Source organism: Microcaecilia unicolor, chromosome 13 (assembly GCF_901765095.1).
Source record: "Microcaecilia unicolor chromosome 13, aMicUni1.1, whole genome shotgun sequence".
NCBI lineage: Eukaryota > Metazoa > Chordata > Amphibia > Gymnophiona > Siphonopidae > Microcaecilia > Microcaecilia unicolor.
Window position 1 is genome coordinate 3,594,081 of NC_044043.1, and position 72,089 is coordinate 3,666,169.

Below are 72,089 nucleotides of genomic sequence, written 5' to 3' on the forward strand. Positions count from 1 at the left end.
CTCTCCCCTGCATCCATCCATGTGCAGCATCTCTCCCCTGCCCCCTTCATCCATCCATGTGCAGCATCTCTCCCCTGCCCCCTCCACCTGAGTTTCAGGCCCCCCTCCCGCCCTCCCTCCCCCTCCGAGTTCCAGTGTCCCCCTCCCTCCCGCCCGTTTCCAGAGTCCCCCTCCCTCTGTCCCTCCGTCCCTCCCTCCAAGTTCCAGGGTCCCATGGAACTGGGAGGGAGGGAGGACGGAGAACGTTGTAAGAGTGACATCAGCAGGTGGTTACGATCCCAGTGAGACACATTGGAATGTTGGAGGAGCAAATTATTATATTAGATATATCTGAGGAGGAAGGAAAAGCCTCAAAGACCTCCAGGTCCAAAAACCTCTAGAGCTATTTCAATCAAACAAGATTTACTTGTCATCATCGGCTTAATCATAGCAAATATTTCAAGTATCCAAAATAACAAAACCCATATAGAACCCAATTCTGTATATGGCACCTAAACAATCGGCACGGAAAGCAGTGCAGACTAATCGTATTCTATAGTCGGCGCCTAGATTTAAGCACCGATTATAGAATGTGCTTAGTTGATATTTCAGCGCCTAAATCTATGCACTTCCATTTCCACCAACAAAAATGTGGCGTAAATCCCCACACTAGATTTAGTTGCAATGGGCCATTTTCTATAATTAGGTGTGCAAATTTCAGAATGCCCATGAAATGCCCATTTCTTCGCCCATAACCACTCCCCTTTTTGCCTGCGTATGTTAGAAGTTCAGCGCACATCAGTACAGAATATGCTTAGCAAGCTGTATACCTAAATTCTAATCAGTGCCAATTAGTGCTCTTTATTGCTTGTTAAGTGCTGTTACCAGCGCTCATGACCTTGTTTAGGGCCCTCTTTACTGAGCAGCATTATAGGCGCGTTAACGTTTTTAAACACACGTTAACCATGTATGCGCGTTAATCATGTATGTGCCTACAATATCCCTATAGGCGCCTACATGGTTAGCGCGTGCGCTAAGTGTAGGCGAGCTAAAAACACTAACGCACCTTAGTAAACAGGGCCTTAAGCTTGTTAAGTTACGGGCACTGTTATAGAATCCATGCCGATTTTGGCACAGATCTGTAGACACGCTATATAGAATCAGGGGGATAGTTGTCCAAAACAAATAGTGCAAGAATTCGAAACTTTCGCTCAAGGCTGCAAAAAAAAACAAAAAAACACTTATCTTAGAGGAACTCTTCGAGCCAGTTTCTTATTCACAGATGAGATCCCCGGACCAACGATGGCCAGCGTTTTGTACTGCTGCTTCAGGGTCCGCAACACTGGGACTGTCGAAAGAAATCATAGAAAATCAGGCTCCGTAGCGCACAAAGAATATAACAGTTTCGCTTCATCTTACCTCTCTTCACAGCGCCTACATATTCGGCTGCTATCGAATGGCTCTCACAGACTTACAAAATGGCTGCCCTTTTAATGAATGACATCAGAAGCCTTCTCTTGCCATTTTATTTAATTACTCTGTTTTTTGATATGTTCTTATCATCTAAGGGCCCTGTTTACTAAGGTGCGTTAGTGTTTTTAGCGCGCCTACACTTAGCATGCTTGCTAACCATGTAGGCGCTTATAGAGATATTGTAGGCATATACTTAGTTAATGCGCGTACATGGTCAATGTGCATTAAAAACTTTAACGCGCCTTAATGCTGCTTAGTAAACAGGGCCATAATGTCTAGTTGCTGATTGGATGAAGTAAGTGAAATTTGATGTCATTCACTAAATAGCAACGGAGCGTGTTGGGGCGTGTTTTGGGTGGGACTAGAGAGGGCTCAAACTTAGGATGTCCAACAACAACAATAATTGAATGGGAAGAAACGTCCAAGTCTAAAATGAAGGACGTTTTCAGTCACTGCCAGGGTGCTCTAATTGAGAAGCTGACCACTACAGGGATTAAGGCATGACCCTTCATGAATCCCCCAGTGGTTGCTGTCCCCCTCCCTGTCCCCTGAAAGTGAAATCAGAAAGGAATGCCAGGCTGTATGGGAGCATCAGTTATTTTAGGCATTCTGAACAAAGTGGATGGTAGGTTTGAGGAATACCTAGTGGTCAGTGCAGGTTCAATTCCCTCTTCAGCGCTCTCTTTTTTTCCCCTTTAAATTGTGAGCCCTCCAGAAACAGACATATACCTACTGTACCCAAATATTTATGACACCTGCAAGCCTGAAGGCTATTGATGTGATGTACAGTAGGTATTTCCTTGTTCCTAGGGGGCTCAAAATTTTTCAAAAGAGTTGTAGGAAGTTATGAACCTAGTTCACCGTCCACTGCACTGACCACTAGGCTGCCCCTCTGCTCTGCAAGGATGTTTGTGTGGCCACACTGCCAGACAGATGTCCTTGTCCCTGGATTTTGGGCATTCATAATTTGGGTGTTTCAGGTTTGTAAAATAGCTGTTCATTTTGGATGTTCTCATGTATTTTTGGATAGGAAACCCTAATATATTTCCTGTTCAAAAATGGCTGCGAAACGGATGAGGTTTTTTGATGTTATGAGCAGGACGTCCCAATTCTGAAAATGACTCTCCGTATCACCTCATATTTTTCTGCTGGTTGTGCCTCTCTCTATGCAGCCTAACATACTTCTGGCTTTCATCTTGCCATCACAAAAAAAGAAGAATAGATTTTTACAATTTTATTATAAATATGTGCAATCATCTAATATAATAATTCGCACCTCAAACGTTCTGAAGCTGACTCCGTGGCAGTGTAGCCGTGTAGTATTCGTAGGGTTCGTAATCGCACTCCCGATCACTGCCCCGCCCTCGAGGGAACTCTGTATAGCGTGACACGTCTCAAGCACGAGGCGCCAACGGACTCAACCCGCACCTGTTAACAAAGGTACAGCAGGATTCAGCGCTTCTTCCGCACTCCGACTGAAGTCACACGCAAGGGGCAGCCAGACTTAACACTGCCTGTACCGCCGCTGTCACCCCCCTCTGAGCCACACACCACGCTGCCCCTCCCCCCCGGGACCACAGTCAACGCCACTACAACACCCCTCCTACCTCGCCTGCACCCCCCCTCGAGGTACACGCCCCTGCAACCCCCCTCCCCATCCCCGATTGTCTCACACACATCTTCAACAGTATTGGGACCTCTGCTGCATTTTGGGAGCCATTAGGCACAGGAGAGTCATACACACACTGATGCAGGAACCCAGATCACACCCCGTCAATCTCACACACAAACACACACTGATGCAGAACATGGATGCAGAGACACTCACTCTCTCTCTGTGTATCACACACTTGATCACTGACACCCCCCCCCCCCCCACTCACTCTCTCTCTGTGTATCACACACTCCATCACTGACACCCCACACCACCAGCAACGCTGACCCGCCTCCAAGCCCCCCGCTACCCCCTCCCAGTAAAGAAGTATCAACCCTGTCACACTCTCTGTGTCACACACACACACTGATGCAGGATCCCAGAGCCACCCCCGTCCCCTGTCAATCTCACACACACACACTGATGCAGGACATGGATGCAGAGACACTCACTCTCTCTCTGTGTATCACACACTTGATCACTGACACCCCCCCCCCCCACTCACTCTCTCTCTGTGTATCACACACTTGATCACTGACACCCCCCCCCCACTCACTCTCTCTCTGTGTATCACACACTCCATCACTGACACCCCACACCACCAGCAACGCTGACCCGCCTCCAAGCCCCCCGCTACCCCCTCCCAGTAAAGAAGTATCAACCCTGTCACACTCTCTGTGTCACACACACACACTGATGCAGGATCCCAGAGCCACCCCGTCCCCTGTCAATCTCACACACACACACTGATGCAGGACATGGATGCAGAGACACTCACTCTCTCTCTGTGTATCACACACTTGATCACTGACACCCCCCCCCCCCACTCACTCTCTCTCTGTGTATCACACACCCCATCACTGACACCCCACACCCCCAGCAACGCTGACCCCCCTCCAAGCCCCCCGCTACTCCCTTCCAGTAAAGAAGCATCAACCATGTCACACTCTCTGTGTCACACACACACACTGATGCAGGATCCCAGAGCCACCCCGTCCCCTGTCAATCTCACACACACACACTGATGCAGGACATGGATGCAGAGACACTCACTCTCTCTCTGTGTATCACACACTTGATCACTGACACCCCCCCCCCCCACTCACTCTCTCTCTGTGTATCACACACTTGATCACTGACACCCCCCCCCCCCACTCACTCTCTCTCTGTGTATCACACACTCCATCACTGACACCCCACACCACCAGCAACGCTGACCCGCCTCCAAGCCCCCCGCTACCCCCTCCCAATAAAGAAGTATCAACCCTGTCACACTCTCTGTGTCACACACACACACTGATGCAGGATCCCAGAGCCACCCCGTCCCCTGTCAATCTCACACACACACACTGATGCAGGACATGGATGCAGAGACACTCACTCTCTCCCCCCAATGAGGTAGATGCCCCTGCACAACCCCACCCCCGACTGACTCTCTCACACACACCTTCCACAATATTGGGACCTCTGCTGCATTTTGGGAGCCATACTCACTCTCTCCCCCCAACGAGGTAGATGCCTCCGCAACCCCCACCCCCCCCAACTGACTCTCTCACACACACCTTCCATAGTATTGAGACCTCTGCTGCATTTTGGGAGCCGTTAAGCACTGCCGCACCCCCCCCCCCACAAAGTTGACACCTCCGCACCCCCCCACCCCCGACTGACTCTCTCACACACACCTTCCACAATATTGGGACCTCTGCTGCATTTTGGGAGCCATACTCACTCTCTCCCCCCAACGAGGTAGATGCCTCCGCACACCCCCACCCCCCCAACTGACTCTCTCACACACACCTTCCATAGTATTGAGACCTCTGCTGCATTTTGGGAGCCGTTAAGCACTGCCGCACCCCCCCCCCCCCACAAAGTTGACGCCTCCGCACCCCCCCCCCCCAACCCCGACTGTCTCTCTCACACACATCTTAAGTATTGGGACCTCTGCTGCATTTTGGGAGCCATTAAGCATAGAAGAGTCATACACACACTGATGCAGGAACCCACATGCCCCCTTCCCCTGATAGTACTCATAACACACCACTGAAAATTATTGATTACCATCAGAGCACATTTCTCCTAACACTTCCCTTAAAACCATTAATGGCAGAAGGTCATTACCTTGCTAGCACCCATTTCATTTCAATGAGAAACAGGCTTTTTTTTTTACTAGTAATCTATAAAACATTCCATTTTCAACGTGAATCCCTCCAGTATTATCAAAACTCTCTGGAACAATTAGCTATCCATTTATCCTATACTGGCTCTTTAAAATATTATCTCCACTTTATAGAAACTGTTATATAAATTCTATACATCTCTGTCAATAGAACCCCTAACACTGAGGTTTCTTTTGGAGAAAAATGCCGATCCTCCCCCCCCCCCCCCCCCCGCCGCCACCACCACCAACTTTGACCTCCAACCCCCCTTCACTTTCCCCCCAGACTCTGGCTGAGTTCTTTCATGATAAGGTTCACAAGATTAAACTTGAATTTTCAACCAGGTCACCTCCACCTCTCCTTCCCTTAGCCCGTTCTCTCAACCCTCCAACCCCTGCCTCCTTTTCTTCCGCGTTAGGAGTTACGGATCAAGAAAGGGATCTGGGTGTCGTCGTCGATGATACGCTGAAACCTTCTGCTCAGTGTGCTGCTGCGGCTAGGAAAGCGAATAGAATGTTGGGTGTTATTAGGAAGGGTATGGAGTCCAGGTGTGCGGATGTTATAATGCCGTTGTATCGCTCCATGGTGCGACCGCACCTGGAGTATTGTGTTCAGTACTGGTCTCCGTATCTCAAAAAAGATATAGTAGAATTGGAAAAGGTACAGCGAAGGGCGACGAAAATGATAGTGGGGATGGGACGACTTTCCTATGAAGAGAGGCTGAGAAGGCTAGGGCTTTTTAGCTTGGAGAAGAGACGGCTGAAGGGAGATATGATAGAAGTGTATAAAATAATGAGTGGAATGGATCGGGTGGATGTGAAGCGACTGTTCACGCTATCCAAAAATACTAGGACTAGAGGGCATGAGTTGAAGCTACAGTGTGGTAAATTTAAAACGAATCGGAGAAAATGTTTCTTCACCCAACGTGTAATTAGACTCTGGAATTCGTTGCCGGAGAACGTGGTACGGGCGGTTAGCTTGACGGAGTTTAAAAAGGGGTTAGATAGATTCCTAAAGGACAAGTCCATAGACCGCTATTAAATGGACTTGGAAAAATTCCGCATTTTTAGGTATAACTTGTCTGGAATGTTTTTACGTTTGGGGAGCGTGCCAGGTGCCCTTGACCTGGATTGGCCACTGTCGGTGACAGGATGCTGGGCTAGATGGACCTTTGGTCTTTCCCAGCATGGCACTACTTATGTATTTATGTACTTAAGAGGAAACTACACATCTTCTTTCCTCCTCGAAACTAACTACCTGTTCCTCTGATCCTATTCCCACCCATCTACTTAACACTATCTCTCCTACTGTCATCCCGTTTATCTGTCATATCCTCAATCTTTCACTGTCCACTGCGACTGTTCCTGATGCCTTCAAACATGTCGTAGTCACATCACTCCTTAAAAAACTTTCATTGGACCCTACCTGTCCTTCCAACTATCACCCCATCTCCCTCCTCCCTTTCCTATCCAAGATACTTGAACGTGCTGTTCACCGCCGTTGCCTTGACTTTCTTTCATCTCAAGCTATTCTTGAGCCACTTCAATCTGGCTTTCACCCCCTTCATTCAACTGAAACAGCGCTTGCTAAAGTCTCCAATGATCTGTTCCTGGCCAGATCCAAAGGTCTCTATTCTATACTCATCCTTCTCGATCTATCTGCTGCTTTTGATACTATTGATCACAGCCTACTCCTTGATACGCTGTCCTCACTTGGATTTCAGGGCTCTGTTCTTTCCTGGTTTTCTTCTTATCTCTCCCAGCATACCTTTAGTGCATACCAGTGGCGTAGCTACATGGGGCCTGAGGGGGCCTGGGCCCCCGTAGATTTCATCCTGGACCCCCCCTCACGACGACCCTCTCAACCCCCTCCCCTCCTCTACTTCTATCCCACTGTCAGTTGGTGTACCTCAGGGATCTGTCCTGGGACCTCTTCTTTTCTCCATCTATACTTCTTCCCTTGGTACTCTAATCTCATCCCATGGTTTTCAGTATCATCTTTACGCTGATGACTCCCAGATCTACCTCTCCACACCAGAAATCTCAGCAGGAATCCAGGTCAAAGTATCAGCCTGCCTGTCTGGCGTTGCTGCCTGGATGTCTCAGCGCCATCTGAAACTAAACATGACCAAGACTGAACTTCTCATCTTTCCCCCTAAACCAACCTCTCCTCCTCCCCCATTCTCTATTTCTGTGGATAACACTCTCATCCTTCCTGTGTCATCAGCTCCTAACCTTGGGGTCATCTTCAACTCCTCCCTCTCCTTCTCTGCACATATTCAGCAGACTGCTAAAACTTGTAGTTTCTTTCTCTATAATATCAGCAAAATTCGCCCTTTCCTTTCTGAGCACACTACCAGAACCCTCATCCACACTCTTATCACCTCTCGCTTAGACTATTGCAATTTGCTTCTCACAGGTCTCCCACTTAGCCATCTCTCTCCTCTTCAATCTGTTCAAAATTCTGCTGCACGACTAATATTCCGCCAGTGTTGTTATGCTCATATTAGCCCTCTCCTCAAATCACTTCACTGGCTTCCTATCCATTTCCACATGCAGTTCAAACTCCTCTTATTGACCTATAAGTGCATTCACTCTGCAGCTCCTCAGTACCTCTCCACTCTCATCTCTCCCTACATTCCTCCCCGGGAACTCCGTTCACTGGGTAAATCTCCCTTATCTGCACCCTTCTCCTCCACCGCTAACTCCAGACTCCGTTCCTTTTATCTTGCTGCACCATATGCCTGGAATAGACTTCCTGAGCCGGTACGTAAAGCTCCATCTCTGGCCGTCTTCAAATTTAAGCTAAAAGCCCACCTTTTTGATGCTGCTTTTAACTCCTAACCCTTATTCAATTGTTCAGAACCCTTATTTTATCATCCTCACTTTAATATTCCCTTATATCTTGTTTGTTCTGTCTGTCTGTCCTAATTAGATTGTAAGCTCTGTCTCTTCATGTTCAAGTGTACAGCGCTGCATATGTCTAGTAGCGCTTTAGAAATGATAAGTAGTAGTAGTAGTGGACCCCCCTCCCACCACCAAATCTTCCCTGCCGCCACCATAACCTACCTTTGTTGGCGGGGGACCCCAACCCCCGCCCGCCGAGGTCCTCTTCTTCTGGTGCAAGGCTTCGTTCTGTTTCTGAGTCTGACGTCCTGCACGTAGGCCACTCCTCCTACCGCAAGCCATTTTTCAGCATGCCTTTGTAAAAGTACCCCTTACTCAACAATAATACAGAAAAAAAACGTCTTGCTCCACAAGATGGATTAATCATGCGAACTTATCATGGCTTCAATTCGAATATGCTCTGATACCAAACGGGTTTTGCCTTCCTGGGCTTTCTTAAGAATATGTAATTAAACACAGTCGTCAGAAAAGAAAAATATATATTGAACAAGCACTCCAATCATAAATATTCTAAAAACTTTTCTGAGTAAACATATACAAAAGATGACATGAGATAACCTTACCTTAGCTTGCCATTATGAATACTCAGATACATGTATAAAGCAGACATTGAGCTACAGCCACCCACAGAAGATGGTGTTAATTCATACAATCAGAAGTTTGTATACCAATCACTTCACAAAAATCTAGCTTTAATTTAGGCATAAGTAGTGCTGCTCCGCTCAACTGAATTTAGATGTGGTCAATTACACCAACTAAAACCCAGTGTAAATCCCAACGTGAAAATTAGGCATGGAGCGGGTGTATTCGATAACAAATGTCCAAGACCAACCCATTCCATTCCTATAACCACACCCACTTTGCAACTATGCGACTTAGAATTTACACGCATCACGTTACAGAATACGCTTAGCAAGTAGTGCACATAAATTCTAATTAATGACAATTAGTGCTGATAATTGCTTGTTAACATCCAATTATCAGCACTGATTAGCTTGTTAACTAATTAAAGCTATGCGCATTGTTATGGAAAACATTTCGATTTCTGAGTGGAAATCGAGGTGCGATATATAGAATCCCGGGGTTAGTGGACTGTGTTCCTGCTCTTCCCTAACTCCTTAACTCCGCCAAAGGTCCGCAAACAAAGTAGCCAATTATGGCGTAGGTAGTTAGAGGGGATAAGCAGTAACACTATTCAGTTAAATGCCACCGAATATCTCTGCTTAAACGGCCAGGGGTCTCTCCTGGCTCTTTAAGGGGTCCTTTTACTAAGGTGCACTGAAAAATGGCCTGCAGTAGTGTGGCCGCAGGTTTTGGGTGTGTGCAGATCCATTTTATCAGCGCACCTGTAAAAAAAAAAAAAAAAAAGCCTTTTTTAATTTTTTTGCTGAAAATGGATGTGCGGCAAAATAAATATTTGTGCGTCCATTTTGGGTCCGAGACCTTACCGCCAGCCATTGACTTAGGGGTAAGGTCTCACGTATTAACTGGGCGGTAATGACCTATGCGCGTAGAATGCCACTTGACACGCGTCCGCTACGCGTGTCAGAAAATAAAAATGAAATTACCACAAGGGACACGGCGTAGCTGGGTGGTAACTCCAATTTTGCGCACAATGGGCAGGCGTGGCCACCTACGTGGCTTAGGTATAGGGTCCCTAAATTGCTTTGAATATCGGGTCCCAAGTTTGACATTTTTAAACATTGGCCACAGTGTTTAACGATAGCCTGAATGTTCAGTTCCACCATCCGAATTGCAAGCAGGACTGAATATCTGGATAAAGCAGTGAGTGCCAGTATTTAAGGCGGAAGTTATCAAGGTGGGGTAAAAGATGGACTCAACCAGTGATAGTTCAGTACCACAGTTTACTAATTCCCATGCTATTTTAAGAAAGCTGCTTATGAGCCACCTTGTAAACAGATTTATTCTATCATCCCAAGAGCATCAGGTTGCTCCCAGGCATTGCCTATAAAACATGGGCACCAAATCAGATACACCACATTTGAAAAGTTACAATCATGATGAGACTGAAACTGATAAATTCATAAAGTGTGGGAAATCTGAAGGTGAAGATTTCTCCAAAACTAAATCTCAAGCTGTGTTTCAAATATTCCAACACAGGTGCCTCTCTTAAAAGCAAACAGAGGTTACTGGTGAAAATGATGATGTTTGTGTGTAAATGAAGGCACTGTGGAAGAGTCTGGCATCTGCCTGAACATGAAACTACCTGAGTACTCAGCTCACAAGGTTTATGGATTCTTAAAAAGTGTGTCCAGTGAGATATCTTGAGGGGTTTTTTTTTTTTTAACTAGGAGATTCTTTATTAGCCTGTTCCAAATAATGAACAATGACTATTTTGTTTTTCAATGATGTGGGCAACGGAAATTGTCTGTTAGTATTTCCTTGCTAAACACAAGTACTTTTTCTGTATTTTTTGGATACAGTTTCTGGGCAGGGAACTTCTGTACCTGGCAAAAGTGATGGAGAACATCCTTCTTTGAATGACGATGTGCTGGCAGCTTGATCTTTGAACAAACTACACCATATCCTGACCTTCCCTCTCCTTTGTCAGCTGCATCTGAAGAAGAGTATAAATTTCAGCTAGGCTTGGTGCTAGATACCTGGACAAGTCTCTGGTAGAGAAGCGCCATGAAGGCTATCGGCATCCTCTTCACTGTCCTCAGCCTTTGGATAGGGTTGTGTCCTGCGACCGACAGCACCAATAGTACTAATTCTACTACCCGTGAGTATGATTGTACTACCTACAATGCAGATGGTTAAAACTCAGCAAAATGTATGACCCCTGGGAAAGTTTTGCATTCTATGAAGCCACTCAGAGAAATTTCTAGAATACTTCTGTGGTGGTGTGGTTGTACATAAAGCAGGGCAGGTTCCATCCAGATTCACATATTCAGATGCTTACATTGAAGTGCTTATCAAATTAGCTCTTTAGTTCTCTAATAGCTGTTCACGGCTGCAAGGCTAATACTGGGAAAATCACGCTTTGATCGTGCTCAACCACTACGTCTTAATCTACACTGGCTCCCTGTAAAAGACCGTATTACATTTAAAATCTGCTCACTAACACACAAGATAATATATGGAGACGCCCCTACATGCTCAATCTAATCGATCTACCGTCTAGAAATGCCCTAATATCTGCAAGGACCTACCTCAATCTACATTATTCCAACTGCAGGAATATTAAATACAAGACCCTTTTTGCTTCGTCCTTCCCCTACATCAGTCCTAAATCCTGGAATGTTCTGCCAAAACAACTAAAAGAGCTAGTCGACCACCAACTGTTCAAGAAGTCCTTGAAAACATTCTTATTCGACAAGGCTTATTCCACCGGCAACTCCAATGTTTAACTTTTCTTTCTTGTTGACTGTACAGGTTATTCGCCGGTTGCTTCGCCCCTGACATTCTCCCCATGTTATCCCATGTTTCTTCTCCTCCTGTCTCATTCCATAACTGTGCCGTTATGTATTGTATTGTATCCTCTTGAAGCCACATTGTGCCTGCTCTTGTGGGAAAATGTGGGGTAAAAATGCACCAAAATAAATAAAAATTACTATTTTCTGCCAGCATAGGCTGGTGTTCTTAAAAAAGTCATCCTAAGGAAGAAATTTTTTATTAACAATTCTCCATATCATGAGCACATCTAATTGTGAAAAAATTCCCAAACTCATTCAAAAAAAAAAAAAAAAAAAGCTCAGATTTTGTATATTTGCATATAGGGGAAAAGACCTTAGAGGAACGGATTCAGTCATCTGGCACACTCCATATAAGTAAGGATGGTAAAATTCATTTATCTATCCTGGAATGGAGAGCTAATCATCAAATCAATTCTAGGTCTTAAAAAAAAAACCCAAAGGAATTTTTCATTAAAAATTAATAGGTCAATAATTAAACAACACAGCTGACATTTTTTTAAATATGCTAGCCATGGTGTTTAAATACATGATGAAGAATTCATTGCCAGAGGGGGTACTTGGGGGTACTGAGTGCCAGCACCTTTTCCATTGTCTGCTAAAATTGGTCCATGGTCCCCAAGTTTTAATGAAAGATCTCAGGCTCTACACACCAACTCTGCCTTGTCATGGATTCTGCGACTGGTTGCAGGGGGCCTGGCTATTGTGGGGTGGAGTACCTCAGTGATCACCCCACCCCTGAAGGGTGGCCTGGCATTTGAGTACCGGCGTCTTTTTCGCTAGAAAAAAACGCACTGCCTAAAATGAATTACATAGCCATCCAGATAGAAGGCTGAACATCACTGTTCTCCACATAATTTGCCCCTCTCTCCTTGCACTATTTGGAAAGTGTCTAGACGGTCTGTAAGGATACTCAGGGGGAAATTTATCATAGTAGCATAGTAGATGACGGCAGAGAAAGACCTGTATGGCCCATCCAGTCTGCCCAAGATAAACTCGCATGTACTACTTTATATATAAACACCGGACCTTGATTTGTCCTTGCCATTTTCAGGGCACAGACCGTAGAAGTCTGCCCAGCACTAGCTTTGCTGTCTAATTACTGGTGTTGCCACCCACCTCCGCTAAGCATCTGTGGATCCATTCCTTCTGAACAGGACTCCTTTGTGTTTATCCCACACATTTATGAATTCTGTTACCATTTTCATGTCCACCACCTCCCACAGGAGGGCATTCCAAGTATCCACTACTCTCTCCATGAAAAAAATACTTCCTGACATTTTTCCTGAGTCTGCCCCCCTTCAACCTCAATTCATGTTCTACCGCCTTTCCGTTTCCGGAAAAGGTTTGTTTGCGGATTAATATCCTTTAAATATTTGAACGTCTGTATCATATCACCCCTGTTTCTTCTTTCCTCCAGGGTATACATGTTCAGGTCAGTAAGTCTCTCCTCGTACGTCTTGTAATGCAAATCCCATACCATTTTTGTAGCTTTTCTTTGCACCGCTTCAAGTGTTTTTACATCCTTAGCAAGATACGGCCTCCAAAACTGAACACAATACTCTAGGTGGGGCCTCATCAACGACTTGTACAAGGGCATCAACATCTCCTTTCTTATGCTGGTTACACCTCTCTCTATAAAGCCTAGTATCCTTCTGGCTACGACCACCGCCTTGTCATGCTGTTTCATCACTTTCAGATCCTCAGATACTATCACCCCAAGATCCCTCTTCTCTGTCTGTGCATATCAGATTCTCACCACCTAATACATACATCTCCTGTGGATTTCTTCTCCCTAAGTGCATCACTTTGCACTTCTTTGCATTGAATTTTAATTGCCGAACATTACACCATTCTTCTAGCTTCTGCAGATCCTTGTTCATGTTTTCCACTCCCTCTAGGGTGTCCAATCTGTTACAAATGTTGGTATCATCCGCAAAAAGGCAAACTTTACCTTCTAACCCTTCGGCAATGTCACTCACAAATATATTGAACAGAATTGGCCCCAGCACCGATCCTTGAGGCACTCCACTACTCACCTTTCTCTCCTCCGAGTGAATTCCATTAACCACCACCCTCTTGTGTCTGTCCGTCAACCAGTTCCTAATCCAGTTCACCATGTCAGGTCCTATCTTCAGCCTGTCAAGTTTATTCAAGAGCCTCCTGTAAGGAACTGTGTCAAAGGCTTTGCTGAAATCTAAGTAGATTATATCTATCACACGTCATTGATTCAATTCTCTGGTCACCCAGTCAAAGAATTCAATGAGATTCGTTTGGCACGATTTACCTTTGGTAAAACCATGTTGTCTCGGATCTTGCAACTTATTGGATTCCAGGAAATTCACTATCCTTTCCTTCAGCATCACTTCCATTACTTTTCCAATAACCGAAGTGAGGCTTACCGGCCTGTAGTTCCCAGCTTCTTCCCTATCACCACTTTTGTGAAGAGGGACTACATCCGCTCTTCTCCAATCCCATGGAAGCTCTCCCGTCTCCAAGGATTTATTGAACAAATCTTTAAGAGAACCTGCCAGAACCTCTCTGAGCTCCCTCAATATCCTGGGATGGATCCTGTCCGGTCCCATGGCTTTGTCCACCTTAGATTTTCAAGTTGTTCATAAACACTCTTCCGTGAACGGTGCTATATCCGCTCCATTCTCAAATGAACTTTTGCCAGTCAATCATGGCCCTTCTCCAGGATTTTCTTCCATGAAAACAGAACACTAGTATTTGTTTAGCACATTTGCTTTATCTTCATCATTTTCCACATAGTGGTTCGTAGCATCTTTCAGTCTCACAATTCCATTTTTAGTCTTCCTCCTTTCACTAATATACCTTATCATTGTGGACTACCTTTAAGACCTGTTGTTTTTACCATTAACTCTTGCTATTTTAGCACAGGTCCTATTTTATGCAATGAGTCCTAATTACTGATAACTCAGGTTAGCTGTAAAATAGCCCGTTTTAAAGGTAGGCCACGTTGATAACTTCCCCCCTCAGTGGCATGAGAAAGTTGGATACTAGTCCCGAGTTTAGGGAGCATTAACACCACGGATATGTTTTTAACTACACCATGGATGGGGATCCCTACAGGACGTTGACACATCTAAACACAGCCATCATCCAGAAATGTGTTAAGCAGCAATCAAGCTAAGTAGCAACATCTGCTCAATAGTTTTGTTGGAAATAATAAGCATAACGGGCAGAATTTATATGCCATATAGCACATAATACGATAGGAAGGTGGTGTGCGATGGTGTTTGTGCCGTATATACTGCGAATGAGTCCTGTGGACGTAACCCCCCTCCGCTGAGCACTATTAGCATATTTAAAATAAAAAAATATATATAGTATGTCACACAGTGCACTGTTATATTTTTAGTTTATTGTGTAAATGTAAATTACTTATTAAATTTTAACTGCCAGACCCTCGACCATTCTTCTAAGGTTCGGAGATCCCTTCTCATCGTTTCTACTCCATCCAGGGTATCCATTCCATTGGCTATTTTTGTGTCATCCGCAAAAAGGCACACCTTTCCTTCCAACCCTTTAGCAATATCTCCCACAAATATATTAAACAGAATAGGCCCCAGCACCGACCCCTGAGGAACTCCAGTGCTCACCTTCCTTTGCTCCTTCCTGTCTCACTAGTGTAACAAGTGAGACAACACATGTACTTAGGTGCAGCACTTATGCCCAGTGGCGTTCCGACCCTAGCTGACACCCGGGGCGGATCGCCGATGCGCCTCCCCCCCCGGGTGCAGCGTGCCCCCCCCGGCAAAATGACACCTCTCCCCCCCCCCGGGTGCACGCCGCTGGGGGGGGGGTGCCGCGGCACGCGCCTGTTGCCCTGTCTCCGAGTTCGCAATTCGCATGTGTTCACTGCTCCCTCTGAGGGAGCAGTGAACACATGCGAATTGCGAACTCGGACTGAGATAGGGGAACAGGCGCCCGCCGCGGCACCCCCCCAGCGGCGTGCACCCGGGGCGGACCGCCCCCACCTTGGTACGCCACTGCTTATGCCAGCCGTGAAGCTGCCATTAACGTGTATGCCTAGTGTTGGAAAGTATATATATAGAGAGGTCAATTCTATAACTAGGCATCTCCATTTAATCAGGCCAAGGTCATATGGTAAGAATCTACTCTATAACAGAACCTAGCGGAGGTTTAGCAAGGACTGAATGGGACCTGGGCAGAAAAATTGAAATGGGCCCCCTTTAACACCATCATTTCCAGGGTAGTGGGGACCGGGGGGGGGGGCACATTTCCCAAAGTTGACATATTACAATTAGAAAAATATACTCTTTTTCCTATCTTTGTTATCTAAACGTTGCTTTGGTCCTAATGTCTCTCTTCTACTTTTCTCAGTTATCTCCAGGGTCTCATCCTTTTGACATTTCTTCTCTGTTTCCGCCAACCATATTTCCTGTGTGTCCCTATCTGTCCTGTCCAGTGTATTTCCCTTTTGCCCCTGTCTACCTCCACGTTCGGCATCTCTCCTTTGTGCCCCTATCCCTCCCCTTGTGTCTAGTATTGCCCCTCTGCTTCATCCTCTGCCAGCATTTCTATGTCCACGTCCCTCCACATGTCCAGATTCTCTCCTCTCTCTTCCTTTCCTCCTGTACCCCCACCCCTGACCCCCCTACCTTCTCTGGTCTAGTATCTCTCACTCCCTCCCTCTGTTGGTCCAGAATCTCACTCTCTCTGCCCCCCAGTCCAGCATTGGCCCCCACTCTCCCCCTCCCCTTTGGTCTAGGTCTCTCTCTCTCGCTTCCCTTTGCTTCCCTGTCCCCCAAGGTCCAGTATCTCTCCCCCTCTCTTCCTCTTCCACTTTGCTCCAGTTCTGCACCTGGGTCTATAGCCCCCACTCCTGACCCCATCGGTCTTCCAAATGCTGCAGCATGTTACAGTCAGCAGAGGATTGTCACTGGTAGAAACACTCTGTCTAGCTGGCGGAGCCTTTCCTCTGCACGTCCTACCTGAATAATGCAACTTCCTGTGGGCAGGACAAGCAAAGGAAAGTCTCTGCCAGACAGGGAGAGGCCACTTTCACTGTGGCTTCTGCCTGCAACACACTGCACTGTTTGGCGGATTGGTGGGGGGTGGAAAGAGGGCTAAACAGATGCAGGACCCGGGCGCGTGGAGGCTGGAGAGGGAGGGAGATCACTTCAGGCAGCCCCTACCATTGTGCGGCCCTGGGAATTTTCCCAGGCTCGCTCAATGGTAGCTACTCCCCTGAAACCTAGGTACCTAGATTGTACTATAGAATACTAGGATAACCCAATACTGCTGCACCTACGGGTCGAAATTCAAAGCGATTTAACCAGCTAGAAATGGTTCCTGGCCAGTTGAATCACCGGTTTGGGGCTAACCAGCACGTAACTGGTTAGTGCCACTGAAAATAACTGGTTAGCGCAGAATTAGAAACTATTTGGGGAGCTTTCTAGGGGCAGAGTTGGCATTGGCCACTTAAGTGCCAGTTGTGAGAACTTAACCAGCTAGATTAACCGCATAAATAGGACCAGGGGCGTAGCTACGTGGGGCCACGGGGGCCTGGGCCCCCGTAGATCTGGCCCTGGACCCCCCTGATGACGACCCTCTCAACCCCCCCTCCCGCCACCAATCCGCCGTCAACCCGCCGTCACCTACCTTTGCTGGCGGGGGACCCCAACCCCTGCCAGCCAAGGTCCTCTTCTTCCTTTGTGCAAGACGTACGTGCAGGACGTCAGACTCAGAAACAGAACGAAGGAAGAAGAGGACCTCGGCTGGTGGGGGTTGGGGTCCCCGCCAGCAAAGGTAGGTGACGGCGGGGGAGGGTTGGGTCAAAGTTGGCAGCGGCACCGGGGGGGGGGGCTAAAATGTGCCCCCTCACCTCAGGCTCTGGACCCCCCTCCCACCGAAGTCTGGCTACGCCCCTGAATAGGACTGTGTAAAAGTCAGTACCATCTTTATGTGGCTGCCAGCTGAATATTATTTCCAGTGTTTGTAATCACAGAGAATTATTTGTGCTGAGTTTTGATAGTTCTAGCTGTAATTTTCAGAGCTCAAATAAAACAAGAATAAAACAGGTGTCTTCTGTTATTTTGACCTAGACACCCCATTATAAGACTGCCCTCCTCATAACACCCAATTACAGATAACTATTATATAAGATGCAAGCAATGATCCCCCTTTATGCAAACATTGAACAAAACAGTTACAAAATAAATGGAAAAGACACACAAATTAGCTATTAACACAAAGAAGTGTTCCCTAAGGTTACCAGCTAGCTTCAGTTTTTCAGGGCAGGATAATGCAGTTCTGACTTTGCTCCAGTGCTTGCTTGACCTTGTAGACTTGTTTTCCTTGGGAAAATCAAGAGGACTCAAGAACTATGAGTCCATGCATATAGTACGGTAAAAATAGGACTTCATTGACCTATCTGGAGCTTGCAACCTTGCTGTTTACTAAGCTGTGCTAGCAACTGGTGATGCGTTAATGCCGACACAGCCTGTTCACTATGAACGGGCTGTGTCAGTCAGTGTTGCCGTGCGGCAGCTGCTAACGCAACTTAGTAAACAGGAGGATTAGGGGTCCTTTTACAAAGGTGCGCTGAAAAATGGCTTGCAGTAGCATAGACGCAGGTTTTGGGCATGCGCAGAATCATTTTTCAGCGCACCTACAAAAATGCCTTTTTAAAATTTTGCTGAAAATGGATGTGCGTCAAAATGAAAATTGCCGCGCATCCATTTTGGATCTGAGATCTTACTGCCAACCAATGAAATTACTGCAAGAGCCATGCAGTAGCCAGGCAGGAATTCCATTTTGGTGCGCCTAGACGCTTATGTGGCTTAGTAAAAGGGCCCCTTAGCGTCTTCTAGAAAATAATGAAAGATGGAGGGTAAGGAGGCAACCCAGACAGAATTCTGGAGAAACCTTGCCAGACAGTGGTTCATAATGAATATAGTGAGAGATCTGGAATTACAAGAGAATCATAGTGGAAACTCTTTGAATCTGTTGTCAGTAAACAGCGCCTCACTGGGTAATTTATTTAGGGCTCCTTTTACCAAGCGGAAGTAATAGGGGCACTGCGGTGGCATCAGCACGTGGATTTACCGAATGCTGAGGCCCCCCTTTTACTGCAACGAGTGAAAGGTTTTTTTTGTCCAAGAAAAAAAAATGTCTATGCGCTACACCAAGGCATTGGTGTGTGGCCATTTCCTAGGGGAGCCTGGTGGTAACCAGGCAATGCGCGGTGCTATCTGATTCCCCGCCGCTGGGAAAAAAATAACTTCTGTGCAGTGGAAATGGCACACGGTGGGGGCTGTAAGTACTGCTGGGCTCCTGCAGGATTGCCATGCAGAAAGCCCACAGTAGGCTTTTGTGAAAGGGCCCCGTGTAGTGATTTTAACAGAACTTACTGACCTTTAAATGCATCCATTCTGCAGCCCCCCTCCCCATTACCTCTCCACTCTCATCTCTCCCTACATTCCTCCCCATGACCTCCGCTCGCTGGACAAATCTCTCTTGTCGTCCCCCTTCTGCTCCACTGTTACCCCCCGGCTTCGTTCCTTTTCTCTCGCGGCACCTTATGCCTGGAATAAACTTCCTGAGCCTGTACGTCTAGCTCCATCGCTACCTGTTTTCAAATCTATGCTGAAAACCCACCTTTTCACTGCTGCTTTTGGCTCCTAGCCACTACTCATTTGCCTCCCCCTTAATTGTCTTGTCTGTCTGTATTATTTTAAATTGTAAGCTCTATTGAGCAGGGACTGTCCCTCTGTGTCAAGTGTTCAGCGCTGCGTGCGTCTGGTAGTGCTATACAAATGCTAATAATAACTGGTCGTGGGCATTTGTAGGACAGTCTGGTGCTTCCAACGTGTTGGTACCATAAGTCATGAAGAGAAGGAGCAGTGATTGTCAGGATTAAGGGCCCCGTTTACTAAGCCGTGCTAGAGGCGCGTTGGTGCTTTTATCGCGTGCTAACTGTGTAGGCGCCCGCAATATTCCTATGGGCGTCTACACAGCGCGCGCTAATTTTGTGCACGTGCTAAAAACGCTGACTCACCTTAGTAAACAGAGCCCTAAGTGTGATGTGAAATGTGAAGGTTCTGTAGAAGGGTTAAGATGTGATCATTTTTAGCATGAGTGCAAGAACATCAGGGGTGTTTTTGTGTCGTTTCTGGGAATGTTTTTTTTTTCCTTATGTTTTCATGGGAACTCTCTCATTACAATTACGCACGCTGTTTTGGAAAGTGTGCGCACTATACACAGGGAGACAGAAACAAAAAAAAGGCAAAGATCTGCCACAGAAATAGCAAACCAAAAGAAAAAAAGCAGATCAAAAAAGACAAAAAAAATGGACCAGGAGGGTAACAGAAGAAGTGGTTTATTACAAGTTACTCCTGTTTCATTTTGTCGTCTTTTTTGATCAGTCTTTTTTCTTTTGGTTTGCTATACACAGGGAGTTCATACTCATTCAGAAGAGTGTTTACTCTTTTCTGCGATGCTTTGCTCTTGTATACACTATCGGAAAAGACTGCACAGAACAAAACACAAAACTGTTTGTGGACGACATAGGAAATATCGTTGTCATATCCTTTTGTGGTTTCAAATGAATGCACCAGGGGCGTAGCCAGACTTCGGCGGGAGGGGCGTCCAGAGCCTGAGGTGAGGGGGCACATTTTAGCCCCCCCCCCCCGGTGCCGACGACCCCCTCCTACTACTACTACTACTATTTAGCATTTCTATAGCGCTACAAGGCATACGCAGCGCTGCACAAACATAGAAGAAAGACAGTCCCTGCCCTCCCCGCCATTGCCGACCCCCCCTGCTGACGACCCTCTCAACCCCCCTCCCACCACCACCCTTTGTTGGCGGGGGACCCCAACCCCCATCAGCCGAGGTCCTCTTCATCTGTTGCAAGGCTTTGTTCAGTTTCTGAGCCTGACATCCTTGCAACGGAAGAAGAGGGCCTCGGCTGGCGGAGGTTGGGGTCCCCCGCCAGCAAAGATAGGCGACGGCGGGTTGGCAGCGGGAGGGGGGGTCAAAAGGGTCATCCGCAGGGGGGTCCAGGGCCAAATCTACGGGGGCCCAGGCCCCCATGGCCCCACATAGCTACGCCACTGGAATGCATATCCCTATGCGACGGAGATCAAGGGGCTCTTTCACTAAGCCGCGTAAGCATCTACCTGAGCCCAACACCTGCCAAAATGGAGTTACCGCATGGCTACCACGTGCCTCTTGGGGTAATTTCATTTTTGACGTGCATCCGAGACACGTGTCCAAAAAATGTTTTCCGACCCGCGCGCCAAGTGGTACTTGACGCGCGTAGCTCATTACCGCCCAGTTACCGCATGAGTCTTTACCGCTAAGTCAATGGCTGGCGGTAAGGTCTCAGACCCGAAGGGACACGCGGCAATTTTGATTTTGCCACATGTCCATTTTTGGCAAAAATTCAAAAAAGGCCTTTTTTTTACAGGCACGCTGAAAAATGGATCGGCGCACACCCAAAGCCCGCGCCTACACTACCACAAGCCATTTTTCAGTGCCCCTTTGTAAAAGGGCCCTAAGGGACTAAAGAGAGTAGGAATGAGCATATCATCGCTGAGTAGCATTGGAATTAGAAGCCAAAGCAGCACAGGACCCTTCAAGGATGGGGGCAACACAGCTATACTTTATTAATCAGACCTGACATGGTCCATGTTTCGCCGCCTACATTAGGGATCTAGGCAAATAGAGAGAATAAGCACAGACTTACAGGAAAATTATAGATTTTTACCATAAAATAATTTAAAACAAAACATAAATTAATGATATTAAAAAGATATATATATAAATAAAGGTTAAATGAGTGTACAAACCAATAAATAAAAATAAAATGATTTACATAAAATAAACTGCGGGTAATATAGATGAATTAAAAAGTAAGTGGAAGCTTCATATAGCTGAAAACTAGGTGTAGTGTCTGAATCCAAATATGTCAATCATTCAATGGAAAGATGCATCGTCTTGAGAAACCAAAGTGACAAATGATCTTAAGAAATGTGATGCTGATATGAAAGTGACGTATGAAAAATACTAATGTGAGAAGCTAGGATGAAGAATGGTGGTAAAAGTGTGCAAACTCCTCACTGAACATTACGTTTCTGTTTCTGCTGCATTTACCCCTGGATTCTCTATATCACGGCAAGATTTCCGCACGGAAATCTAAGCGGATTCCATAACAATTTGCATAACCTAATTGGTTTACAAGCCAATCAGCGTTAATTGGATAACAAGCACTTATCAGCACTAATTGGCTTTACTTAGAATTTGCATGCACTACCTGCTAAGCGTATTCTGTAAGGTGGTGCGCACAAATTCTTATGTGCATGGTGAAAAGGGGGTGTGGTCATGGGCAATCCAAAACTCTACGCACAGGGTTCTAGAATACACCTGCTCTGCTCTGTCAGTTTTCAAGGGCCATATTTGTCCTACTTCCAATCTCTCCCATCAGGCACAAACCCCTTTAGGGCCGTCCTCCTTCCATGAGGGCATCTTGCTGGGTCACACCCTGGCCTTAAGCAGATACTTTTCTGCTCTGTCCTGCTCCTGGATAGGGCTCCCCAATCCTTCCAGAGCTCTTATTCCTTCTCCAGTTATCGTGAGAACGACAATAACTGCTCCTTAATTTCTGCCTACTCGAAGGTGGTGTTCAAAGATCCTGGCCACTTGGCAGGGGCTTGCAGGCAACCAGAGATTACTCAGTGTCCTTCTTTAGAGACAAAACCAAGGAAATCTCCACTTTTATTATCCCTTGACTCCATCTCCCCTGTCACTCTTCTCTTCAGGGACACTTTTCCTCTGCATTTTGTTTCATAAACACTCCCATGGGCCGGGTTTCCTTCAACCCAGGGACCTCCCAGTTACTCCCCTCAGTGACTCTCTACAGGGATTCCATCTTTTAGTAATCCCAATTCACCAGGGGATTACATTAAGACATCAAGACCCAAACAACACTTAGGCCAGATTAAGGAGACCCAGTCTGCTTGCTCAGTTGTGAAACAATGTACCTTGTGCCCATGACGTCCAAAAAAAAAGTCATGTCACAATTCTTCCCTGAATTGGATAAAAATTCTACCAGCACTTTTTTGCACACAATTTTGCAGTCACAGTATTTTTCTGTATGAACATTTATATTGCACAAGTCTCCAGATATTAATTACTAGCTGTTAAGCCCGTTAAAACGGGCGAGATTTCCAGCTACCCTCCTCGTCGCCGCTCCCTCCCCCCCCCTCCTTGCCGGGCCCCCTGCACTGACCTGACAGCGCCTCTCACCTCCGTATGAAAGCGCTGCAGGCAGCAGCAGATCGCTCTGCTGCTGCCTACAGCGCTTCCACACGGAGGTGAGAGGCGCTGGCAGGTCAGTGAAGGGGGCCCGATACGGAGGGGGGCGGGAGCGGCGGCGGGGATGGGGGGGAGGGTGGAGGTTGGTGCTCACGATGTTCGTTTCCAGGCTCCAGGTGGCAGCGAGGGCGGGACAGAGGGAAGTTTCTACTGCGCATTTGCAGGTGAGTCGGTCACTTGCCATTGATATGTTTGATTAGGCAAATGAAGCTCAGTTTCTAGACTGTGCAAACAAATAAACTTTCACTTTTCTTTGCCTCAGTTTTCTTTGATCCTCCAAATTGATATCTGAGTAACTATATGTATTCAAGGGCCACAAATAAATCAGGCTTTCAGGATACCCATTAAGAATATATATGAGAAAATCTGCATGCATACTGCCTTCATTGTATGCACACCTATCCCATACATATTCATTAGGAATTTCATGAAAATCCAACCAATGCACAGCTCTCAAGGACTGGAAGCGAATACTGGGTGACAACAGGGCCGCCGAGAGACTGAGCCAAGCCGCCCCCCTCCCCCCCAGGATCACCGCTGCCAACCTTGGGGCTGGCGGGGATTCTGATGCCCCGCCAGCAGAAGACTCTAGCGCTGCTCTTCACTCTATGCCTGCTCTGCCCCTGCAGCTGCTTTTTTCTCTTGTCGCGCAGGCTTGGTTTCAACCGAGTATGCACCTGAGGGGGAAAGCAGCCGGTCGGCACGGCGGTAGAGGCGAGCGAAGAGCAGCACTGGAGCGGGGCCCGAACACTGGGGCCCGTCAGGAGCAGGAGAGAAAGAGAGAGAGACACCGGCGCCGGGCCTCACCTTGGAGGCCGGGCCTGGGGAATTTTTTCCCCCCTGCCTCCCCCAACTCGGTGGTCCTGTGTGACAACATTGCGATCACTGAGACAGATCATGCAGTCCTGGCATATTGTCTGCAACTGAAGAACCAAACGAGATTAGAGTTGTTAACCTCTCCAAGGTTGACCCAAAGAGGTTGATCCAGCCTTGGCTTTGCTTCAGTCATGCACAGAGATGTAGGGGTCCTTTAACTAAGCTGCGGTAAAAAGTGGTCTGCGGCAGTGTGGGTGCGTGTTTCTGGCGCACGCTTGGCCATTTTTTTACCTCATCTGTGAAAAAGGGCCTTTCTTAAAATGGGCCAGGAAATGGCCGTGTGCTGAAATTAAAATTAGTGTGTGCCTATTTATAGCCTGAGCCCTTACTGCCACCCGTTGATCTAGCGGTAAGGGCTCACGCACTACATGTGTAGTAACCGTTTAGCACACGCCAACTGCCAACGGAATTGCCGCGCGCAGAAGAAAATATACAATTTGTTTTCTGCAGCCAGAATGAGCGCACACCAAACCCAAAATTACCACCAGGGGGTCGTTTTGGCACATGCTGCACGCGCTTAGGCCTTACCACAGCTTAGTAAAAGGGCCCATAGTGGGTTAATGCCCATCTCTTCAATGTCGCCTTCAGCACCTAACCACCATACCTCTATTCAGGAAATCTAGACTGCCCCAACTTGACATTTCGTCCTTTAGATTGTAAGCTCCTTCGAGCAGGGACTGTCCTTCTTTGTTAAACTGTACAGCGCTGCGTAACCCTAGTAGCACTCTAGAAATGTTAAGATAGTAACATAGTAAATGACAGCAGAAAAAGACCTGCATGGTCCAACCAGTCTGCCCAACAAGACAAACTCATATGTGCTACTTTTTCTGTATACCCTACTTTGATTTGTACCTGTCCTCTTCAGGGCACAGACCGTATAAGTCTGCCCAGCACTATCCCCGCCTCCCACCATCGGCTCTGGCATAGACCGTATACGTCTGCCCAGCACTATCCCCACCTCCCGCCACCGGCTCTGCCACCCAATCTTGGCTAAGCTCCTTAGGATCCATTCCTTCTCAACAGGATTCCTTTATGTTTATCCCCCGCGTGTTTGAATTCTGTTACCGTTTTCATTGTACAGCGCTGCGTAACCCTAGTAGCGCTTTAGAAATGTCAAGTAGTAGTAGTAGTAGTCATTTCCACCACTTCCCGCGGGAGGGCATTCCAAGCATCCACTACTCTCTCCGTGAAAAAATACTTCCTGACATTTTTCTTGAGTCTGCCTCCCTTCAATCTCATTTCATGTCCTCTCGTTCTACCGCCTTCGCACCTCCGGAAAAGGTTCATTTGCGGATTAATACTTTTCAAATATTTGAACGTCTGTATCATATCACCCCTGTTTCTCCTTTCTTCCAGAGTATACATGTTCAGGTCATCAAGTCTCTCCTCATACGTCTTGTAACGCAAATCCCTTACCATTCTCGTAGCTTTTCTTTGCACCGCTTCAATTCTTTTTAACATCCTTCGCAAGGTACGGCCTCCAAAACTGAACACAATACTCCAGGTGGGGCCTGACCAACGACTTGTACGGGGGCATCAACACTTCCTTTCTTCTGCTGATCACACCTCTCTCTATACAGCCTAGCAACCTTCTCGCTACGGCCACCGCCTTGTCACACTGTTTCATCGCCTTCAGATCCTCGGATACTATCACCCCAAGATCCCTCTCCCCGTCAGTACCTATCAGACTCTCCCCGCCTAACACATACGTCTCCCGTGGGTTTCTACTCCCTAAATGCATCACTTTGCATTTCTTTGCATTGAATTTTAATTGCCAAACGTTAGACCATTCTTCTAGCTTCCTCAGATCCCTTTTCATGCTTTCCACTCCCTCCCGGGTGTCCACTCTGTTGCAGGTCTTAGTATCATCCGCAAATAGGCAAACTTTACCTTCTAACCCTTCGGCAATGTCACTCACAAATATATTGAACAGAATCGGTCCCAGCACCGATCCCTGAGGCACACCACTACTCACCTTTCCCTCCTCCGAGCGAATTCCATTCACCACCACCCTCTGGCTTCCGTCCGTCAACCAGTTCCTAATCCAGTTCACCACTTCAGGTCCTATCTTCAGCCCATCCAGTTTATTTAAGAGCCTCCTGTGGGGAACTGTGTCAAAAGCTTTGCTGAAATCTAAGTAGATTACGTCCATAGCTCGTCCCTGATTCAATTCTCCTGTCACCCAATCAAAGAACTCAATGAGATTCGTTTGGCACGATTTCCCTTTGGTAAAACCATGTTGTCTCGGATCTCGCAACTTATTGGCTTCCAGGAAATTCACTATCCTTTCCTTCAGCATCACTTCCATTACTTTTCCAATAATCGAAGTGAGGCTTACCGGCCTGTAGTTTCCAGCTTCTTCCCTATCACCACTCTTGTGAAGAGGGACCACATCCGCTCTTCTTCAATCCCACGGAACCTCTCCCGTCTCCAAGGATTTATTAAACAAATCTTTAAGAGGACCTGCCAGAACCTCTCTGAGCTCCCTCAATATCCTCGGGTGGATCCCATCCTGTCCCATGGCTTTATCTACCTTTAGCTTTTCAAGCTGTTCATACACACTCTCTTCCGTGAACGGTGCTCTAGCCACTTCAATCTCATTTGTACTTTTTGCAGTCCATCGCGGTCCTTCTCCAGGATTTTCTTCTGTGAAAACAGAACAAAAGTATCTATTTAGCAAATTTGCTTTTTCTTCATCATTATCCACATAGCGGTTCGCAGTATCTTTTAGTCTCACAATTCCCTTTTTAGTCATTCTCCTTTCACTTATATACCTGAAGAAATTTTTGTCACCCCTCCTTACATTTCTAGCCATTTGTTCTTCCGCTTGCGCTTTCGCCAGACGTATCTCTCTCTTGGCTTCTTTCAGTTTCATCCTGTATTCCTCCTTGTGTTCCTTTTCTTTAGTTTTTGTGTATTTCTGGAACGCCAACTCTTTAGCCTTTATTTTCTCAGCCACTTGCTTGGAGAACCATATCGGTTTCCTTTTTCTCTTGCTTTTATTTACTTTCCTTACATAAAGGTTCGTGGCTCTATTTATAGCTTCTTTCAGCCTGGACCACTGTCCTTCCACTTCTCGTATTTCCTCCCAGCCCATCATCTCCTTCCTCAGGTATTCCCCCATTTTAGTAAAGTCAGCACGCTTGAAATCCAGAACTTTGAGTTTTGAGTGGCCGCTCTCCCCTTTAGCTGTAATATCAAACCAAACCGTTTGATGGTCACTGCTGCCCAGGTGGGCACCCACTCAGATATTTGACACGCTATCCCCATTTGTGAGCACCAGATCCAGTGTCGCTCCCTCCCTCGTGGGTTCCGTCACCATTTGTCTGAGCAAACCGCTTTGTAAAGCATCCACGATCTCTCTACTTCTTTTCGATTCCGCAGACGGAACCTTCCAATCTACATCCGGCAGATTGAAATCTCCCAGCAACAGCACCTCTTTCTTGTTTCCCAACTTTTGAATATCTGCGATCAGGTCTTTATCTAGTTCCTCCAATTGTTTCGGAGGTCCGTAGACAACACCCACGTGTATAGAGGTTCTATCCTCTATTTTTAAGGTGATCCATATCGCCTCTTCCTTTCCCCAGGTCCCTGTCATTTCGGTCGCCGTGATATCATTTCTCACATATAGAGCTACTCCTCCACCTTTACGACTCTCTCTATCCTTCCTAAACAGATTATAGCCTGGTATGTTTGCATCCCATTCATGGGAACCATTTAGCCACGTCTCATATATATATATATATATATATATATATACTGTATATATATATACTAGTAGTAGTAGTAGTATGGGAGGGATATATTTGGAGGATGGAATGTGGGTGGGGACAGGGGAGTGCCAAGTGTGGGGGGGAAAGCTGAGGGGTGAGAGTGGGTGGGCAGGCATTGAAAGTATGTACGGCAGGGGTTTTTAAACCTGTCCTGGGGAAACCCCAACCAATCAGGTTTTCAGGGTATTCACACTGAATAGTCACTTGTTCAGAACCCTTATTTTATCATCCTCACCTTAATATTCCCTTATCTCTTGTTTGTCCTAATTAGATTGTAAGCTCTGTCGAGCAGGGACTGTCTCTTCATGTTCAACTGTATAGCGCTGCGTACGTCTAGTAGCGCTATAAAAATGATAAGTAGTAGTAGTAGTTAATGGGTGGGGGTGTTATATGCGTTTCCTGTGCTGCTCCAACTGTTTCTCCTGCAAGAAATTGGTTATCCTCCCTTCATCTACCTTTCAGAGCACTAGCCCATTCCCAGCATCACAAATTCAGAACAGAAGAGGTTGGCACAGCACCATATATACACCAGAGAGGGAGCCAGGCTCAGTATTTTGGATGGGTCCTTCTATGCACGTGCTGTCGTCCCCTCCCCACCACACCACACCCATCTTCCCAGAGGTATTTTTTAATATCACAGATTTTTTTTCACCTACCCACATCTTCTCCCGCTCCTCCATGGCGTCCATGCATCTGGACTCCTTTCTCTGAACCCCGTCCCTCCCCAGTGTCGGAACAAGTGTCCCTCGGCGCCTGCAGCTATCATTCTCAGGCTTCCATCTGCCGGTGTCCCGCCCTCGCTGACATAATTTCCTGTTTCCTGTGTGGCAGAACGTGGCAGATGGAGGTGCGTGGCACTGCCCAATTACCACCGGGTATACTCTAGAGCTACAAAAATGAATACATTTTTGTAGCGCAGGAAATGACATGCTAGGGGTGGGAAGTACCACAGGGCTGCTGCGGTAGCCCGACGGTACCTCCCGTATAGCGAGTGGTAAGCACGCGTTGTGCTTATCGCCGCTTGGTAAAAGGAGCCCTATGTAAATTTTGGTATGTACGTCTTGTGAATGTGTGCTGTCCTATCTCCAAATGGTGTTCTTTTCTAATCCTGTTTTTACCAATTGTAAACCGCCTTGACCCAGTCTTTGAATTTGGTGGGATATCAAGAACTAAATAAACATAAATACAGTTTGGGTTTGTGCTCGCATTTTGCTGTGCGCTATGTTATATCGCTGGACGCCCAACCCAAAAGGGGGCATGGCCACAGGACAGGCATGAGTAGGTCACGGGGTAGATGTGCCCAACTGGTGCACCGGGATTTACACCTGGTTTAGGTTGGCGTATGTCCTAGTATTCAAACTCAGGCATGAGAATCCAAGATGCGTGCTATTTCATAAAGGGTTCTCAGCTCAGAGCATTCTGTATCGAACAGTGGCGTAGCTACGTGAGACCATGGGGGCCTGGGCCCCCGTAGATTTGGCCCTGGAACCTCCTGCCGATGACCCTCTCGACCCCCCCCTTCCTGCCGCCAACCCTCCCCCGCCGGCAAAGGTAAGCGACGGCGGGGGACCCCAACGTGCAGGACGTCAGACTCACAGAAACAGAACGAAGCCTTGTGCCGGAAGAAGAGGACTTTGGCTGGTGGGTGTTGGGGTCCCCCGCCAGCAAAGGTAGGCGACAGTGGTGGCAGGGGAGGGTTGGAGGCGGGAGGGGGGGGGTCGAGAGGGTCATCGGCAGGGGGGTCAAAGTTGTTATTGGTGGTGGTGGTGGCGGTGGTGGGGATCGGCAATAGTGGGGGGGGGGCAGCGGCGCCGGGGGGGGCTAAAATGTGCCCCCTCACCTCAGGCTCTGGACCCCCCCTCCCGCCGAAGTCTGGCTACGCCCCTGGTATCGAATAGCACCGAGTGCCGATTTTTTTTCCAGCGCTGATTTTTGAGCACCATTTACTGAATCCAGCCTTCTAGGCATACAAGAAAGTTTCCAAGGAAGGGAAAGCCTGCCTCCTGAGGTAGGGAAGCACCTAAGAATAGAATTGTGCAGGGGAAGTATTTTTGTTTGATTTTGGTTAAACCTTTCATTGCTTTGTTCAGTTTTGTTTTGTTTTTTTCTATTTTAGTGGCCACTATTTCAATTTAGCACATGCTAACACAAAATAGTGTGCCACAGTTTGTCTTGGACATGTGATATTTCATGTCACTGCAGGCTTAATCAGTATATGTTCAATGAAATAGCTTAAGCTAAAATGGAGTGAAACTGCAGAAAATGAAAATGTTCATCCCTAAGTGAAAATAAGGAACTTAGAAGCCTGGTGGGAGGGAGTGAACTAGAAGGGGTGGAAATATAAACTAATTTAAACTGAAAGCAGCATAAAATCAAAAAGCTAAAGCAGGGCAGATTCTAACAGAAGATTAACAAATCAAAACACATTGAAACAACTAGACTTTTTGAAAATCTTTCCAGTGTTTATGGAACCTGGAAAGCTCAATACATCTGCGGTCAAAGTACAACAGACTTAAGCCACTCATTATGGGCCCCTTTTACTAAGCTGTGTAAGCATCTATGCGCGCCCAACGCACGCCAAAATGAACTTACCCTGCCTGACTACCGCATGCCTCTTGTGGTAATTTAATTTTTGGCGGGCGTCCACTACGCGCGTCTGGCAAATATTTTCGGACGAGTGCAATGGACGCGCGCCAAGTGGCATCTGACGTGCATAGGTCGTTGCCATGCAGATTCTTTACCGCTAGGTCTACGGCGGGCGGTAAGGTAAGACTCCCAAAATGGGCGCGCGGCAATTTTGATTTTGCCGCACATCCATTTTCGGCAAAAATTTTTAAAAAGGCATTTTTGGTACGTGCGCTGAAAAATATTTCTGCGTACAGCCAAAACCCGCGCCTACGCTACCGTAAGCCACTATATTTTTGTATTATTACTGTATTGGACACATTTTACAAGCGTTGCTCATTACAAAATAGATGGTCTACTTTGCACGTCTGACTTCTGATGCACAAATGTGGGGTTCCTTTTACTAAGCTATGCTGAAAAATGCTTACTGTGGTGTAGGTGGGATTTGGGGCGCATGCAGATCCATTTTTCAGCCTGCCTGTAAAAAAAGCCCTTTTTAGTATTTTTGCCGAAAATGGATGTACGGCAAAATTAAAATTGCCGCGCATCCATTTTGGATCTGTGACCTTACCACCAGCCATTGACCTAGCGGTAAAGTCTCGCATGGTAACCGGGTGGTAATGACCTACACATGCCAAATGCCACTTGGTGCACGGCTGAAATTTTTCGGCCGCGTGTATCGAACACATGCCAAAAATGAAATTACCATAAGAGCCACGTGGTAGCCAGGTGCTAATTCCATTTTGGCCAGCGTTGGGTGCACGTAGAGCCTTACGAAGCTTAGTAAAAGGGCCCCACAGTAATTATAATATTACAACAAAAGGAACTGCCATCAAAATTTCATCTCTGCTTTTCTTTCTGCCCCCCCCCCCCCCAAAAAAAAAAAAATTCTATGCCCTCAGGCTGATGCTAGGGCTGGCAGAAAGAGGAGCTGGGGAAGGGGCAAATGGCTGATTCTGATAAACGGTTTTTGGTCACTAAATGGAACCCACATAAAATGCCACAAATGTTTCTGTGTGCATGTCACATATACACCGATAAAGCCATATGCTTCTGACCCTGGGACAGCACCTAATTACTTGAAAGGTAAACCTCTAATAAATGCAAATGACAATCCCTAGATTCAGAAATGCTAATTATAATATTCATCTTCTGTTTACATATAGAATGTACAACAAAGCAAGAAGCTATTCTCGTATTCTTGCAGGATGGCTCTGGAAGCATCTGGCCGCAAGATTTCAATAAATCGAAAGCCTTCGCTGTCAATATAACACAACATTTTCAGATCGGACGAAATAACGTGCAAGTTGGATGTGTACAGTTCTCAGATGTTGTAGAAGTTGAATTTACCCCTGTCACATATGATGATGCTAATTCCATCACCTCTGCCATTATGAATATGGTTCAGCTGAAACAAGGAACCAAGACAGGTAAAGCACTAAATGCCACGATTCCGATCTTGCAGCAGGCAGCTGCTTCCCGGCCAGGCGTCCCCATCTTCCTTCTTGTGACAACAGATGGAGCATCCCAAGACGATGTGAGGGAACCTGCTGAGAATTTGAGGAATACGACGAATGCCATAGTTTACTGCATTGGAGTGGGCACTGAGGCTAACCAAACAGAGCTGAATCTGATTGCTGGGAATAAGTCGCGGGTCTTTACCGTAGGCAGCTTTGATGGCCTGAAAGATATACAAAATACTGTTATGAAGCAAATGTGTTCTGAGGTGCCCGTACAAAATAATTCACCTCCAGCAGTTTCAAAAGATTCAACTCCAGCAGTTTCAAAAGATTCAACTCCAGCAGTTTCAAATAAAGGTAAGAGGCTTGTGTTTTATCTAAACCCAGTAACGGCGTTTTGTCTTTTTTGTTGTTGTTACATTTGTACCCCGCACTATCCCACTCATGGCAGGCTCAGTGCGGCTTACATGGGGCAATGGAGGGTTAAGTGACTTGCCCAGAGTCACAAGGAGCTGCCTGTGCCTGAAGTGGGAATCAAACTCAGTTCCTCAGTTCCCCAGGACCAAAGTCCACCACCCTAACCACTAGGCCACTCCTCCACTGTTGCTACTATTTGAGATTCTACATGGAATGTTACAACATTCCATGTAGAAGTCGGCCCTTGCGGATCACCAATGTGGCCGCGCAGGCTTCTGCTTCTGTGAGTCTGACGTCCTGCACGTACGTCAGACTCACAGAAACAGAAGCCTGCGCAGCCTTCTACTACATGGAATGTTGCTAGTGGAATAGCAACATTCCATGTAGAATCTCCAATATTCCATGTAGAATCTCCAATAGTATCTATTTTATTTTTGTTATATTTGTACCCCGCGCTTTCCCACTCATGGCAGGCTCAATGTGGCTTACATGGGGCAATGGAGGGTTAAGTGACTTGCCCAGAGTCACAAGGAGCTGCCTGTGCCGGGAATCGAACTCAGTTCCTCAGGACCAAAGTCCATCACCCTAACCACTAGGCCACTCCTCTTGATAAACCATATAAGTAGTACCACAAGAAACCTGTATGTGGAAAGGATCATAAGTACCCAAAATAAGAACGCGTGAGATAAATGATCAGTAAGTCTATCAAGCACCTAATGAAAGTGGTCAAATACATCATCACAAAGAGGAGCAGGTCCAGAAACCCAAGAAAAGAAGAAGGTAGTCACGTTTTCAACATACTCGTTACAAAAGGCAATATAGCAAAGACTGAACAAACAATATTCACAACGAATATGCAGGCGATATATTTGCATACAGACCTGGCATATGTTGGCATCTCTAGGCCAGATGCACAAAGCTTACCTTGCTATTAACGTTTGCTTTAGACAGCACAAAGGGGTTTTCCACGGCTCTAACGTGTGCTGTTTACAGTCACCGAGAACCCCATGCAAATGTATTACAATGAGCTTGTTTACCCCTGCTCAGTGCATCCCACAATGCACTGGGCAGGGCCTGGGCGCTGCCATTTTGTTCCAGGAGGGCCCGAGGCAGGAGGGAGGAGCCATTGCTCTTGCCCTCCTCCTTGTTCTAAAGGTACAGGGAGGGGAGGGAGTGTGGGTTGGGTGCGGGAGGGAGGGGTGTGTGTTCCTGCGCAGGGGAAGGGGTTTGGTCCACCAGGGAAATTTTTTTTAAAAGGTTGCAGGGTCACGGGGGAGGGGGGGTCGTGGTCCTCTGGACCACCAGGGTAAATTTTAAAAAACAGTGTGGGTTAACAGGTCCAGTGCATCAGAGCTATCAAATCCATCTGACAGCTCGAACTCACAAATAGCGAGGATGCACAAAGGGGGATCCGTGCAGTTCATTTGCATGCGATCCCTTTCGTGCATCACTGGCTGTTAGCGATTCACTAAATTTCACGGTTGCCTTTGTGCATCGGGGCCTCAGTTTCTCATGGATATTCATTGTGAATGTAGCTGAAAACATACCCTAAACTTCTCAGTTTCTCACGGATATTCATTGTGAATGTAGCTGAAAACATACCCTAAACTTGTCCTCCGTGCAAGTTTAGGAAACTTGGGGATAAATACGATGGAAGAGTGAATGGAGTGAGAAGGGGTTGATTGTTGCTCCACATCACCCTCCTTACAGTCAGCCATGCAGTCTGAACTAAGAGGATGCTGCAACTGTGACCCTCAGGCAGAAGAACGATGAGGTCAATAGTCAGCCACAAGTTTCAAGTTATGCAGATTTTTGTTTTTGATTTAGTGAGATGCTGGATGAACGTATTGATTCATTTCTTGTGCTGTCTTCTTTGCTTGGGTGCATAGTTTCCATACACATTTCTTGTCGTCCATAAATCATGTCCTTAATGTTTTTAGTCTCATGCATTATTCCAATGGTCTCTAATGTTTCTCAAACCTCACAGTAACACTATCTGCTTTTGTCTCACCTAGAATGTAAACCACACTGAACCCTGGAAAGGGGATATTACCGATATTCAAGAATTGATTTGAATTTGAATTGAAATTGCAAACAGAAAATACATGAGACCAATTATAGGGTCATAAGGATAGATGTAGGAAGATTTTCCCCATTTCCTTCAGCATTTGGTTCTTCCCCATGTAAGCCTGTCCCCTACTCACAAAAGCATTCATAACCTTTCTACTCACTAGCTGATTTCTCCTTTCTAATCTCCTCTACCATCTGAAATATTTGCAGCCTTTCCACTTGGCTGTCCAATGACTGCCTGGCTCACTCTGCTTCTTCCATTTTAGGAATGCAAACTTATTAGCATGCTTTAAAAATGTTTTTGTTTTGTTACATTTGTACCCCGCGCTTTCCCGCTCATGGCAGGCTCAATGCGGCTTACATGGGGCAACGGAGGGTTAAGTGACTTGCCCAGAGTCACAAGGAGCTGCCTGTGCCTGAAGTGGGAATCGAACTCAGTTCCTCAGTTCCCCAGGACCAAAGTCCACCACCCTAACCACTAGGCCACTCCTGATTTGTTCCTTGTAACCTATGAACTAAAATGTGTGCAACCAGTTTGCGCACAGAAAACATTTCTAATGCATGCTTCAAACGTTTTGTGAGTGTGTGAAACAAACAAAAAAAAATCGAGAAAAAATTGGAAAAAAAGGCCAAATTTTCCAAAAATGAATCGTCTTTTGCCTCTGCTCATCACTCCCCTCTTCCTCCTCCTTCTCCTCCTTTCTGCTGGTAGAGAGCAGGCCAGGGTATGCTGCAAAGTCTCCCCTTCCTGTTCCCATGGCAACAGGCCACACCTCCCAAAATGAGGAAGAGGAGCAAAGTTCTTCATCAAGAAGCCTCAGGAGTTAGAACTGACAGAACAGGAATTTTCTGGAAGATCTGGGAGACTTGAGTTGTTAAAAATAGTACACACAAGTCCATTCAGTGACAAATGACTTTTGATCACACTGGGGGTGATATGTGCATTTATTATTTATAGTAACATAGTAGATGACGGCAGATAAAGACCTGTACGGTCCATCCAGTCTGCCCAACAAGATAAACTCATATGTGCTACTTTATATGTATACCTGACCTTGATTTATCCTTCAAATTTTTCAGTCCCAGATCTACCTGTCAATACTTTTCTCCCACCGCATTGTATAACTTATATAAGTTGTCAAAATCTAATTATTTCCTTATTCAGTTTTCAGAACTCTTCTGATTTTGCCTCAGTGGTGCTTCATTGTCCAATAATTATTTTTTTGGCAATTCATACGGCACCAACTTCCTCATTGGCTTCTAAACAATCATTTTAGTATATTTAAAGCACTTATCTTAAATATATTCGGATTGGGGGCTCAAAGCTGTCCAACATGCATGTTTCGCCTGCTAGGCTGTGTCAAGGGCTTCCCCTGGAAAAAATCTATAAATAACATCTCAAAACATTAAGTATGAGTTGAGCTTTCACTTCTCACACAAAATGACAATTTCCACATATAATCCCTAGCTCATAATTACCCTTATGCCGTTCTAGCGCCAGCTCAACTAGATTATTTTCGGGATTACCCCTGTCAAGATGGCGACGACGTCTAAATTAAACCCTTTAAATGATTCCTCACATGACGTATCAAAACCCTCGGTTCCCATTGGGCAGGACTGAAAAACCTTTATATTAAGGAGGCCCATTCTAATTCGGCATTTAAGCCAGTCGGACTAACCGTATTTAAATAATAAATGTACCACAGCTACAAAAATAAATATTCAGCCAAGCGGCCAAATTGGGCCACTGAAATAGCAGTCCTATCTTTGGCTGCAATAAACTTAACCAGCTAGCACCGAATATTACCTCTGAATTTCAGATTCATGTTCACTCCAGGTTAGAAATGAAAATGCATTTTTTTTAAACACCCCAGGGACCTTAAGGCATTACTACTACTACTACTATTTAGCATTTCTATAGCGCTACAAGGCATACGCAGCGCTGCACAAACATAGGAGAAAGACAGTCCCTGCTCAAAGAGCTTACAATCTAATAGACAAAAAATAAATAAAGTAAGCAAATCAAATCAATTAATGTGAACGGGAAGGAAGAGAGGAGGGTAGGTGGAGGCAAGTGGTTACGAGTCAAAAGCAATGTTAAAGAGGTGGGTTTTCAGTCTAGATTTAAAGGTGGTCAAGGATGGGGCAAGACGTAGGGTCTCAGGAAGTTTATTCCAGGCGTAGGGTGCAGCGAGAGAGAAGGCGCGAAGTCTGGAGTTGGCAGTAGTGGAGAAGGGAACAGATAAGAAGGATTTATCCATGGAGCAGAGTGCACGGGAAGGGGTGTAGGGAAGGACGAGTGTGGAGAGATACTGGGGAGCAGCAGAGTGAGTGCATTTATAGGTTAGTAGAAGAAGTTTGAACAGGATGCGAAAACGGATAGGGAGCCAGTGAAGGCTCTTGAGGAGAGGGGTAGTATGAGTAAAGCGACCCTGGCGGAAGATGAGACGGGCAGCAGAGTTTTGAACCAACTGGAGAGGGGAGAGGTGACTAAGTGGGAGGCCAGCAAGAAGCAGATTGCAGTAGTCTAAACGAGAGGTGACAAGGGTGTGGATAAGGGTTTTGGTAGAGTGCTCGGAAAGAAAGGGGCGGATTTTACGGATGTTGTAAAGAAAGAAACGACAGGTCTTGGCGGTCTGCTGGATATGAGCAGAGAAGGAGAGAGAAGAGTCAAAGATGACCCCAAGGTTTCGAGCTGAGGAGACAAGGAGAATGAGAGAGCCATCAACAGAAATAGAAAACGGGGGGAGCGGGGAGGTGGGTTTGGGGGGGAAGATGAGAAGCTCGGTTTTGGTCATATTTAATTTCAGGTGGCGTTGAGACATCCAGGCAGCAATGTCAGACAAGCACGCTGAAACTTTGGTTTGGATGCAAGGTGAGATATCAGGGGTAGAAAGGTAGATTTGGGAGTCATCAGCATAGAGATGGTAGGAAAAGCCATGGGATGAGATTAATGAACCAAGGGAAGAAGTGTAGATAGAAAAGAGGAGGGGACCAAGAACAGAACCCTGAGGTACACCGACAGGCAGAGGGATAGAAGTAGAAGAGGATCCACCAGAGTGAACACTAAAGGTGCATAGGGAGAGGTAGGAAGAGAACCAGGAAAGGACAGAGCCCTGGAATCCAAGTGAGGACAGGGTATCGAGAAGTATGCTGTGATCGACAGTGTCAAAAGCAGTGGAAAGATCAAGAAGAATGAGGATGGAATATTGACCTCTGGATTTAGCCAGTAATAGGTCATTGGAGACTTTAGTAAGCGCAGTTTCGGTTGAGTGGAGAGGGCGAAAACCAGATTGTAATGGGTCAAGAATAGCATGTGAGGAGAGAAAATCAAGGCAGCGGCGGTGAACAGCACGCTCAAGTAATTTGGAGAGAAAAGGAAGGAGGGAGATGGGTCGGTAATTAGAGGGACAAGTAGGGTCAAGTGAAGGCTTCTTAAGGAGAGGTGTGACCACAGCATGTTTAAAGGCAGCAGGGACAGTCGCAGTGGAAAGTGAGAGGTTGAGAATGTGACAGATAAAAGGAATAAGAGTAGGAGAGATGGCATTAAGAAGGTGGGTGGGAATGGGATCAGAGGAACAGGTGGTACATTTTGAGGAAGAAAGGAGAAGTGTAGTTTCCTCAATAGTAACTTCAGGAAAGGAGGAAAGGGAATGAGGGGAAGGAGAGAGAGGGGAACGGACTAGTGGAGGGAGAGGTAGAGAAAGCAAGGTTTATCTTTTGAACCTTGTTGTGAAAGAATTCAGCAAGGGTCTGAGGAGATAATGAAGGGGGAGTTGGGGGAGGGGGCACCTTGAGGAGAGAGTTCAATGTGGTGAAGAGAAGTCGAGGATTAGAGCCAAGAGAGTTGGTCAGTTGGATATAATAATCCTGTTTGGCACGTAAAAGAGCAGATTGGAAGGAGGTCAGCATGAACTTAAAGTGTAAGAAATCAGCAAGGGCTCGAGATTTCCGCCAGAGGCGTTCGGCGGAGCGGGTACAGGAACGTAGGTAGCGGATATTAGAAGTCAGCCAAGGTTGGGGTTTTGTACGCCTTACAGGGCGGGTCATCAAAGGTGCAAGAGTGTCTAAGGCAGAGGATAGAGTATTGTTGTAAGAAGAAACAGCCTCGTTGACAGACGTGGATGGTGCCACAGTAGAGAGGAGGTTTGAAACATGGGAGGATAGAGATGAAGGGTCAATATCGTGAAGATTCCTAGATAAATTAGATAGGATAGGACGGGACTGGGAGGAAGGAGATTTAAGTGTGAAAGTTATAAGATGGTGATCAGAGAGGGGAAGATCAGAGGCAAGGAAACTAGAGGGTGAACAGTTGGAGGAGAAGATGAGATCAAGACAGTGACCATTTTGATGAGTGGGGGAGGTGGAGCATAGTTGGAGATTAAAGGAGGACGTTAAAGCGAGTAACTTGGAAATATAAGAGTTGGAAGAATCATTAGCAGGAATATTAAAGTCACCAAGGATGAGAGAGGGGGAGGAAGGATCATGGAAGAAGGCAAGCCAGGCGTCAAAGTCACTGAGAAAGGATGAAAGGGACTTATCAGGGGGACGATAAATGACCGCTATTCGAAGAGGCAGAGGAGAGAAAAGGCGGATAGAGTGGACTTCAAAGGAGGCATTAATAATCAAGGGGGTTGACATTCAGTGGGAATTAATTGGTAGGAGAGGGTCCTACCTGGATAAGTCCCACTGACCAGGCCCTACCCACATTTTCAGTTGACTGTCACAGTACTATCAGGGTAGTACCAGGGATCCTGGGGGTAGACTTGGCATGGATCCTGAAAATTATCTGGGTGCCACCAATATTCTGTGCTGAGCACGGTGGACCACATAAAATACATTCTGAGATTTTCCAGGTATAGCACTAAATATCAACCATATCCAGGTAACTTCCGGGTGCAGTACAGACACCGGAAAAGGGCTGACCTCAATGTTCCCTCTAAGCTGAGCAGGAGTCCTCTAAGGAAGTGATAGGGAGAGTAGATGGCATGGATGGGCCATATGTTCTTTATCTGCCTACATTCTTCTATGTTTCTACATAAACGCATTGCTGCCAGTGGGGTGTGGTGCTTCGATATTGTATTCTCAATCCCTAGAGGCAGGCAGGTTCCCCGGAGTCCTTCACAGCTTGACTGCCCCTCGCAATTGAACGTGCAATACTGAAATGGCACCACCTACTGGCAAGAATGTAAGTGGAGGATTCGTGCTTAGCTTAGAGGGAACATTTGCTGGCACTGAATAATCAGACTAATTCAGCCAGCAGCTTACCGCGCGCTATCCCAGAACTACCACTGGCCCAACGCAGCCGCCAGCAGTAGTTCCAGCTCGAGCGTGTGCCATTTCCGGCACGCCAGAAATTTTTCTTTTTTGTAGCACAGCACTAACCTGGCAGTAATCAGGCATCGCCATGTGCCTCCCGGTTATTGCTGGGTTACCAGGGCTTATCGCCACCTCAGTGGGTGGCGGTAACTGCTCCCTACTGCATGGAAGAGTTATCTTACCACATGGTAATTAATTTAGGGGCTTTTTACCCACTGTAGTAAAAAAAGGGCCCTGATGCACGGGAAAAATGGCAACCGCCATTACCGCAGAGTCCTTTTCCCACAGCTTAGTAAAAGGACCCCTTAGCTAGTTAAAGTCAAGTTTTCACTGGATAAATCAGCTTCAAACTGGTAGATGTATCCGGAAAATCAGCCACATAACTAGCACAGTACCAAGTTATCTTATAAGTACATAAGCACTGCCACGCTGGGAAAAGACCAAAGGTCCATCAAGCCCAGCCCTCTGTCTCCGACAGCGGCCAATCCAGGCCCCAAGAACCTGGCAAAACCCCAAAATGTAATGATCAATCTTATCCACTCAGCAGGCTTCTGAACATCCAGCACTAGGGCTGTATCCAATTTTCATATTCAATTTGATTCAGCCCCAAATATCTTATTTATATTCGGCCAAATTGTGATTTAAATTGACCTACGACTAATCCGGGGCTCTACTGTTAAATCCTACTGAAATAAACTCTCGATCTCTGATTTCATGTTGCTTCTTTTGTTATTTGTTATGATAAAGCTCAATGCCCATTATTCATAATCATACGAATAATATTTTTCATTATTTGTATTTGGCTGAATAGTAAAATATGCTGTACCCAGCTATGATCATAGGTTACACCAGCTATGCACGTACGTTTCCTGTGAAAATTACCCCTGGAATATACATGTTTATACTCACTCTTTTTATAGAATCAACTAAACAAATATATTTGGTGGTGTGGAGATAAGAACAAATTCTAAATACAAAACTTCCACCCAATACAAAATTACAAAATTATAATGGTCTATGGGGAAAAGCCTCAAAGAGCTCCCAGATCCAATATCAATCTGTCGGAGCTAAAATAGACCAACTGGTCTTCTCTTCATCATAGGCAAAAACCCCAGAACAATTTCTTCTGGGACCGCAGTAAATTTTCTAAATTTTTTTGTTATTTGAAGATAAGAATTTTTAAAGATAAAGCGTGTTGTATTGCAATCCACTTAGCTTTTTATTGCTTGATATTCAGTATTGCTACTGCTTCATGCTGCGCTGTTCCCTGTTGGGTTACCCTGAGCCGACGTTGGCCAGCGTTTCGCTGCTTCTTCAAGGTCTCGGGTAATTACTAGGGGATACAAACACAAGAATTAATACAGTGCAGCATTAACTGTTCAACAAAAAATTCTTACTATAAAGCCATCAGCACAGTACTTGGAACACGTTACACAGCGTTTCAGATACAACATGTCTGACCTCGGGAGGCGTTGCTCCACTGATATAAGTAAAATATCTGACCTTGAAGTAAAGCAATGTATAGCACTTTGTTTCTAAGAATATTGCTGACAAGTGGTGAGCGATCATTTTCTCGGTTAAAAATCATTAAAAAAACTAGTAAAAAATGCTCGTTTCAAAAGGGAAGGAAACTGGCGCTAGCAAGGCCATCCCCCACCCTCCCTCCCTCGCTGTTCCAGACTCTGCCGTCCCTCCGTTTTCACCACCCCTGTGACGTCAGACGCACGCAGAGCAACTCGGACACAAAATCATTGAAGAAGCAACGCCTCGAAGGCCAGCACAGGACTTCTGCAGACGGGGGTTGGGGTCCCCAGTCAGCACAGGTATTGGACGGCGGCAGTGGACGGTTTTCGCCAAGAAGGGGGGTCGACTGGGTCGCGGAAAGGGGTGGTGAAAACGGAGGGACGGCAGAGTCTGGAACAGCGAGGGAGGGAGGGTGGGGGATGGCCCTCAGGAAAACTTGAGCGCCCCGTTCGATTATGCCCCTCTATGCGTCTTAGTGAAAGGGCCCCTATTGATTATAAACCACTTTGCTGCATTTATGATGTGATTGCCGGCACATCAAGTCTGTCTAAATAAATAAAACATGTACCTTCGCAGATAAAATCGCCATTCATGCATTCAACCAGCAGCAAAAGCATTAATGCACATATTTGCATCTGCACCGGAGCAGAAATAAATATGCATGAGTTCGACAGCTGATGACACATGTATGTTTTGACATTTTGTAACTCCTCCCCAAGTAACGCCACTTTAAATAACTATAAAAGTATGCATAGGATTGCTCCCTGTATCTACTTTCATATGTTTATATTGAGGAGAATTTTATAAAATGCTCTTAGATTCATTTTAGACAGAATGTGGAAATCAGAATCAATACGTGTCGGATCGGGACATATCAAATTCCAGTAGTGTTTTGGAAAAATGAAGGAGTAACCTAGGGGTCCTTTTACTAAGCTGCGTAAGGCTCTATGCGCGCCCAACGCGTGCCAAAATGGAGTTACTGCCTGGCTACCGTGTGGCTCTTGTGGTAATTTCATTGTTGGCGCGCGTCCGATACGCGCAGCTGAAAAATAATTTTTATTTTCGGACACGTGTAGTGGAAGCGCGTCAAGTTGCATTTGGCACGTGTACGTCATTACCACCCGGTTACCGCGTGAGACTTTACCGCCAAGTCAATGGCTGGCGGTAAGGTCACAGACCCAAAATGGGCTCGTGGCAATTTTGATTTTGCCGCACGTCCATTTTCGTCAAAACTTTTTTTAAAAGGCCTTTCTTACAGGCGTGCTGAAAAATGGATCAGCGTGCACCCAAAACCCGCGCCTACACTACAAGCCATTTTCAGCGGGCCTTTGTAAAAGGGCCCCTCCTGGTGTTTAACGCAGCAGGCTTTGTTCCTGGTGTATATATAATATATAAACCACTTTGAATGGAACCACAGAAAGGCGGTATATCAAGCCCCATACCCGTTCCCAAAAGGATCTGCCAACATGGAGTCTTTCCTAAAACACATGCATGCGTGCGGCTTACAATGAACTGATGAAATAATACAATGACAGTAGAGAGGGTAGAAGGAACAGAGGAAGAAGGGACATAACCAAGAAGAGATTAAGAGGAAAAACTCTCTTCATCCCTCCAGTAAAGAGCTGGCTCAAATAAGCATTTTTTTAAAACATATACATGCGACGCAGAAGCTATAAATCCTCACGTTGAAATATTGACATATATAAATGTATTGCTTTTCTGAACTGAGGAATACATGTGTAGATTTTGGTTCTGCCACATCACACCCAAACCAAGCCCCATGCAAATACTACTACTACTCCTACTCGTACTCGTAACCACTCGCCTCCACCTACCCTCCTCTCCTCCTTCCTGTACACATTAATTGATTTGCTTACTTTATTTTTTGTCTATTAGATTGTAAGCTTTTTGAGCAGGGACTGTCTTTCTTCTATGTTTGTGCAGTGCTGCATATGCCTTGTAGCGCTTTAGAAATGCTAAATAGTAGTAGTAGTACTACTACTATTTAGCATTTCTATAGCGCTACAAGGTGTACGCAGCGCTGCACAAACATAGAAGGAGCTTACAATCTAAAGGACGAAATGTCAAGTTGGGGCAGTCTAGATTTCCTGAGTAGAGGTGTAGTGGTAGGTGCCAAAGGCGACATTGAAGAAGTGGGCTTTGAGCAAGGATTTGAAGATGGGCAGGGAGGGGGCCTGGAGTATGGGCTCAGGGAGTTTATTCCAAGCATGGGGTGAGGCGAGGCAGAAAGGGCGGAGCCTGGAGTTGGCGGTGGTGGAGAAGGGTACTGAGAGGAGGGATTTGTCTTGAGAGCGGAGGTTACGGGTAAAAACGTAAGGGGAGATGAGGGTAGAGAGGTAAGGAGGGGCTGCAGATCGAGTGCATTTGTAGGTTAGTAGGACAAGCTTGAACTGTATGCGGTACCTGATCGGAAGCCAGTGAAGTGACTTGAGGAGAGGGGTGATATGAGCATATCGGTCCAGGCGGAAGATAAGACGTGCAGCCGAGTTCTGAATGGACAAGGGGGGATTGATGGCTAAGTGGGAGGCCAGTGAGGACACATAGTGGTGATTTACATGTATCAGGACCAGGTGCGGACTGACCATTTGGGCAACCAGGCAGTGCCTGAGGACCCAGTGCAGTTGGGGGGGGCCCAGTACCTCATCCCCACATGTCCGACATCTCTCTCCCCAGGTCCGACACTCCGCGTCTCTAACCCCCTCCCCCCGTTTACCTCAAAAGTCTTTTTATGACATACAGGGCTCCGGCTGTTTGTCACTGACCGGAACCTTCTCTGTGTCACAACCTGCCCTTTTCTGACATAAGTTCCTGCTTCCGCAAGGGGGAGAGGTTCCTGTCAGCAGCAGTCAGTCAGGGCCCTATACAGAGAAAGGGACTTTTGAGGTAAACACAAGGGGAGAGAGCCAGATCCAGGGATAGAAAGGAGAAAGGGGGAAATATTGGCCCTGGGGAAGGGAGGCGGGGCAGAGATGGTGCATCAAGGGGAGGGATAAAGAATGAGAGGGAGAGATATTGCATCTGGGGGGGGGGGGGGAGCGGGAATAAGATGTTGGATCTGGGGAGGGGGAGAGATGTGGGACCCAGGGGTGAATGGGGCGGGAAATGGGACCCGGGAGGCGGGGGCAGGCCCAGAACCCATTTATTGCCTGGGGCCCAGATCCCTGTCAGTCCTCCCATGATAAATACCGATTTTCTAAAATCAGGTTTTTCACTTATGTTGCACAAACATGTGTAAATGGAAGAATTTAAGTGTGTAAACCTTGAATAGGGTTTCTAAAATAATTCTATGTAAAGCTGGTTTCAACATGTAAAGTCTATCAGATTACCTCCTTACTTACACATTTGTCCCCCTGTTTACACAGCCACGTTAATGCCGACACAGCCCGTTTACTCTGAACGGGCTGTGTCGGCATTACCACACTGCTTTATAAACAGGGGGTTGGAGAGTAGGCTTATACCAGGTGGCATAGGTTGGGATGTTAAGTGGGCAACTTGTTTTGGGTCTATTTTGTAAAGACGTGTAAGTACCCACGTGTCTTTTTAAAACAACCCCCGAACAGCTACAGAAATCACAGGTAAAAGGAAGCTGCAGACATTTTTGCATGCTCCAGCGCAGATATGAATGTTTGCACACAAAGGGCCAGATTCTGTAAATGGCGTCTAAAATCTGACGTGTATGATTAAAGCACCTAGCGCTATTCTATTTAATGCGCCTAAAGTTAGGTGTGGTGTATAAAAGAGTGCATAGGACCGGGGAAGCATCTATCTGGGCTAAAAACCTACCCGTTTGATACTGCAGTGGAGGAGTGGCCTAGCGGTTAGGGTGGTGGACTCTGGTCCTGGGGAACTGAAGGACTGAGTTCGATTCCCACTTCAGACACAGGCAGCTCCTTGTGATTCTGGGCAAGTCACTTAACCCTCTATTGCCCCATGTAAGCCGCATTGAGCATGCCATGAGTGGGAAAGCACAGGGTACAAATGTAACAAAAATAAAATAGAGATACTATTGCAGATTCTACATGGAATGTTGCTACTATTGGAGATTCTACATGGAATGTTGCTATTCCACTAGCAACATTCCATGTAGAAGGCTGCGCGGCCGCATTGGTGATCCGCAAGGGCCGACTTCTACATGGAATGTTACATAAGTACATAAGTAATGCCATACTGGGAAAAGACCAAGGGTCCATCGAGCCCAGCATCCTGTCCACGACAGCGGCCAATCCAGGCCAAGGGCACCTGGCAAGCTTCCCAAACGTACAAACATTCTATACATGTTATTCCTGGAATTTTGGATTTTTCCAAGTCTGTTTAGTAGCGGTTTATGGACTTGTCCTTTAGGAATCCGTCCAACCCCTTTTTAAACTCTGCTAAGCTAACCGCCTTCACCACTTTCTCCGGCAACGAATTCCAGAGTTTAATTACACGTTGGGTGAAGAAAACTTTTCTCCGATTTGTTTTAAATTTACTACACTGTAGTTTCATCGCATGCCCCCTAGTATTTTTGGAAAGTGTGAACAGATGCTTCACATCCACCTGTTCCACTCCACTCATTATTTTATATACCTCTATCATGTCTCCCCTCAGCCGTCTCTTCTCCAAGCTGTATAGCCCTAGCCTCCTTAGTCTTTCTTCATAGGGAAGTCGTCCCATCCCCGCTATCATTTTAGTCGCCCTTCGCTGCACCTTTTCCAGTTCTACTATATCTTTCTTGAGATGCGGCGACCAGAATTGAACACAATACTCAAGGTGCGGTCGCACCATGGAGCGATACAACGGCATTATAACATCCTCACACCTGTTTTCCATACCTTTCCTAATAATACCCAACATTCTATTCGCTTTCTTAGCTGCAGCAGCACACTGAGCAGAAGGTTTCAGTGTGTTATCGACGACGACACCCAGATCCCTTTCTTGGTCCGTAACTCCTAACGTGGAACCTTGCATGACGTAGCTATAATTCGGGTTCTTTTTTCCCACATGCATCACCTTGCACTTGCTCACATTAAACATCATCTGCCATTTAGCCGCCCAGTCTCCCAGTCTCGTAAGGTCCTCTTGTAATTTTTCACAATCCTGTCGCGATTTAATGACTTTGAATAACTTTGTGTCATCAGCAAATTTAATTACCTCGCTAGTTACTCCCATCTCTAAATCATTTATAAATATATTAAAAAGCAGCGGTCCTAGCACGGACCCCTGAGGAACCCCACTAACTACCCTTCTCCATTGTGAATACTGCCCATTTAACCCCACTCTCTGTTTCCTATCCTTCAACCAGTTTTTAATCCACAATAGGACATTTCCTCCTATCCCATGACCCTCCAATTTCCTCTGTAGCCTTTCATGAGGTACCTTGTCAAACGCCTTTTGAAAATCCAGATACACAATATCAACTGACTCCCCTTTGTCCACATGTTTGTTCACTCCTTCAAAGAATTGAAGTAAATTGGTCAGGCAAGATTTCCCCACACAAAAGCCATGCTGACTTGGTCTCAGTAATCCATGTCCTCGGATGTGCTCTGTAATTTTGTTTTTAATAATAGCCTCTACCATTTTCCCCAGCACCGACGTCAGACTCATCGGTCTATAATTTCCCGGATCTCCCCTGGAGCCTTTTTTAAAAATGGGCGTTACATTGGCCACCTTCCAATCTTCCGGTACCACGCTCGATTTTAAGGATAAGTTGCATATCACTAGCAGTGTTGCTAGTGGAGGAGTAGCCTAGTGGTTAGTGCAGTGGACTTTGATCCTGGGGAACTGGGTTCGATTCCCACTTCAGCTCCTTGTGACTCTGGGCAAGTCACTTAACCCTCCATTGCCCCTGGTACAAATAAGTAGCTGAATATACTATGTAAACCGCTTTGAATGTAGTTGCATAAATCTCAGAAAGGCGGTATATCAAGTCCCATTTCCATTCCATCAGGCTCTTCAAAAACAGACTCAGGACTCCAAAGAGAAATTGTAAGTGTTTATTTAAGCTGACTCGACATGGTACCATGTTTCGGCACACACGTGCCTGCCTCAAATGCGTGTACTTGACAATCACATTTCTCCCTGGCAATACGTCTGGTAAAATATAAGCTGGTCTTTAAAAAGACCATTGATGAATGAAAAAATGAATAACAAGTGAAATGGTACTTGTGTTGACTCAGCTTAAATAAACACCTATAATTTCACTTTGGAGTCCTGAGTCTGCTTTCGAAGAGCCTGATCCAGTTCCCACTCCTTGTTTTTTGACCGCAACTAAATACAGTCATAGAAATGGGTGTTGGGCACTAGGCAGTGCCTTGTGCAGTGGTGTGCTGGAGCAGGCTCTCACAGGCTCTCGAGAGCCGTTTGTTAAGTTTTTAAGAATTTTGGGAGCCGGTTCTCCATGGCTACTTTAACAAATGGATCCCAAAATGTGGGCTTGGGCCCCTCCTGAATTCTCTTTTACTTTACTGGCGAGAGAGAGCTGTCACATCCGTCGCTCCCTCCGGCTGCTCCTCTGCAGGTAGCAAGAGCCAGTGTCTATTGCGGCGATGGCCGGCCTTCTTGAGGCCGCGGCTGAGAGCCGGGGTTTGCCACGGCGATGGCCGCCCTGTCCGGGGCCGAGCCCGGGGGCCGCGATCGCAGCTTCCGGACTCTTGGTCGCCAGCTATGGGCTCCGTGCTTGCGCCAGCGGGGAGGATGGCGCCGAGACGCGATGGCCGGCGTCTTCCCCACATTCGGGCGCGGGAGCCCAAAGCTCCGCCTCAGAAGAACTAGATTGGGATTTCGGTGCTGTAGCCCCGCCTGAGAAGCCGGACAGAACCAACCAGAAGGATTTATTCAGTAGACGGGTTCCGATTGGCCGGCCATGTCGGCTGGGGCTGGGCGGTTGATTGCTGACCGTATTTAAGGAGCGGGGTTGAAACAGGACGTTGCTTCAGGTTCTGTTTCCTGAGGCCAGTCTTTGTGTGTTCGAGTTTTCAGTACGTTCCCTTGTTCTCCTGGTTTGACCTTTGGACTGTTTTTGGAAAACTCTGCTAGCCGCCTGCCCTGACCTGTTGCCTGTGTTTGGACGACACTGCGAGCTGCCTGCTCTGTCCTGGTGCCTGTCTCTGGACTTCTCTGGTTTCCTCTTGCCCTTCCCGGTTCCGGTACTGGGTCAGTTCGTCAACCCCGCGGTTCCGGAAGTCCCGTTGGCCGCCTGCAGCTGGAGGCTCAACCTCCGGTGAACGGCGGTCGCCGCGGGTGAAGTCTTGGGGTTGCACGGCTGTCCTCTGAGGTCCTTCGGGGCCTCACGGGACCTAAGGGCTCACCTACCTTCTAGACAAGACAAGAGCCCCCTGTTAACAATTTACCAGCACACCCCTGCTTGTTGGTCTACCTGGACATTGAATGGCACTATTCAATAAGAGCCACTGAATATCCAGTTTGGGCACAGTCAGTGAGATGAAATCCGGTTAAATCTCGCTGAATATTGGGCCCATCATTTTTACTTTTGAAAAAAATGTAATAGAAACCAGTTTTCTCCAAATGCAATACAATAATATGACCACCTTAAAACGACTTTGCAAAGTTTGAGATCTTCATATATTAATATGGATAAACTGTTCTTTTCTTTTTTCTGGATGTTTTTCAGGTAACGATAATTGCGAATGTCCTGTATGCAAAAAAGTCCCGAAGCAAAAGACCTTTTTTGCTTGTTATGACATGTGTGGTGAACAGAATAAGTGCCCCCCTGATCAGAAATGCTGCTTTGATGGTCAATATAACCGTTGCTTCACTGGAAAAGAGAAAGTCTGCCTGGGAGGAGAAGTAAAACCCGCAAATGCAAATGCCAAAGCCTCTGGATAAGGCAAGCAATAGAAAGGAGACAACTGTGAGCGTGGCCATAAAATAATGAAAACATGTGCCAACCTCTCCTATGAGATGTAATCTTAATAAAAGTAGAAACTAGCAAATTGTCTTATTGCTTTTATTATTATTATTATTAACATTTGTATAGCACTACCATTGCTTTGATTTCAGTATTCTCTTTAACAGGGATCAGAATTTCTCTAGGGGACCCTTTTACAAAGTTGTGCTGAAAAATGGCCTGCGGTAGTGAAGACGCGTGTTTTGGGCGCACACAGAATCATTTTTCAGCGCACCTGTAGAAAAATGCCTTTTTAAAAATGTTTGCCGAAAATGGACGTGCGGCAAAGTGAAAATTGCCGCACGTCTATTTTGGGTCTGAGACCTTACCGCCAGCCATTGACCTAGCGGTAAAGTTTCACGCGGTAACCGGGCGGTAATGACCTATGTGCGTCAAATGCCACTTGGCACGCGGCCAATACGCACGCCCAAAAATAAAAATAAAAATTTCAGACATGCACCAAAAATGAAATTACCACAAGAGCCATGCGGTAACTTCATTTTGGCGCACGTTGGGTACGTGTAGACGCTTACACAGCTTAGTAAAAGGGCCCTTAGAATATTATCTACAGCAGGCAATGCAACCCGAACTATGGGGGTGGGAGGGGGTGATTGTGTGCTCAGGGTTTCTTATATTAGGAGGTCTATCAGATAGTGACTGCACTGTGATATTACTCCCACCGATCTCAGACCTCTCTGCTGGTGTGACATTGGTTCCAAACCTGTCTACTTTACTTACATGACGATAGTCACTTTTCCACCACAAAGAATGGGTTGGGGTAATTCTTAGTTTCTGCATTGAGCATCCGAGCTGTAGTTTGGGTTTCTCATTTTAAATTCCAAAGAAAAAAGAAAATTAAGTAAGTGTTTATCAGATGAACGCTGGCAAAAAATACTTTTCCCTAGTAGTCTCACCTCCCCTCCCCTGGTCTGTCTTGTATCCTCTGCTCAGCTTCTACAAGCACAAATGGACGTACTACTACTATTTAGCATTTCTTTAGCGCTACAAGGCGTACGCAGCGCTGCACAAACATAGAAGAAAGACAGTCCCTGCTCAAAGAGCTTACAATCTAATAGACAAAAAATAAAGTAAGCAAATCAAATCAATTAATGTGTACAGGAAGGAGGAGAGGAGGGTAGGTGGAGGCGAGTGGTTACAAGTGGTTACGAGTCAAAAGCAATGTTAAAGAGGTGGGCTTTCAGTCTAGATTTAAAGGTGGCCAAGGATGGGGCAAGACGTAGGGGCTCAGGAAGTTGATTCCAGGCGTATTGGACTCCACAGGAAATGGTACCCAGTAATTGTACCTCTGGCATGAAAACACTGATTTTTCTGTAGCCTCAAGGTACTGCAATTAGTTGGAAAATAAACACCTAAATGTAAAGGGTCTGATATTCATCAGGATTTAATTTGCATAGGAGAGGCTCCTACCCAGATACGTTCCACTCACCAGGCCATGCCCAGACATTCAGCAGCGCTTACCCAGATAGAAACGTTGAATAATCAGGCAGCGCAGGGGCAGACCTGGAAGTGACCCATGCACTGGCAGTATTAAGTGCTGGTGCCCAGATAAAGATCCGATCAACTAGGACTGCACAAGTAGCGTTCCTAACTTTCCTGAATCGTTATCTGGTTCTTGGCACTCAATATTGGCCAGCACCCAAATAACTTACAGCAGCCAGGCAAGTCCAGCTGTTCAGTGTCAATGCCTGGATTGGGCCCTGGCATTGAATATCCAGGTACAACTGAGCTCACCGCAGTCAATGGCTAGTCTAATGTAGAAGCAACTACTTGCTTTGGAAAATCACTCATTCCCACAGCTCCCTTGGCCATTAATTCTCAAGACACTGAATAAGCTGAAGCCATTGCACTGCACCTCTCTGTTGCACAGATGTGAGCCTGCTCAGTGATATTCCAGCTGCTGACATGCTCTGGGTGCTCTCTTCCTTCTCTAGGACCCCAAACTCAAATGAATCGGCAGGCTCCAGCCTCCTCAAAACCCAACACTCGAGGCTCTCCCTCTTCCTCAGGCAGCACCTTAGCAGTTAACTTTTCAAAATTATTGGGGGTGCTAAACCCAATAGAAATTGCCCTTCCGTGGACACAGTAAAGGAGTTTGGTCAATATTGCTGGTATTCAAGCACCCACAGCACCCAAAGAGCTGGTTGCTATAGGCAACATCATGCCTTTCCCGGTGTGACAGAATCTAACTCAACATGTCTATGATTCAGCTAAACAGCTGTATCAGGTGTATAAACATTAGAAAATACTTTAAAAATCATAACAACAAATCCTCAAAAAGAAACAAAAAATATATCCAAAGTACTAACAAACACTATAAAATACTATATATATATACATATAATTTTTTTGTTACATTTGTACCCCGCACTTTCCCACTCATGGCAGGCTCAATGCAGCTTACATGGGGCAATGGAGGGTTAAGTGACTTGCCCAGACTCACAAGGAGCTGCCTGTGCCGGGAATCGAACTCAGTTCCTCAGTTCCCCAGGACCAAAGTCCACCACCCTAACCACTAGGCCACTCCTCCACTGTTGCTACTATTTGAGATTGTACATGGAATGTTGCTATTCCACTAGCAACATTCCATGTAGAAGTCGGCCCTTGCAGATCACCAATGTGGCCGCACAGGCTTCTGCTTCTGTGAGTCTGATGTCCTGCACGTGCGTGCAGGACATCAGACTCACAGAAACAGAAGCCTGCGCAGCCTTCTACATTGAATGTTGCTAGTGGAGTAGCAACATTCCATGTAGAATCTCCAACATTCCATGTAGAATCTCCAATAGTATCTATTTTATTTTTGTTACATTTGTACCCCGCGCTTTCCCACTCATGGCAGGCTCAATGCGGCTTACATGGGGCAATGGAGAGTTAAGTGACTTGCCCAGAGTCACAAGGAGTTGCCTGTGCCTGAAGTGGGAATCAAACTCAGTTCCTCAGGACCAAAGTCCACCACCCTAACCACTAGGCCACTCCGTCAGCTCAACTTTTCACAAATTAACATTGTAAAACCAGCTAAACTATATTGCATGCATATTAATAAGGTCAAAAGAAGACCAAACTGCTCCTAGCATTTTTTAATAGGAAGTGAAAGAAGCAGGTAAGAGCCACATGGACCTCTTTCAGAAAATGGAAAGGAGATCCATATGAGAATAATACGGATTATCATAAAAGGAAAGGAATAGAGAATGAAACCAAAAATATCATAATCCTTCTATATTGCTCTATGTTATGTGCAATTTTGGTCTCCATATCTCAAGAAAGATATTGCGGAATTAGAAAAGGTAGAGAGAAGTCAACAAAAATGTTTAAGGGGATGGAATGACTCTTACAAGACAAAAAGCTAGGGAGGTTGGAACTGAAGAGATAACAGAGTGAAGATATGATAGAGGTTCATAAAATTCTGAATTGAGTAGACCTGGTAAATGTGGATCAATTATTTATGGTTTTCAAAAAGTATAAAAACTTGGGGACACATCATGAAGTTACTACAAAGTACATTTAAAATAAATCAGAAAAAAAATATTTTGTTACTCAACGCATAGTTAAGTGCTGGAATCCATTGCCAGTGAATGTGGTAAGTTAATGTTGCTGGGGTTTTAAAAGGGTTTGGACAAATTCCTGGCAAAAAAAAAAGAAACTGTCTTTAATGTAAACCTAAGAAAAAAAAAACACTGCTGATCCCTGGCATGGAATCTTGCCATTTTTGAGGATCCTGACAGGTATTTGTGGCCTGGATTTGCCACTGTTGGAAACAGGATACTGGTCTGGATGGGCCTTTGGTCTGATTGAACATGGCAATCCTTATGGTCTTACGGAATGCACATTCACATGTCAGGGAGCATGTTTACTCCACTTTACCAGGCTCACAGAGAGGTTCTTGACAGTAAACCAGGGGCGTAGCCACGGGCGGGCCTGGACGGGCCCAGGCCCAGCCACTTTCCCTCCAGGCCTGCCCACCCAACATCCCCCCGCCCGGGGTTTAAAGAAATAAATGGAAAGGAAGCCCTGGAAACGGAGTTAAGAGGACAGATAGCAGCAGAATCAGATACTGGGCCAGCATGATCAGAAAAACAGTCACCAGACAACAAAGGTAGAAAAGATCATTTTAATTTCATTATAGTGTTTGGAATATGTCCACTTTGAGAATCAGGTGCTCAATGTTAAAAGTTTATATTTATTTACTTATTATTGGCATTTTATCCCACATTAAACATGAATTAGATTGGAACCTGGGATCATTTAAATTTTTTTTTCCTGGAGAGAGTAATGCATTGCCCCTCCCCCAGGCTCTCTCCCCGACTATAGCCAGCTCTGCAATTTTGAGGGAAGCACAGAGGTGGACGGGGGGGGGGGGGGGGGGGGGGGGGGGGGGGGGGGGGGGGTGCACAGGTGGGCAAGGGGCGCGCAGAGGTGGACTGGGGAGAGAGCCTGTTGTTAAACATTTGCCAGCACACCACTGTCTAGTGGCCACCCATCCAACCTGTTGGCCCACCCAAAAATTGCCTTCTGGCTACGCCACTGCACTAAACACTTTCCTGAGCCCAAGGTTTGATAACAGGAAATGGCATGGCATGATGTCACAAGGCTGAAGCTAGACTTCACCCAAGGAAGTTTTAATTCTCCCCAATGCAGCTGCCACCATCTTGGTACACCCCAAAACAATGTAATCGATAGGGTGATAAGCTCTGCCTACTGGCTTCAGCCCACATAATGGGCTAGATAGGCTCTTTGCCATTTCCTGTGATCAAATCTCATTGCCACCCCCAGTCACCACTCACTCAGCAGCAGTGGGAGCAGTTTTCTTGCTCCATGCTGGCTGCCATATCAGGCCCCATTCTATCACTGTTCAGAAATCACAGCTGCCATTGAACTCCCTAGGCAAATGCTGTTGGCTATGTCCTGGAGCCTCTTTCCATGAGTTTGTGTCATGAAATAGTGCATGGTGGGAACAAGAAAAAATTCTGGGAGAGAGAGGGAGAAGGAGGGAGAGAGAGAGAGATCATGACTATTCACAGAAACTTAGCCATGGATGGTCCTGAGTGGGCATGGGTCCACCCTGCAGTCCAACATTTCTTTCTCCCTCCAGTCCCTCCATCCCCCTTGGTCCGGCATGGAAGACATCCATTAAGGTAGACTTGGGGAGGGGGTATATAAGAGAGGGGGAAATACCAGAGGATGGGAGGGGATTAGAGGGAGAAAAAAATGTCAGACTACTGTGGAGGGGATGAAGAATGGAGGGAGAGAGACATAGAGAGGTGCTGGAGAGTAGTAGGGGATCAATGCAGGGAGCTGATGCTAGATTCTGGAGTGGAAGGGAAAGAAAGAGAGATATGGGGAACAATGGGAGGGAGGGGAAAGATGTTTGGAGGAGGGATGGAGTGAGAGATGCCAGGCAATAGGAGGCAGGGAGGGAAGAAAGAGGGAGAGATGTTGGACCCAGGGGTGGAAAGAAGCTGGACAGAGGGAAGAAGGGCAGAGAGAGGGAGAGATGTTACACCAAACGGGCAGAAAAGGAGGGAAGAGAGAGAGAGGGAGACTCTGGACTACAGGGAAGGGAAAGAATGATGGAAGGACAGCAGGAAAGAGAGAGGGAGAAATGTCTGACCGTGTGTGCTGGGGGGAGAGAAAGAGAGATGCTGGACCATGGGGTGGTGGGGCAGAAGGGAAGGTAGATGGGGTAGGGTTGGCTTAACCTTTGGACCAGGTAAGGCACTGGCTCAGGGCACCAGCAATACAGGATACCAAAATCCCCAGCCTCTAACATAACTGACAATACCTCACATAGTCTAATGGTAAAGACTTCTCTTCCCCTCTTCTTTCCCTCCCTTCCCCCAGCAGGACCAGCATCTCATTCTCTATCCCTTGGTCCAGCATCTCTCCCTCTCTCTCCACCTCCCTGGACCACTCTCTCTTCCACACTCCCTCCGCCCTACAGGTTCACATCCCTTTCTTTCCTGTCTCCTTCTCCTCCCCTCTCCCATGGTCCTTTAAACTTTACATAGATTAAAGACAGGCTTCTTCTGCTGTGTCCTGGTGAAAGGAAATTGCATCACAGGATATAGAATACTGCAGATGAAAGATTCAGGGGTTGGGAAAAACAGCCTGTTCCCATGTACTGTTGCAAGCAACCTACATAAAATTTAAAAGATCAAGGGGAAGGAATGTCAGACCTGCAAGGGGAGCAGAATGGATGAGAGACAGATAGATACCAAACTGCTGTGAGCAATTGAGGGTGAAAGGGAACAATACCAATGCTGGGGGGGGGGGGGGGGGTGCCCAAGCAAGTTGGCTCAGGACACCACAATCCTTTGAGCTGGCCCTAATGGGGAGACAAGAAGATGCTATGGGATGGAGTAGAAGGGACAAGGGGATGTCAGGCCAAAAGGTGGAGTTGAGGGAGAGGGAGGAGATGCTGGGTTACAAAGGAGGGAGATGCTGGGAATGGCGGAACCATGTGGGAGAGGCCAGTGGGGGAGGGCATGTAGATGAGTGAGTGCACAGGGTAGGAATGTGGTAATAGGGAATAGAAAACAAAATAGAAGAGAATAGGGGCTGAGGAAGGAGTGAAATGAGAAATGGGGGAGCTAGGGGGTGAGAGAAGGAGATGGGAAGTTCATAGATAGATGAAAGGTAAAAATAAGGGTGAGAAAGAGGGTGAAAGCTGAGTGGCAGAAAAGAAAAAAAAAGGCAGAAAACAGCTAAAATGGAAAGAGAGAGGAGAAAAGACAAATGGACAATAGCTACTGGAAAAAGAGTTAACAGAAGTCAGACAGCAAAACAGAAAACAGAAATTGGGACCAATATGATGGAAAAATAAATGTACAGACAACAAAGAGTTTTATTTTGAATTTATTAACTGAAATGGGAAATGTGCATGGCAGATGGCTTTGTACTGTGTTCAGTACAAAATGAAAAGCATTTCTGTTTTTTCCAGTGTAACAGTATATGCTGAGTTTAACGTCTTGGGGTTCCCAGTTCAATTTTTGTCTACATATTTTTATTTATAATTTCTGATCCCTTGTTCCATATTTGGTGAGGGTCAGTGGCTGTATGGTAGCCATGACATGTGTGTGTGTGTGTGGGGGGGGGGAGCTTCTTAATTTCTGCTCAAGACTCTAGCATGTCTAACACCTGCTCTGATCCTTGCTGCAGCTGGTGGGTCTTGTCACCTTTCTTTGTCTTTAGCCATTTTTTTCTTCCATAAGAACAGCTGTAGTGGGTGAGACCAATGGTCCATCTAGCCCAGTACCCTACTTCCAACAGTGGCCAATCCAGGTCACAAGTACTTCACAGAAACCCAAATAGTAGCAACATTCCATGTACCAATCCCAAGGCAACCAGTGGCTTCCCCATGTTTATTTCAATAGCAGACTATGGACTTTTCCTCCAAATGGTTTTTAAACCCAGATACGCTAACCGCTGTACCACATCCTCCGGCAATGAGTTCCAGAACTTAACTGTTCTTTGAGTGAAAAAAATATTTCCTTTATTTTTAGTTGAAAATGAATTTTGTTACATAAAGCAACCAACAAGAAAAAACGAAGGCAATATAATCCAATAAAAATAGTTAACAAAGAATAAATGTATATCTTCAAGTCCGCATCAATGGGAACAAAAGGGAGTTAAATCAAGAATTCTACCACTAAAAAAAAATAATAACAACAAGCTCAGGCTAGGAGCAATACTTACAAACTCTTAATTAATCCAATGTTCTTTTAAATCATGAAGACACATTTCCAACATTGATGGACAAAAAGACTTCTAAATGAGCTGGATCTAAGAAAATAAATGAATTAATTCCATATATAATCAGGCATTTACAAGGAACCTTTAAGAAAAAAGTACCTCCCACTGGTTTTAGCTGTAGGAAGGCCTTACACCTTAATTGGGTAGGCCTGGATGCATAGGAGCCAACTTTTGAAAACTATTGGGGGTGTTAAGCTCAACGGAAATAACCCCTCCCTGGACATATAGAAGGGATGTTCTCAATAATAGGGGTGCTCAAGCATGGGGGGAAAAAACACGCTTTCAGAAGCGTTGATTCAGGTCTGAGATGCTGTCAGTCTTCCTGTCATTTTCTGACCTGTCATGTAAGGATGAACTAAGAAAGAAATCCAAAACGCCTTATGTTTCTGTGATCAGAAGAGCTTCACAGCATTCCGAGGCTGTATCTGCATGAACATTTCTCTCTGGCGCAATCTATCACTTCCTCAGTCAAAAAGGAGAAAAAAAATGTATGCAAAGAATAGTTAAGCTCTGGAACTTGCTGCTGGACAGGTCAGTTTTTAGTGCTTTTCGGAAATTTAGGTGGTCGAGCGTAGTTTTTGCTACTTTTGGCAGTGCGCTCCATAGTTGTGCGCTTAAGTAGGAAAAGCTGGATGCATAAGTGGATTTGTATTTGAGTCCTTTGCTGCTTGGGTAGTGGAGGTTTAGGTATGATCGTGCTGATTTTATGGTGTTTCTGGTTGGCAGGTCGATGAGGTCTGTCATGTATCCTGGGGCCTCGCCGTAAATAATTTTATGAACTGTCGTGCAGATTTTGAAAGCGATACGTTCTTCGATTGGGAGCCAGTGCAGTTTTTCACGGAACGGTTTGATGCTGTCAAAATGCGTTTTTCCAAATATAAGCCTTGCTGCTGTGTTTTGGGCGGTCTGAAGTTTCTTTATGATTTGTTCTTTGCATCCCGCATAGATTCCATTGCAGTAGTCTGCGTGGCTTAGTACCATTGACTGTATCAGGTTGCAAAATATTTCCCTTGGGAATCTGGGTTTAAAAAAAGGTTTGGGCAAATTCCTGGAGGAAAAAGTCCATAGTCTGCTATTGAGATAGACATTGGGGAAGCCACTGTTTGCCCTGGGTTTGGTAACATGGAATGTTTCTGCCAGGTACTTGTGACCTGATTGGCCACTGCTGGAAGAAGAATACTAGGTTAGATGGAACATTGGTCTGACCCAGTATGGCTATTCTTATGTTCGTATGTACCATTTTGCCAAACATTTGTAAGTCTCAAAAGCATAATTTAAACTTCATTTACAGAAAATAGAATACTCACATTTACTTTTCTTATTTATCATAACTATTGCATTGGATGAAATCTCAGACAACTTGTGCATCTATTTCACTCTCCCAGAAAAAAACTTATTATACTGTTCCCCCTCCCCCACAAGGGGTCCCTATGATTCTCTCATATAGTGAATCTTTTTGGGTACGCACCCTTTGCTTACTCTGTCGGGCTCCTTTCCCTTGATCCGGCAGCCTAGAGGATCTAGATTAAGAAAACCTGCAGTCTGGAGCCCTTACAGACTTACTCTATTACATTGTTTAGGCTCAAAAGCCCTTAATTAGGAATCTAGAATTTCTCTTGCACCAAGTCTTTTGAGTGACCACATCCCAAGGTTTATTATTCCATTCAATACTTTAGTAAGACTTGCTTATCTCACTATCGCCTTTATTACACAGATTAATCACCCTTTACCTTATTCCTCATATGAATCACTGTTGCTATTATTATCCTCAGCAATTCCTATAATTGCAACATAGGTAAACACAACTTCGGTCAATTTGCATTTAATGAATTAAAATAATCCTATTCTCTCCTCAAAAAAATCCACATAGGAAACATTTTATCCAGGTGCAAGTTCAGTTCAGCCACTGGATGGCAGTGTTGAAATAATAATGAGGTAGTATAAGACTTTACAGTGTTGTCATTCCCAACATAGCAATATAAATATCATTATAGCAACAATATTTCCCTAACTTTTAGGGATTTGCAAACAAAGGTGGACAAAAACATAGAAATGGAAAAAATAAAACCTGATAAAGACCAAATGGCCTATAGAGTCTGGTCATCCATACCATTTACTACCCCTGCCTCAGAGATCTTATGAACTTATCACAAGCTTGCTTGAATTCAGATACAATATTTGTCTCCACCACCTCCACTGGGAGGCTATTCCATGAATTCACCAGCCTTTCTGTGCAGAAACATTTCCCCAGCTTACACCTGAGTCTTGACTCCTTTCATAGCTGCTGACTTCTTGAGTCTGCAGCGGCCTGGAGGAACCGTGAGGTTCCCTTCCCCCTCACTCACTGGTTCATGCCATTGCCTCCCTGACTCAGCTGTAAACATAATAAAGCCGTGTGGGGCCATAGCCCTGTATGTGCTGCTGTTGGCTCTTGCCAGTCTCCATCCCCCCCCCCCCCCCCCCATGATGTAATTTCCTGTTTCAAGGAGGGAAGAGGGAGGAAACCAGCAGAGCCAGCAGTGGTGCACACAAGGCTATGACCCTGCACCCTACTTAATTTTATTTGCATCCAAGTCAGGGATGCTGCAACATGAACCAGGGAATGAGGGGAGGGCTGGGAAGAGAAGATCATGGTTCATCCAGGCCACCACGGACTCCAGGAGTTGTCAGTGAGTGACCAGGAGGCGGTGAGATGGAAAGAGAGAGAGAGAGAGACTGATGGAGTGATGATGGGATAAGGTGAATAGGAACCACTGACCCAACATAAAAATACCTGGTCACCTGTGACACAATGCAACCAAAAACCTTAACGGACATTATGTGACTCTTCTTCCCCCTTTCCCTCTCTAAGTCCCCCCCCCAACTGTACCTACCATACATGTACCTCATTCTACCACAATATTACTTTGTATTCATTCATACCATGTGTTTGTTCAGATCGTAATCGGCTAACGCCGTTAACGGTTATATGTAAGCCACGTTGAGCCTGCAAAAGGTGGGAAAATGTGGGATACAAATGTAACAAATAATAATGAACAAGAATAAGAATAATAATGCTACATGATGGGGGTGGAAAAAAAAGAGAGAGAGGAGTATTGGGTGAGAGACAGGTGAAACTGGATGGAGGGGGAGCAGAGAGAGACAGGGTAACACTAGATACTGGGGATGAGAGATAGAACAGCGATTTTAGATGGGGAAGAAGAAGAGAGGGGCAATGTTGGATGGTGTGGGCTGAAAGGCTGATGTTGGATGGGGGACATAAGACAGAGAGGACCCTATGCACAAAACTTACCTGGCCAGCAACATGGGTTTTTGACCAATTTCAGCCAGTCTTGCAATCATGGTATTCAAGGCGACATGCACAAAGGGGATGTGCAGGGCTCTTTTCCATCCACTGTAGCAGATTACATTAATGATATGCAAATGTATTAAAAGTAGCTGATTGCTATGTAAATGTGTATTCCGTGGGATGCACAGAAGGGACCACCTACCTTTAGCGAGAGCAATTTTACAGGAGGTCTAGAGCAGCCGTAGCCTAGTATCGTGGAGGGTCAGAAGCTCAGCCAATAGCTGTGGTTAAAAGCTGCCCACTCCTACATAGGAGCTTTCATAGGTGTAAGGTGTTACTGCTACAGCTCTCCGGTGTCTCCGGCAGAGGATAGGTGCCAGCTGTCAGGAGTTTAGGAGCTGTTCTGGGCACATGCGTAGCAGCCACATTTATCGATTGACTACAATGCGAATGCCCTGGCGATTTCCCTACCGAGCTGCACAGTAAAAGTCTGTGCAGCTCAATTGGATGTGACTTCTTATGGTAATTGATCGCTATTTCTACCAAGGTGGAAATTGCGAGCGGTTGAGAGCTAAGCTGTAAATTTTCAGATCTGGTTTGATTCATAGGTTCTAATCTGAGCTTACTTGTGTCCTTCTCTTATTATCTCCTTGATAATCTGCTGACTTTACCTCCATCTATTCTCTAATGAAAAAAAAAGTCCCTTTCTTCTCACTTGCAGAGGTTCTAGCCTCTAAAGGTTTCTATATCTGTCTTCATCCTGACTATATAGTCCCTCCTGCTCACCACTCTCCCACCCACCCCTAGGTTAACTCCCCTTCCTTATACATGAAAATCAAGTGACAAGTATCTTCAATACACCTTAATTGGTCAATCCTACTCATTCATGTCCCTTAACACAGTTCATCTTTTCACACTTGTTAATTACATCAACATGACTTTCATGTTATGCATTAATCCTATGGCAAACCATCTGGAACCTTAGAGCATGCTCTATCTCTCTCCAAATATCAGCTATGAAAGATGAGATCAACAACCTCAAGAAGAAATTGGCTACAACTAAGGAAGCATCCAGGATTAAACAATTCGCAATCAATTTACCTCCAGAACTGCCACAGAGAATAAAGCAACAGAGGAATAGATGGGTCATGGTAGGGTCAGGTAGATTACGGTCTGTGACACAAAAGCATTCACCCTCTCAACCTTTGCCCCTGACGACACCCAGCTTTATCTCTCCACACCAGACATCACTGCGGAAATCCAGGCCAAAGTATCGGCCTGCTTATCTGGCATTGCTGCCTGGATGTCCAACCGCCACCTGAAACTGAACATGGCCAAGACCGAGCTTATTGTCTTTCCACCCAAACCCACTTCTCCTCTCCCTCCACTCTCTATCTCAGTTGATAACACCGTCATCCTCCCCGTCTCATCTGCTCGCAACCTCGGAGTTATCTTCGACTCCTCCCTCTCCTTCTCTGCACATATCCAGCAGATAGCCAAGACCTGTCGCTTCTCTCTCTATAACATCAGCAAAATTCGCCCTTTCCTCTCTGAGCACACGACCCGAACACTCGTCCACTCTCTCATTACCTCACGCCTTGACTACTGCAAACTACTCCTCACTGGCCTCCCACTTAACCACCTATCCCCCCTTCAATCCGTTCAGAACTCTGCTGCACGTCTTATCTTCCGTCAGGACCGATATGCCCATATCACCCCTCTCCTCAGGTCACTTCACTGGCTTCCGATCAGGTACCGCATACAGTTCAAGCTTCTCCTACTTACCTACAAATGCACTCGATCTGCAGCCCCTCATTACCTCCCTACCCTCATCTCCCTTTACGTACCTACCCGAAACCTCCGCTCACAGGTCAAATCCCTCCTCTCAGTACCCTTCTCCACCAACACCAACTCCAGGCTCCGCCCTTTCTGCCTCGCCTCACCCTATGCTTGGAATAAACTCCCTGAGCCCATACGCCAAGCCCCCTCCCTGCCCATCTTCAAATCCTTACTCAAAGCCCACCTCTTCAATGTCGCCTTCGGCACATAACCATTATACCTCCATTCAGGAAATCTTGACTGCCCCAACTTGACATTTCGTCCTTTAGATTGTAAGCTCCTTTGAGCAGGGACTGTCCTTCTTTGTTAAACTGTACAGCGCTGCGTAACCCTAGTAGCGCTTTAGAAATGTTAAGTAGTAGTATAATTCATTGGATAATTATGATGCTTACAAAAAACAAATACTGAGGTGGAACCAGAGGCAAGGAATGTAGCTCAGTCCAAGAAACACCCCCAAAACAATGACAGATCAGTGCAAAGCAGAACATTCTTACTGCTAGGAGACTCCATAATCACAGGCATTAACTTATGAACACAGTTCAAGGGGTCCTGAATTGCTTTCCAAGATCCTCAGCTACCAGAAGTACCAACCAAATACTGAATGTGATCCTAGAAGAGAGCAAGGATTCCAATACTGGTGTTGTAATCCACCTAGGGACAAATGGCCTGGCCAACAATAGCAAGTTTAGAGCACAGAGAGTATTCCAGAAGCTTGGGGAGGGAATGAAGTCCTTGGTTTGCACTGCTGCTTTTTCGGAAGTAATTCCTACATGTGGGAAGGGAGAGGAAAGACTATGCAAGTAGCTCAAATCTTGGTGTAAAGAAGGGTAATCCATGGACAAATTATAGGCTGTACTGTAATGAGAGCCCACCAGAGGTTTTTGATTGGTGGAGTCAGGATGGGGTCCACTGGACCACCAGGGATTTTTGAATCAGGGGATCATAGGGGGTGGAGTCAGGAGGGGTTCCCTTGGACCTCCAGGGTTTATTGCTTTACAGGGAAAGTGCAACAAGAGGGAATACAAGCAGGCAGCCTTTGGCGCTGCCTGTGTTTCCCTCCTGTCCAGGAGGACCAGAGCTGCCATAAAATCTAGCTTGCTAAAGCTTGGTGCTCCTTTCTGTGCATTTGCGTAGGATTTTTGGTAGCTGCTAATGGCACGTTAGAGCCATGGGAAACCTCTTTGTGCATTACTCCATAAATAACATTTGCTTTAGACTGGCTATAACCTGTCTAAAGCAAACGTTGCAAGCTCGGTAAGCTATATGCATCAGCCCCCAAGTTAGAGAATTCTCCTTTGAAGGTGGATAAATCATTAACTTGAGAAGAAAGATTCTCAACCATGTGGTCTTGGTGTAATTTGTTCTGGAAACAAAACTTTCCAAAGGGCTGCTTGGCTGGTAATCCCTTCCTCCCTTCTCCCAGTGCACTGAATGAAATTTGACTAATTTGTGGTAATGGTGTATTTTGTTTTTTTTTTTTGAAAATTATTGTATAACTTGGTTTAAAATATTTTAATTCCTGATGTTTGTTCAGCTTTTGTCTGTTATTACCCGCAGTGAACTTTGCAGGTTATAAGACCGTAGTAATAATAATAATAAAGTTACCTCTGGTCCTTGGCATAGATCTTCCTTACGTCTGTTCCTCTGCATCTCTTCCGAATTTCTGGTAGGTTGCAGCTCAACTCTGAATCCAGAGGGGCCTTTGTCGTCAAGGGCAGGCAGTTTACCTATCTCCTTGCTATAAAAGACTAGGTGGAAGCTCCACTTTCCTCTTCTTTTTGGAAATCCTCTTGCTTGTGGGAGTCCCTGGAAATTGGGAGCCTAAAGCTGCAGGTATCTGCAGACTAGCCTCCAGACTTCTGCTCTGTCTCATCCCTCTCCTTCCGACTTGCAACTCCAAATTCCAAGCTGGTGTGTGATATCACCCCTTATGACCCTCTGGATGTGCAGGTGCTGTGAATGCGGGATCCGGCCAGAGGACAGGGTGGTGCAAGAGCTGGTGAAAAATGTGCTTTTCAGCAGCCACAGATACAACGTCGACAACGCCTACAGTCACTCCAGCTTCTGCATGCTTAAAGCTTCTCTTGTGAACAACAGGGCCAGGTACACGTGTTGTGTGGAACCCCTTCCGTAATAGCGTGAATGTGATGGTGACAGGTAGATGTCACTGCAATGAATTACACTACCATATTTTCAATGATTCTTCTAGGAGGCTGCACCCACCCCTACCTCAATCACTGATCATCTGTTTTACGCCTTTACAGTAAAACCTCCTCCCTCTTTTCTGTGATAGGGGGTTATTTTAAAAGACTTTTTTATGGGTATAATAGCGCTTTACTCCCAAGAACAGTTTCGAAAATGTCTCTGTACCACCTACCCTACACCAGCCTATACCAAGGAAGTGCTGGCCAGAAGCCGCCCGACATTCAATGCTATTGAACCAGCCAGGAACGGATCCTGGCTGGTTAAATAGCACTTAACTGACTTTCTGCAAATATTCAGCAGGAGATAGCCAGTTATTTCCTGTTGAATATTTGGAAGATAGTAACATAGTAGATGACGGCAGAGAACGACCTGTCCATCCAGTCTGCCCAACAAGATAAAATCACATGTGCTACTTTTTGTGTATACCTGACTTTGATTTGTATCTGCCATTTTCAGGGCACAGACCGTAGAAGTCTGCCCAGCATTAGCCCCGCCTCCCAACCACCAGCCCCGCCTCCCACCACCGGCTCTGCCACCCAATCTCGGCTAAGCTTCTGAGGATCCATTCCTTCTGAACAGGATTCCTTTATGTTTATCCCACGCATTTTTGAATTCCATTACCGTTTTCATCTCCACCACCTCCCACAGGAGGGCATTCCAAGTATCCATCACTCTCTCCGTGAAAAAATACTTCCTGAAATTTTTCTTGAGTCTGCCCCCCTTCAATCTCATTTCATGTCCTCTAGTTCTACTGCCTTCCCATCTCCGGAAAAGGTTCATTTGCGGATTAATACCTTTCAAATATTTGAACGCCTGTATCATATCACCCCTGCTTCTCCTTTCCTCCAGGGTATACACGTTCAGGTCAACAAGTCTCTCCTCATACATCTTGTAACGGAAATCCCATTTGTGGTCAGCTCTTAGCAGATAACTGACTATATCACGTGATATAACTAGCTATCCACTAATATTCAGCACATCACCAGCTAAGTTTGCCACCGAAATAGCAGGCCTGTCTTTTTGGTTGGTTTCAACTTAGCCGGCCAGCGTTGAATATCAACTTGGCCAGTTAAGTTGAAACCGGCCAAGATTTAACTGGATATTCAATGTCGCTAACCGAAAATGGCCTGGCATTGCATATCCGGGCTCAGCACCAACTGCGAGAGTCAGCCTGGCTAATTCTCACGGTCTGAATGTCAGCCCCAAATCTTTAACTACGGAGACTTACACTGAGGAAGCCTGGTACCTAAACCCTAAGTATCACAGGCAGCCCGAGTTCTCCATTGCTTCCTCCTTTCTGAGTCTCTTTGGGAGCCCAGTACAAAGTGATGGACTCCTGTCCTAACTTGCCCGGATAGTTATTTGAGCACTGGCACTGAATAATGACCAGCACTTGGATGACTTCTGGCGGCCAAGCAAAATCCAGATATTCAGTGCTGGTGCTTGGATTAAGCTCAGCATTGAATATCTGGATCAAATTCAGTTCATAACAGTCAGCACCTTAAAAATCACCACCAGCCGAATATTGACTCCTATCGTTTCCTAATTCACTTTCATATACAGTGGTGGAAATAAGTATTTGATCCCTTGCTGATTTTGTAAGTTTGCCCACTGACAAAGACATGAGCAGCCCATAATTGAAGGGTAGGTTATTGGTAACAGTGAGAGATAGCACATCACAAATTAAATCCGGAAAATCACATTGTGGAAAGTATATGAATTTATTTGCATTCTGCAGAGGGAAATAAGTATTTAATCCCTCTGGCAAACAAGACCTAATACTTGGTGGCAAAACCCTTGTTGGCAAGCACAGCGGTCAGATGTCTTCTGTAGTTGATGATGAGGTTTGCACACATGTCAGGAGGAATTTTGGTCCACTCCTCTTTGCAGATCATCTCTAAATCATTAAGAGTTCTGGGCTGTCGCTTGGCAACTCCCAGCTTCAGCTCCCTCCATAAGTTTTCAATGGGATTAAGGTCTGGTGACTGGCTAGGCCACTCCATGACCCTAATGTGCTTCTTCCTGAGCCACTCCTTTGTTGCCTTGGCTGTATGTTTTGGGTCATTGTCGTGCTGGAAGACCCAGCCATGACCCATTTTTAAGGCCCTGGCGGAGGGAAGGAGGTTGTCACTCAGAATTGTACGGTACATGGTCCCATCCATTCTCCCATTGATGCGGTGAAGTAGTCCTGTGCCCTTAGCAGAGAAACACCCCCAAAACATAACATTTCCACCTCCATGCTTGACAGTGGGGACAGTGTTCTTTGGGTCATAGGCAGCATTTCTCTTCCTCCAAACACGGCGAGTTGAGTTCATGCCAAAGAGCTCAATTTTTGTCTCATCTGACCACAGCACCTTTTCCCAATCACTCTCGGCATCATCCAGGTGTTCACTGGCAAACTTCAGACGGGCCGTCACATGTGCCTTCCGGAGCAGGGGGACCTTGCGGGCACTGCAGGATTGCAATCCGTTATGTCGTAATGTGTTACCAATGGTTTTCGTGGTGACAGTGGTCCCAGCTGCCTTGAGATCATTGACAAGTTCCCCCCTTGTAGTTGTAGGCTGATTTCTAACCTTCCTCATGATCAAGGATACCCCACGAGGTGAGATTTTGCGTGGAGCCCCAGATCTTTGTCGATTGACAGTCATTTTGTACTTCTTCCATTTTCTTACTATGGCACCAACAGTTGTCTCCTTCTCGCCCAGTGTCTTACTGATGGTTTTGTAGCCCATTCCAGCCTTGTGCAGGTGTATGATCTTGTCCCTGACATCCTTAGACAGCTCCTTGCTCTTGGCCATTTTGTAGAGGTTAGAGTCTGACTGATTCACTGAGTCTGTGGACAGGTGTCTTTCATACAGGTGACCATTGCCGACAGCTGTCTGTCATGCAGGTAACGAGTTGATTTGGAGCATCTACCTGGTCTGTAGGGGCCAGATCTCTTACTGGTTGGTGGGGGATCAAATACTTATTTCCCTCTGCAGAATGCAAATAAATTCATATACTTTCCACAATGTGATTTTCCGGATTTAATTTGTGATGTGCTATCTCTCACTGTTACCAATAACCTACCCTTCAATTATGGGCTGCTCATGTCTTTGTCAGTGGGCAAACTTACAAAATCAGCAAGGGATCAAATACTTATTTCCACCACTGTAAAATTCAGACTTCTTATACTGGCCAACAAGTGTGTTCACTCTGCCACTCCTCATTGTCTCAGTTCTTTCCCCGTTCCCTCCTGTACCCCATTTCTCTTATCAGTGCCCTTCTCCCTCATTGCCAAACCTTGGCACTGTGCCTTCCACCTTGTTCCACTGGATGCCTAAAACAGCCACCCTAAAAACATCTTCCAGGCTTCTTCTCTGTCTAGATTCAAATCTAGAGGGGGTTCATTACTAAAATATAGGGATTATTTGCTGTATCATGACTCCAAATGGCAGCTGCTAAAATTCTACCATAGGAAGAGCAGAAAAGATTGGAAAAGCCACCTGCATCTTTCTATTGCTTGTAATCCTTCTTAAATGAACTGTGCAGTGCCATTTATATCAATATCTATCTATCTATATACACTAGTAAAACAGGCCCGTTTCTCACACAAATGAAATGAGCGCTAGCAAGGTTATCCTCAGAGTTCCAGCTTGGCCCCTAACCTCCCCCCTCTCATCTGAGTTCCAGGCTCCCTCCCTCTCCTCTGAGTTCCAGGCCTCCCTCCCTCCCTCTCCTCCGAGTTCCAGGACCCTGCCCTCCCTCCCTCTCCTCTAGGTTCCAGGCCCCCCTCTCCTCCTCCTCCTCCCTCTCCTCCTAGTTCCAGGCCCCCTCCCTCCTAGTTTCTGGTCCCCCTCTTCTCCCTCTCATCTGAGTTCCAGGCCCCCCTCTCTTTCCTCCGAGTTCCAGGCCCCCTCTCCTCTGAGTGCCATGCCCCCTCCCTCCCTCTCCTCCCCTCCAAGTTCCATGCCCCCCTCTCCTCTGAGTTCCAGAACCCCGCACCTCCCTCCCTCCCTCTCTCCCCTACGAGTGGCAGCCCGACCTGCGTTGCCCGCCCTCTTCTCCCAGTCCTCTGCCTGCCCCTCGCCTTCCTGCGTGCCGCCCAGAATTTAAAAGTTCTTACCTCGGGGTCCGGCGGCAACAGTGAAAGGTGAGCAGGCACAGTGCATCAGCCTGCCTTCCCTTCTGTCTCAGGTCTGCCTCTGGTTCCGCCCTCATTTCCTGTTTCCGGAAGGAGCAGCAGTGGAATTTGAACTGGCCACCTCTGGATTGCAAGACCAGTGCTCTAACTACTAGGCCACTGCTCCACTCCACTAATGGGGAAATTAGCACATGAAATCACAAATCCACAAGATTCTCTATTTAGAGCTTCGTGACTGGTGAATGGTAAGTAAAGTGTATTTTATTCAAAAATACCAGAGGAAAAAGCCTCAAGAAGCTCCCGGCTAGATGCCTCAGGAGCAGGGCTGCTTCATCATTGGCAAAAAGCCTCCGTTTGGTAGAAATACAAAATCTCAATAATATTCAAAGTTAAATATTAAAATTTAGACACTTCTCTTAGAGAGTTTTAAAGTGTGTAACAACTTATGGTACTTAGCTCAACGTTTTCTGTCCTCCACACATTGACTGTGACCCTACGATAGTCAGCGTTTCGTCTAGCTGTGTCAGGGTCAGATGATCGATTTTTCAACAGCAGTCACAAATGTCACGTTTTCAAATCTGGAACTGGGTTGTCAGCCCTTGGGCCACTGCCGAGGAGCGGCAGTGGCAGGCAAAACCACCCCACACCAGGGGCAAGGCAGAACACTGACAACAGTTAGGCTTCAACTGTACCTGGCCACTTTCCACCAGGAGTTAAGCTCCCAGCTTCAGGTGGCCGACAGGACTTTGCAGGACAGGGCAGGAGCTGGATAACAGCTAGGCAGCACAGGGACTGAGTGTCAGAGGGGAAAGGAAGGAACATGGGCAGCAAGGCAGAAAACTGGGCTGGACAATACAACACAAGGCAGGGACAGGACAAGCTAGGGGACAGAAACTGGAAGCTGCAAGCAGCCACTGAAACAGGGAACAAAACACTGACTAACAAGACACAGAACTAAAAGCTGCAGAGCAGCCAGCAGGATACAAACAGACAAGGACTAAACACAAAACTAAAGCCCAGAGACAAGACTAGCAAACTGACTACAACCTAATCTAACTACACACTGACTGGCAAGAACAGACAAGAATCAAGGCAAGGATTCAAAACTAGGGAGCAGAGCAACAAGCACTAACATACCAGGGCCTTAGACGCAAGGCAAAGGCAGAGAGGTTCCAAATGGCTAATAAGCCCAGCAGGCAGCTGAGACTCAGGTGCAACAATCACCAGGCAACTAAGGGTCGGGCAGCCTGGAAGATCCGGACTGGACTCAGCTGAAATCTGAAACGGGTAACAACACACCGACAATCTAATACAGCCAGCACACAGAGACAGAACTAACTCACAAAGAACAGACAGAAGCCAGCTCAGAAGCTGACCACAGGAAATAAGGTGAGTCTGAGAGGGGGCACGGCCACAGACGTGACAACAAATAACTGCCCTTAAGGAAATTAGCACATGTCTATTAATAGAAAAAAGCCTAAATTCGATATATCTTTGGTCTAAGAATAATAGATCTATAGCATCAGCTGGTTACATACAATCATTATACTTTCTTCATCATAGGGCGATTTGGACCCCACATAAAATGGCTGCTGCTGGGCTTATGGCTAATAATAAATGTTGGTCCTGAAGTTTATATCCTGGTACCTTAATTCACATGATCTTTGATTGTAGACTGACCTATGATTTTTGGTGCCAAGTGTGGTCTTTTATAACAAATATACTTCCCTTACAGGATCCAATTACACCTGCAATTGTTATATTTGACTCTTTGCTTCTACAGGGATCAACTAGATCTTTCCCCACAAAAATTACTGAATATCTTCATAACTGCTGCACTTAAAATAGTCCTTTCGCATTGGAAAGATAATTCTAATCTTATCCCTCATTTTTGGTGGCACTCAATATTACAAATAGATAAATTTGAATTATCTTTAGCAGATAAAATTGGAAAGACATGTTCAGTAGCTAACATTTGGTCTCCAGTAGACATTTATCTAAAATCTCAGATTTCTAAGTATATGTATTGTTAAATAACTTCTGGTTTTTAAAAGAGAAAGAATGTAATCAGATGTATTATTTCTAACTAATATTGGACAATAAGTATGTTTTCAATGAAATGATTTGACTATACACCGTATTGGCCTTGAAGACCCAACCAGATGATCAATGTGGAATAATGAATTAGACGAATAATATCTGGGGATAATCAGGTTAATACCACGTTTTTTTTTCTGTTTACTGTTTAATTGATCTCCTTGTCTTGTTTCACGCTCCCTATTTAGTGGTCTAAGAAAGAGAATAAAATTACCTGACTGAAATAATTCCTATATATTGCTTTCTCTGTATTTCCGGCAAGTTTTTATCGCTTGTAAAAATTTAAATGGTTATAAATAAAAAATAAAATAAAATCTCAGATTTCTTAATAATTCTAATGTCAGAATGTTATAGTCAATATTGCAGTTTTCAGTATGACAATATACGTTTCTTTATTATATTTGTACTGTTGTACATTTCATCTTATGTTAATACTTGTTGTTCTATTCAGAATAATATTGTTCGTTATTTCAAATTCAATAAAAATTCATGGACTAATTAAAAAAAAAAAAAAAAAAAAAGCCTAAATTCGACTATTTTATCCATGCGGTAAATTTGCTTTCAATTTATTTTGCAAACGTATGCACATGCATGTATTTAAGCATCCATTCAGGCTTCCGCTTTTATACATTGAAGCATTCAGAGACCAGAAGTGGACATAAAATAGTTTATTTCTTATGAACTTTGCAAAGACACAATTAAGCAACAAAATATACCATTTGTGAACATTTAGAATTTCCTTTTATACATACTGTAACAAATACAACATGCTATGGCAGCAATAAATTAAATTTACACTATGTACAAACATAGGCAATCAGAGACTCTATAAAGCACCAGCGCTCTAAAAAAAATACATTTTTTTGCCATATACGTTTCTGAATTTTTATCACACTTGGAAATTTTCACATTCTAAAATTATAAACTGATCATAGGTTTCAATATGCTGGATTTGTGCATTGCTACATTCAGGAAAAAAAAAAAAAACACTTGCAAGCATGCTTTAGAGTTAGTTGAGGGGAATCTGGATTTTTTCTTTCACTTGTCTACACAAAACCGAATTAAATCATTGGCTTTAACATGGAAAACAAAAAACACAACATAAAATGAAACAAAACCAATCAACCAAGTTTAATCATCTTGCAAGCTGTACGCACATTAATGAACCTGAGTTACACACAGACAGTCCAAACAACAGCATGTCAATCAAGCAAAGACTAAGAAACAGAACAGTACTGAAATGTGTCAACTGAAATATTAAAGAAGATCCAAACTCCTGAATGCCATCGAGGGGTACAGAGGAGGGAAACCCACCCAACGTTAGCTAGATTGTGAACCAGTAAAATGCTACAAACATTCATGAGCTGTCTGCTTTGGAGACCTATAGGAAATCCCATTACTGTGTAAAACGTCAACCTAAGGCAGCCTTAGAAATCTACGAACCATGGGTTGTCTTTTTCATTGTAATAGAGGTCATGGATAATTTCAGATATGTTGCAGCGATGTCTTGTGGAAAGTTGGGACACCGTGTGATTCAGTAAAATTATAGTAATACAGATGGAATATCACATGACTATTCATCAAAAGAAAATTTACAGCACTTGAGTAGAGAAAGCCATTTGTTAGGTTAATTAATGTTTTCAAACAGAAGCTTTTCTGACCATGAAGGGTCTTTCTTGAGGCCATGGGGCAAAAATGGTAAGCGAGAAAAGGTTAGCAAAAAAGGTGCTGGTACTCAAATGCCAGACCACCCTTCAAGGGTTGGGTGATCACTGAGGGACCCACCCCATAATAGCCAGCCCCCCTGCAACTAGTCACAGAATCTGTGAC

At 45.7% G+C, this 72,089-nt stretch overlaps 1 protein-coding gene across 1 annotated transcript; it reads left to right on the forward strand.

The window, feature by feature from the left end:
• Positions 1 to 10,774: 10,774 nt before the first annotated feature.
• LOC115456788 (collagen alpha-6(VI) chain-like) lies at positions 10,775 to 48,988 on the forward strand. The gene is made up of 3 exons (XM_030186092.1): positions 10,775 to 10,911; positions 31,410 to 32,060; positions 48,664 to 48,988. The coding sequence occupies exons 1-3, from the start codon at positions 10,818 to 10,820 to the stop codon at positions 48,876 to 48,878; spliced, it is 960 nt and encodes a 319-aa protein (XP_030041952.1). The 5' UTR covers positions 10,775 to 10,817; the 3' UTR covers positions 48,879 to 48,988.
• The last annotated feature ends 23,101 nt before the right edge of the window (positions 48,989 to 72,089 follow it).

Excerpts from the sequence above, each read along its gene's own strand:
- LOC115456788 (XM_030186092.1), top strand. The coding sequence starts at position 10,818 with ATGAAGGCTATCGGCATCCTCTTCACTGTCCTCAGCCTTTGGATAGGG. Across the intron at positions 10,912-31,409 it reads TAGTACTAATTCTACTACCC|AATGTACAACAAAGCAAGAA; the intron begins GTGAGTATGATT and ends GTTTACATATAG. Across the intron at positions 32,061-48,663 it reads TCCAGCAGTTTCAAATAAAG|GTAACGATAATTGCGAATGT; the intron begins GTAAGAGGCTTG and ends GATGTTTTTCAG.